Genomic DNA, 70,682 nt, shown 5'->3' with positions numbered 1-70,682 from the left:
GAGCACTTCGAGTCTCAATGCCGAGAGCATGCAGAAATCAAGCGCAGGCAGCGCAAAGAGCATGTGGCGAACCAATCACACCCACCCCTTCCCTCATTGATTATCTGTCCCACCTGTGACAGAGTCAGTGGCTCTCATATTGGACTGTTTAGACATCAAATAACTCACTTCAGGAGTGGAAGCAAGTCTTCCTCGATTCCGAGGGACTGCCTATGATGATGATGATGATGAGGAGGAGGACAAGTCAGGTTAGATGCAGAGTAAAGCTCCCTCTACACAGTCTCACCAGACATTCCCAGGTAGGCACAGCATGGGTTATTAAAGGTTAAGTCTCCTTCTAGCCTGTCCCAAACACTCACAGGGTAGGTACAGCATAGGTTAGATACAGAGTTAATCTCCCTCTACGCTGTCCCATCAAACACTCACACAACAGGCACGGGTCAGTCAGACAGTAAAGCTCCCCATAGATTGCTCCATCAAACACTCTCATTGCAGGTACAGCACGGGTTAGATACAGAGTAAAACTCCCGCTAGTCTCATTAAACATTCCCAGGGCAGGAACAACACGGGTTAGATACTGAGTAAAGCTCACTCTACACTGTCCCATCAAGCACTCAGAGGGAAGATACAGCACAGGTTAGATAAGAGAGAAAAGCTTGCTCTGCACTATCCCATCAAGAACTGCCAGGGCAGGTACTGCACAGGTAAGACAGCAAGGTTTAGGCTGGGTTTTCCAGAACTTGGGGCCTGGGCAACAGAAGGCACAGCCACCAATTATAATCAGGGATGCTCAGGAAGACAGATATCTCATGGGTGGGCGGGTGTCAGCGGTGGTTGTGGGGCTGGAGGAATTTACAGAGCGAGGGAGGGGCAAGGTCACGGAGGGATTTGAAAATATGTATAAGAATTTTGAAATCAAGGCGTTGCTCAACTAGAAGCCAATGTAGGTCAGTGAGCACTGGGGTAATGGGTGAGCTGGACTTGGTGCGAGTTAGGGCATGGGCAGCCGAATTTTGGATTAACACTAGTTTATGTAGAGTAGAATGTGGGAGAAGTGCATTGGAATAGTCAAGTCCAGAAGTCACACAGGCATGGATGAGGGCTTCAGAAGTGGATGAGCTGAGGCAAGAGCGGGGACGGATGATGTTACAGAGGTCGAAATAGGCAGTCTTAATTATGCTGTTGATAACTGATCAAATAAACTATTTCAGGGTTAAGTATGAAACCAAGGTTGCGAACAGTCTGGTTCAGGCTCAGACAGAAGTTGGGGAGAGGGATGGAGTTTGTCACTCGGGAACGGAGTGTGTGGCAATAACAATTACAAATATCAGAATATTTCACAGGCTATCACGTGCAAAATGCATGGATGAGTTTTTAAAATTCAATCGGTTCCAAAAATGGGTTACAGAAAGTAACAGATTTCAAACCTTATGCAAGATGGTTCAATAAAGGGGTGGTTCAAAGGATTTCAGCTGAGTTTAAGGTGAGACACTGCAGTTAAGTCTATAACAACCACAACCCATGTACTCAAATGGAACAAGTTTGGGGTTTGATAGAAGGCGAACTAGGTGAGAAGTGATATAAGTTAGATTAATAAAAAGCACTAAAATGGAAGAGTCAGTAACAGAACATCAATTAGTCTCCTCTGATCATGGAGGAATCAAATATTCGACACAATGTGTCTGAAACAAAGATAATGTATTCAACATTTATACACAATATTAATCTCCAGCTCAGGTATAGGGGTTATTAAGATCATCAGAAACAAACATGAGGTGCCAGAATGAACATGGTTCAGTGCCCAAAGCAATCACAGTAAATCCTGTTCGAGTCACAAATGCAGCCTTTTTGCTCAGCTCATTTAAAACTGAGATGAGGAGGAATTTCTTCTCTCAGAGTGTTGTAAATCTGTGGAATTCTCTGTCTCAGAGAGCAGTGGAGGCTGGGTCATTGAATATATTTAAGGTAGAGATAGCCAGATGTTTGAGCGATAAGGGAGTAAAGTGTTCCGGGGAGTGGGCAGGGAATCATAGAAACATAGAAACATAGAAAATAGGTGCAGGAGTAGGCCATTCGGCCCTTAGAGCCTGCACCACCATTCAAGAAGATCATGGCTGATCATTCCCTCAGTACCCCTTTCCTGCTTTCTCTCCATACCCCTTGATCACCTTACCGTAACGGACACATCTAACTCCCTCTTGAATATATCCAATGAACTGGCATCAACAACTCTCTGCGGCAGGGAATTCCACAGGTTAACAACTCTCTGAGTGAAGAAGTTTCTCCTCATCTCAGTCCTAAATGATCTACCCCTTATCCTAAGACTGTATCCCCTGGTTCTGGACTCCCCCAACATCGGGAACATTCTTCCCGCATCTAACTTGTCCAGTCCCGTCAGAATCTTATATGTTTCTATGAGATCCCCTCTCATCTTTCTAAACTCCAATGTATAAATTCCCAGTTGATCCAGTCTCTCCTCACATGTCAGTCCAGCCATCCCGGGAATCAGTCTGGTGCAGATTCAATAGTAACTTTCAAAAGGGAATTGGATATATACTTGAAATGGAAAAAATTGCAAGGCTATGGGGGGAAAGGGCAGGGTCGTGGGACTAATTTGGACAGCTCTTTCAAAGAGCCGGCACGTGATTGGCTGAATGGCCTCCTTCTGTGCTGTAACATTTAATGAAATTTAAGTTGATGACCTAATGGTAGCATGTTAAAGTCCTTGGCTTTCCCTACAGATCAGTAACACTATCCTTGCAATAAAATGCAATGAGACACTGAAATGATCTTTTAAACACAAGCAGCTTGGCACCTGTACCAACACTTCAGTACCTGTAACTCGACACAAACACAGATCACAAACATTCTGCTGGGATAGTATGAGCTTGCTTATTTTGCATGTTACTTCTTCAGCCTTGCATCCCTACACATTTCAGGGCAATTAGGTCCTCTTGCTGAGGGCTGAAACCTATCTGTAAAAATTAATACAATATTTCGATGAGATCTGCAGCATCAAATGGTCATAGAGTGTTGATGAACCTTTGGCCACTGGAGACAAGAATAAGACTTTTTTTTTCAACACAGGGTTAAGTTGGACAATTCCTTTCCAGGACACTGCTCAGCTGTCTACCTGCATCGAGGTGCCATTGAGTGGTTGGTTGTACATCAGTAGATTAGTATCGTCATAATCAGAGCTCGATTTTTTTTTGTTAGATTTCCTTTTCGTTATTGACTCTTTGAACTAGTCGACATATCCACGTGGGAACATTTGGCTAACAACTCTTTTGGGGAAAACATAATAAATTAGTCCAAGTGCCCCCCAATCTGGGGGACACTCCAAACACTTTTCACGTGCCCTTTTTTTTTGTGATTTTTGTGGGGCTTTTTTGTTGGTTTTTTTTGGGTAGTAAAACGATAATTTACAAGTGCCCCCTATAAAAGGGGAGGGGGACACTAAAACCCAGCAATTAAAACAAATTAAACTTTAAAACATATAAAATCAAATTAAAATTTGGTTGCCGGGTGTGACAATGCACTCCAGTCCCTCCGGTGCCCACCTCTCGCGGAAGGCCGTGAGTGTACCAGTGGACACCATGTGCTCCATCTCCAGGGACACCGTGGCCCGGATGTAAGCACGGAAGAGAGGCAGGCAGTCAGGCTGAACGACCCCCTCGAACGCCCGCTGCCTGGACCGGCTGATGGCACCCTTGGCAGTGCCCAGGAGCAGTCCTACAAGTAGGCCTTCGGACCTACTCGCTCCCCTCCGCACAGGGTGCCCAAAGATCAGGAGTGTGGGACTGAAGTGCAACCAGAAATTGAGGAGCAGCTCATTTAAATAATGAAACAGGGGCTGCAACCTCGTATATCCACTTAAAACGTGGAACACAGACTCTTCCAGACCGCAGAAATTGTAGGCGGTCTGGGAGCCCATGAACCGACTTAAAAATTTATTGCACGGGCCTGCTCCTTGCACCACCCTCCAGGCCAAGTTCCCTATAAATAGCGGGAGGACTCCTGCGTAGAGTGCACTCCATCGGGGACCCCCGCCTCCTCCGGATGGCAAGATGGTACGCCATGGCGTGTCCGGATGGCAGACGAGGATGGCAAGGTTGAGAGTGTGCAGGAGCAGCCCGTACAGGAAACCCCACCGCGCGGAACTGAAAGGCACGGAGGGGATTTTCTTGAGGCGGCTCAAGTTGTGAGGCACCGGCTCCCGAGGGAGGTTCCGGGGTTTGGCGCCGATGAGGAATTCCGTCCAGATGGGGGTCAGTTCGGACGGGATCTCCCCACGTGCTTGAGCCTCCTCGACACACCTAACAGAGTCAGGGCCCAGAGCTGCTTTTAGCGACTTGATGGCATCGGCCACGCAGTGGACGTCGGCCGAATTTAGGCGCCATGCCAGCATGTCTGGCGCCATCCAGCCTGCTCCTCCACCATCCAGCAGGTCCCTGACCATGGTCACCTCGCCAGCCACAGCCCTCTCGTCCGATGCCACCTAAAACCTTGATCGTGGAAGTACGGATTCCTGAGCAGCGGCTCCTGCAGGATAGCCGCCACTCCAGCTAGTGGAGAGCTGCACTTGGTGGAGACTTTGTTCCAACATTTGGCTAACAAGTTTGAAAAGAAAATGCCATCTGACTCAATCCTGACATTGGATCCTATTTTCCTTAAATGTACATGGCACTTTTTCACTGTCCTGCCCTATCCCCTCAAGGTGCTAACTCGTGCTGGGGTCAGTTTGACAGCACATGGATGCCGTATGCTACTTTCCCAAGTGGCAATCCTTCAGTAAATGTCCAAAAGGAACTTGACCAGGGGTATCACAACCGAGTCCAAATTTGACAAGTTTTCTTGCAAGTAGGGATCAGTGGATCTGGCCGAAATTCTAGTTTCCTGAGTCCAGGGGCACCGAAACCAACTGTATCTCCAAACTGCTGTCTGAGACCAGCTAGCTCTGCAAAAAGCAATGATTGAACCTGGGACTATCTCGCCTCTTGGGCTCAGCTGCACACTCGGTATACCAACTACACCATCAGTGGAAACAAATAAGACAATTGTAAGAAGTAGTGAGGTACTGATGTCTGATTCTGTAATCTGTACAGCGAGACACCAGGTCTATTCTTGAGCACCCTTCTGCACTCATAGAAATGTCAACATTTTGCTTGAGTAACTCGTTGATTGTTCTGTCTCACGCTTCAGAATAGCAGCTTAGAAGTCTGGTGTGGTATTATGGTTTACATGGGTCCAGGCTTTGGCCTGGAGAAGGTTCTATCTGTCAAATGTCGACCCATACAATTGGACTGAAATTGCTGTCCAATCATGGTTGAACAACTCTCAAATTGCTTTGCTCTTAGACCTAAATCGGCAATCAGCATGTGACTGATTGATACCTGCCAGCAGCAATTCCACACCCATAGACTGGAGCGTTGCATTATTCTGCCCATTGGTCAGAACATCTGTGCGAGTTCAGAAGCCCATAATAGTCAGAATACTGCAGGATATATTTCCACAAGGAACAGAACGGAGAGAAACGACAGTCCCTTCCCAACTAACAGATGATACTTCTAGTCTTCAAACCTGAGCTTCCTAAAAAGTAGAGCTGAGTCTATGATCAGATCAGCCATAACCTTATTGAATGGGGAGCAGGCTCGGGGGTCTGGGTGGCCCACTCCTGTTCCTATTTCTCATGGTCATATGTACCCAGCATGCTCCATGGGGGAGAATGTGCTGCACCCAGACTACAGGAGCTCAGTGCGCAGGCTCGGGCCTGGCTGTGTTTGGAGCATGCGCGGTGTGTGTAATGGCGGAGGAGACATGTTTTTGACAGGCTCCTCAGAAGTGTCCTTTTCAGCGGGACGGAGCGGAGTCATGGACCAGCAGGGAGCCGAGGAGGCTTCATAAACAACCGGTGTCCGCTGCAAGCCCGGAAGTGGGTGAGTTCGGGCAAGCAGGGGTGGCAGATGCTGCTTTGTCTTGTTTTTCCTATCTGTGCTGACACTAGAGCAGCTGATAAGGAGTGCGAGAGTAGGAGACAGAGGCCCAGAGACCAGCCCAACCAGTTGCAGACAAAGATCGAGGGTTTGAAATCGAAAGGTGACGTCGCAGCCAAGCTGGTAAGTGGTTGGCTGTTCGACTGGTAAGTATAACTCTCTTTTAGACTGACTTTTAGATTGGTTTAATTGGCAGCCAACCAATAAGTAGCTGTTTGGTGTTTCAGTAAATTTTAGTAAGTAAATTAATTTAAGGGTTAAGTCATGGCAGCAGAGCTCGGACATGTGTCATGCTCCTCCTGTGTTACATGGGAACGCTTCCAGTGTCCCTGACTACTATGTGTGTGGGAAGTGTGTCCAACTGCAGCTCCTGACCGACTGCATGACGGCACTGGGAAAAAAAGTGGGAGAGCTATAGTGATAGGGGACTCTACTGTAAAGGGAATAGATAGGAGTTTCTGCGGACGCAACCAAGACTCCAGGATGGTATGTTGCCTCCCTGGTGCAAGGGTCAAGGATGTCTCGGAGCGGCTGCAGAGCATTCTGGAGAGGGAGGGTGAACAGCCAGTTGTCGTGGTACATGTAGGTACCAACGATATAGGTAAGAAGCGGGAAGAGGTCTTACAAGCTGAATTTAGGGAGCTAGGAGTTAAATTAAAAAGTAGAACCTCAAAGGTAGTAATCTCTGGATTGCTACCAGTGCCACGTGCTAATCAGAGTAGAGGGAGCAGGGTAGTTAGAATAAATACGTGGCTTGAGCAGTGGTGCAAGAGGGAGGGATTCAAATTCCTGGGACATTGGAACAAGTTCTGGGGGAAGTGGGACCTGAGCTGCAAGGAGGATGCTATCAGGCTGCAGATTGACTTGGATAGGTTAGGTGAGTGGGCAAATGCATGGCAGATGAAGTATAATGTGGATTAATGTGAGGTTATCCACTTTGGTGGTAAAAACAGAGAGACAGACTATTATCTGAATGGTGACAGATTAGGAAACGGGGAGGTGCAACGAGACCTGGGTGTCATGGTACATCAGTCATTGACGGTTGGCATGCAGATACAGGAGGCGGTTAAGAAATCAAACGGCATGTTGGCCTTCATAGCGTGGGGATTTGAGTACAGGGGCAGGGAGGTATTAGTACAGTTGTACAGAGCTTTGGTGAGACCACACCTGGAGTATTGTGTACAGTTTTGGTCTCCTAACTTGAGGAACGACATTCTTGCTATAGAGGGAGGGCAGCGAAGGTTCACCAGACTGATTCCCGGGATGGTGGGACTGACATATCAAGAAAGACAGGATCAACTGGGCTTGCATTCACTGGAGTTCAGAAGAATGAGAGGGGTTCTGATGGTTTTCGACAGGTTAGATGCAGGAAGAATGTTCCCAGAACCAGATGTCAGAGTTTAAGGATAAGCTGTAAGCCATTTCGGATCGAGATGAGGAGAAACCTCTTCACCCAGAGAGTGGTGAACCTGTGGAATTTGCTACCACAGAAAGTTGTTGAGGTCAATTCACTAAATATATTCAAAAAGGAGTTCGATGTAGTCCTTACTACTAGGGGGATCAAGGGGTATGGCGAGAAAGCAGGAATGGGTTACTGAAGTTGCATGTTCAGCCATGAACTCATTGAATGGCGGTGCAGGCTCGAAGGTCCGAATGACCTACTCCTGCCCTATTTTCTATGTTTCTATGTTTCTATAATAACCGGAATATCGGCGGTTACAGCTTCGAGGCTTTCTCCCGGTCACAGGCCCAAGGTAACAGTGGCCATCTTGGTACAGGAAGCATGTTCAGCGTTCCGCCATCTTGATGCAGTTAGTAGCAGAGTGCATGCGCGGCCATCTTGGTGCTGGAATGTTCGTGTCTGGAACTGAACCCAGCCAGAGTCAGCACCTTCAGGGCAGGGGCACCATTGAGTGCAGAACTGAACCCAACCAGAGTCAGGACCTTCAGGGGAGGGGAACAAGTGAGTGTAGAACTGAACCCAGCCAGAGTCAGGACCTTCAGGGGAGGGGAACCAGTGAGAGTAGAACTGAACCCAGCCACAGTCTGCACCTTCAGGGGAGAGGAACCAGTGAGTGTAGAACTGAGCCCAGCCAGAGTCAGCACCTTCAGGGGAGGGGAACCAGTGAGTGTAGAACTGAGCCCAGCCACAGTTAGCACCATTATTGGAGGAGAGGGAGATGAAACCAGTGATTGTAGAACTGGACTCAGCCAGAGTCAGCACCATCAAGGGGGGAGGGGAGCCAGTGAGTGTCGAGCTGTACACAGCCAGAATTGGTGGGGAAAATTGGGAGTGGAGGTGAAGCAGTCTATAACATAAGAATATAAGAAATAGGAGCAGGAGTAGGCCATTTGGCCCCTCGAGCCTGCTCCCCATTCAATAAGATCATGGCTGATCTGATCATGGACTCGACTCCACATCCGTGCCCGCTCCCCATAACCCTTTACTCCCTTATCGCTGAAAATGTGTCTCTCTCCACCTTAAATATATTCAAAGACCCAGCTTGCACAGCTCTTTGGGGCAGCTAATTCCATGGATTTACAACCCTCAGAGAAGAAATCTCAGTTTTAAATGGGCGGCTCTTTATTCTGAGACTATTTCTGCTAATTTTAGTTTCCCCTATGAATGGAAATATCCCCTCTGCATCCAGCTTGGCGAGCCACCTCATTATCATTAAGTTTCAATAAGATCACCTCTCATTCTTCTGAACTCCAATGTGTAGAGGCTAAACCTACTCAACCTATGCTCAGAAATCAAACCCCTCATCTCTGGAATCAACCTAGTGAACTTTCTCTGAACAGCCTCCAATGTAAGTATATCCTTCCTTACATACGGAGACCAAAACTGTACGCAGTACTCCAGGTGTGGCCTCACCATTACTCTGTACAGTTGTAGCAGGACTTCTCTGCTTTTATACTCTATCCCCCTTGCAATAAAGGCCAACATTCCATTTGCCTTCCTGATTACTTGCTGTACCTGCATGCTAACTTTTTGTGTTTCATGCACAAGACCCCGAAGTCTCTCTGTAATGCAGCTCTTTGCAATTTTTCTCCATTTAAATTATAATTTGCGTTTCTATTATTTCTGCTAAAGTGGATGACCTCACATTTTCCCACATTATACTTCATCTGCCAAATGTTTGCCCTCTGACTAAACTTGTCTGTATCCCTTTGCAGATTTTTTGTGTCTTCCACACAATTCTTGTAACAACTGCATCTTGGTCCCTTCATCCAAATCATTAATATGGATTGTAAATAGTTGAGGACCCAGCGCAAATCCCTGCGGCACCCCACTAGTCATGTTTGCCAACTGGAAAATGACCCATTTATCCCGACCCTCTTTTTTCTGTTAGTTAGCCAATCCCCTATCCACGTTAATATATTACCCCCAACCCAGTGAGCTTTTATATTGTGCAGTAACCTCTTAGGTGGCACCTTATCGAATGCCTTCTCGAAATCCAAATACATCACATCCACTGCTTACCCCTTATCCACCCTGCTCGTTACATCCTCAAAGAACTCCAGCGAATTTGTAAACTTGATTTCCCTTTCATAAAACCATGTTGAATCTGCTTGAATGAATGTTGCTTTTCCAAATGTCCTGCTACTGCTTCCTTAATAATGGACTCCATCATTTTCCCAACGACAGAAGTTAGGCTACCTGGTATATGGTTTCCTGCTTTTTGTCTGCCTCCTTTTTCAAATCGGCAAGTTACATTTGCGCTTTCCAATCTGTTGGGACCGCACTAGAATCCAGGGAATTTTGGTAGATTGCAACCAATGCTTCCACTATCTCTGCAGCCACTTCTCTTAAGACCCTAGGATGCAAGCCATCATGTTCAGGGGACTGTTCTGCCTTTAGTCCCATTATTTTACCTAATACTACATCATTAGTGATTGTATTACGTAACTCCCTACCTATAGCCCCTCGCTTATCCACTGCTGGGATGTTTTTAGTGTCTTCTACCATGAAGGACTCTTACTGTATTCTGTATTCTGTGCTAGCTTACTTTCATAATCTATCTTCCCTCTCAATCATTTTTTTAGTCGTTCTCTGCTGGCTTTTAAAAATGTCATAAACCTCTGGCCTCCCACTAGTCTTGGCCACACCGTATGCCTTTGTTTTCAATTTGATTCCTCCCTTATTTCCTTAGTTAGCCACGGATGATTATCCCTTCTCTTAGTCTCTCCTTCTCATTGGGATATATTTTTGTTGCAGGTAATGAAATATCTCCTTAAATGTCTGCCACTGCTCATCAACCGTCCCATTCTTTAATTTATTTTCCCAGTCCACTTTAGCCAACTCTGCCCTCATACCTCTGCAGTCTTCTTTATTTAAACTTAGGACCCTAGTTTGAGAACCAACTTTCTCACCCTCCAGCTGAATTTGAAATTCAACCATATTATGGTCACTTATTCCAAGAGGATCTTTTAGTACGAGATCATTTATTAATCCTGCCTCATTACACAGTACTAGATCTAAGATAGCCTGCTCCCTGGTTGGTTCCACAACGTACTGTTCAAGGAAACTATCCCGGATACACTCTATGGACTCCTCCTCAAGGCTACCCTGGCCAATTTGCTTTGTCCAATCAATATGAATTTAAAATCACCCATAAATATTGCCGTTCCTTTATTACAAGCCTCCATTATTTCTTGATTTATACTCCGTCCAACATTGTAGCTACTGTTCGGGGGCCTATAGACTCTGCCCACCAGTGGCTTTCCCTTTATTATTCCTCATCTCCACCCAAACTGATTCAATATCTTGATCCTCTGAGCAAATATCGTTTCTCACTAACGCACTGATCTCATCCTTTATTAACAGAGCTATCCCACCTCCTTTTTTTTCTGTCTCTCCTTCCGAATTGTCAAATATCCTTGAATATTTAGTTCCCAGTCCTGGTCACCTTGCAACCACGTCTCTGTAATGGCTATCAGATCATACCCATTTTATCTATTTGTGCCGTCAACTCATCTATTTTGTTACGAGTGTTATGTGCATTTAGACAAAGAACTTTTAAATTTGTTTTTTTACCTGTTTTTCCTGCTTTTTTCTTCTGTCCTTCAAACTCACTTTCTACATTTTTGCTTTCTAATTCCAGATTTACTTCCCTACCGACTGAATCTATTCTCAGGTTCCCATTCCCCTGCCAAGCTAGTTTAAACTCTCCCCAACAGCACTGGCAAACCCCCCCACCCCCGGCGAGGATATTGGTCCCGGCTCTGTTGAGAAGCAACCCTTCCGGCTTGTACTGGTCCCACCTCCCTCCAGAAGCGGTCCCAATGCATCAGGAATCTAAAGCCCTCCCTCCTGTACCATCTCTCCAGCCACGCATTCATCTGCTCTATCCTCCTATTTCTGTACTCACTAGCTCATGGCACCAGGAGTAATTTTAAATATTACCTTAGACCATGTCACTGTTTATAATTACACATGACCCTGTCTCGGTTTATATTACATTCGACCCTGCATCTGTTTATATTACACTAGACCCTGTCCCTGTTTATATTACACTAGACAGTGTCACTGCTTATAAATAGAAGTATAGAGTACAAACGCACGGATATTATGATGAACCTGTACAAAACACTGGTTCGGCCTCACCTGGAGTATTATGCCCAATTGTGTGCAACACACTTTGGGAATAATGTGAAGGCCTTGGAGAGGGTGCAGAAAAGATTTACGAGAATGATTCCAGGCATGAGGGACTTCAGTTACCTGGACAACTGGAGCAGGTGAGGTTGCAAGGGGGATAGAGTATAAAAGCAGAGAAGTCCTGCTACAACGGTACAGGGTTTTGATGAGGCCACACCTGGAGTACTGCATACAGTTTTGATCTCTGTATTTAAGGAAGGATATACTTTCATTGGAGGCAGCTCAGAGAAGGTTCACTAGGTTGATTCCTGACATGAGGGGGTTGACTTATGAAGAAAGATTGAGTAGCTTGCGCCTATACTCATTTGAGTTCAGAAAACTGAGAGGTGATATAATTGAAACATATAAGATATTGAGGGGGCTTGACAAGGTGCATTCAGAGAGGATATTTCCACTCATAGGGGAATCTAGAGCTTAGGGGGCATAGTTTCAGAATAAGGGATTGCCCATTTAAAACTGAGATGAGGGGGAATTTCTTCTCTCAGGGTTCTAATTCTGTGGCATTCTTTGCCCCAGAGAGCTGTGGAGACCGGATCATTGAATATATTTAAGGCGAAGATAGATAGATTTTTTAGCGATTATAGGAGTAAAGCTTTATGGGGAGCGGGCGGGGAGGTGGAGCTGAGTCCATGATTAGATCAGCCATGATTTTATTGAATGACGGAGCAGGCTCGAGGGGCAAATGGCCGACTCCCATTCTTATTTCTTATGTTCCTCTTAGAGCAGGGAAGATTGAGCGGAGATTTGATAGAGGTGTTCAAAATCATGAGTGGTCTTGCCAGAGTAGATCGTGAGATACTGTTCCCATTGGCAGAAGGGTCGAGAACCAGAGGACACAAATTTGAGGTGATTGGCAAAAGAACCAAAGGCGACACAAGAAAAAACCTTTTTGCGTAGCGAGTGTTTAATATCTGGATTGCACGGCCTGAAAGGGTGGTGGAGGCAGACTCATTCACGGCTTTCAAAAGGGAGTTGGATAAGTACCTGAAAGAAAACCATTTGCAGGGCTGTGGGGTAAGGGTGGGGGAGTGGGACTAGCTGAGGTGCTCTTACAGAGAGCTGGCACGGGCTCGACGGGCCGAATGGTCTTGTTTCGTGCTGTAACCATTCTCTGATTCTATGGTTCTAACTCTCTCAGCATAAGCCTCTATTCCCTTCTCCCTCATATGCTGATCTTCAGTGCATCGATACTGGAAACACAGAGCGACCAATCCAGAGCCGCTCTGTATCAGGGTGGGTGCTGGATACGGATGTCGCTCCCTGGCCTCCTGTGTGGGTCGGTTTGATGCATCAGTTTGAGCTGGATTGGAGAGGGGAGAGAAGCTGCTGGGTTTAACCCCCAGTACCTCTGGGCCCAGTCGGGACCAACAATTTCCGATGAGAGACTATCAACGGCGGTGGATTCTAGGGGAGATTAGGTTGTGAAACAGACACTGCCCGCACAAGGTAGAAGCGTATTGTTTTAGGAACAAGTATTTCTATAGAGGCTTTCAATATACAGATTTGTTTGAATCCATTCTTAGGATGTGGGTGTCGCTCGTAGGGCCAGAATATATTTACAATTTCCATTTGCCCCTTCACAAGGTGATGGTGGGCCTTCTCGAACCGCTGCAGTCCGTGTGGTGAAGGCCCTCCCACAATGCTGTTAGGTGAGGAGTTCCAGGATTTTCACCCAGTGACGATGTCGGAACGGCGATATATGCCCAAGTCAGGATGGTGTGAGACTTGGAGGGGAACCTGGAGGTGATGGATTTCCCATGCACCTGCTGCCCTGGTCCATCTAGGTGGGATAGGTTGTGGGTTTGGGAGGTTCTGTCAAAGTTCTGGTCGAGTTACAGATGTTAAACTTCCCTCCCCTTCGCCCTGCCCACCTCTCCCTCCTCCCATAGAGGCCAGAGTCTTGTGTAGGCCCAGACCGGGTGGTGGGTTCCCTTCCCTGAAGGACATTGGTGATCAGTTGGGTTATTATGACAATCCGGCAGCTTTCGTGGTCACTGTTTTTCTGTTGGCGGCCGCACAAATAGCCAGGTTCATTCAGCTCAATTTCAGAACCTGCCTTTGTGTTTTTATGGGTTCTCTCTCACCCACCCTTTTTTCTGTTTGAAACTCACTTTACAGGTTATTAAAAGGAGAAGATTTGTCGACCAGAGGCTCAAACCAAACATCACATTAAGATATGACGGAGTCACTCGATTCATCGGGAATGGAATATCATCGGCCTTTGACCATGGAAGCAAAAAGCACTGTTCACAGTGGGGAGAAATGGTACACGTGCTCTGCATGTGGACAAGGCTTCAGCCGATCAGCCAACCTGGAGAGACACAAGTGCAGTCATACTGGGGAGAAACTGTGTAAATATGGGGACTGTGGGAAATGTTTCAAGCTGGAAACACATTGGCGAGTTCACACTGGGGAGAGGCCATTCAGCTGGTCCGATTGTGGGAAGGGATTCACTTGGTCAGCCGACCTGCTGAGGCACCAGCGAGTTCACACTGGAGAGAGGCCGTTCACCAGCTCCGAGTGTGGGGAGGGATTCACTCAGCCATCTACCCTGATGAAACACCAGCGAGTTCACGCTGGGGAGAGGCCGTTCACCAGCTCCGAGTGTGGGGAGGGATTCACTCAGTCATCCACCCTGATGAAACACCAGAGAATTCACAAGTGACTGCAGGGGTGGGATTCTGCTATTATTGCTGCTGTTAATCACATCCCGACTGAACCATGTTCATTCTGACAGTTGAGGTTTGTTTCTGCTGATGCTAATAACTCCTGTAACTTGACTGGAGTTTAATATTTGCGATATAGACAAATAAATTAGTGTTGCTTTCAACATATTGCTGTGGATTTTTGTCTTTACCATGCGGGAGTGTTTCGCATCACCTGGCTGGAGCTCATTGAGGACAATCTGTGGGGAGGATTGTATGGGGGGAGAACTTCAGCATGGGCACAGTCCTTCAGGGTCGCACTGAGAGGGGCAAACGGCACTTTGGTCTTTCTCATCACACTTCACTGTCAGCAAAGTCACCGAGCGGGGTAATCTTGACGGTGTAAGGTGCGGATGATATCCACCCAAGTGTGTTTAAAGAGATGGGATGGGTGCTCTGTTAGCCCCTTGCCCATATCTCCAACAGCTCAGTAGCATCATGGGTTGTTCCCTGAGATTGGAAGGTAGCACACGTAGTTCCCATTTTTCAAATTGGGCACAAGTCAGAGCTCGGGAATTGAAGGCCCATCAACATGACCTCAATCACTGGGAAGGTGCTTGAAGGGATCCTGAGAGATGCTGTTTTCCATCATGGGGAAAGGGAAGGGGCCATTAGAGATACTGAACATGGATTCCGGTAAACATGGTCACGCCTTATAAGCTAGCTTGAGTTTGTAAAGAAGTTGTTAGGTTGGTGGATGGGGGAATCTGGTTGACATTGTCTACCTCAAGGTGTCAAACTCATTTTCTATGGTGGGCCTGATCCAATATCCTGGCACTTGGCATAGGCCACATTCAGAAAAAACTATTAAAATAGGAATACATGAAATAAACTACATCGGAATTTACATTTAGATTTGATTTACTGCCTCTGCTCCCGATCCCTGGCACCTCTTAGCTTGAGCATTCATGAACTGACCCTGCTCAAACCATAATCACAAGGATATCGGTGCATGGTTCTGCCTGTAACCACAAGGCTGTGTCACTGCCACACACACATACCGTTTCCTTGTTTCACATCTCCATACAAACACCAACATCCACACATCCCCTTTCAACACAATTGCAGCAGACATGAGCAAGGACATGAGGCTTATTAAAAGACACATTTCATTACAGCAAAGGTTACACTGGGAGACATGTTCAGTTATCTTCCATTACAGGCAAAATCCCGGGCAAACCAGCAGCACACTGGCACCTGAGCACTGTCTCATCGGCCTACAGGCTTTTCTTAAATAGATTTGCTGCCTGGATATAAACTTAAACCAGCTTTGCAGACGTGATGCTCTATTCACACATAGAAGGCGAGAGAGGTGCAGTGGGGAACATACTAAGTCCAGTAGCTGAAAGTGATTCACGGACTGGGTTTTGTGTTTAGTGATCCCGGGCGTGTTACCAATACCAGCAAAGATGAAGCCCATGGAATAAAACGGACAGTGGATACTGTCTCACTGTAAGCGATTCAGAATGAGAAGCTTTAACAACAGCTGATGTTTCACAAAGGGAGACCTCAACAGACCAAAGGACATTGGAGGCGTTTAATGGGCTGTTTGTGTCACTGGGCTACAGGAGGCTATTTGTGACAGAAGGAAAGCTGTTCACAGCAAACAAACAGTTTACCTGCCAGTCCAGGCCCACTCTGACCCCCACCTTCTCTCTATCACTATAGATGGACACTGCTGCAGTAATTGCTCCTCTGACTTTTCCTCTCTTCTCCCTCCTTCACACTTAATACACGACCCGACACAATCTCCCTCCCCCGACATCCTCACTGTGCTGGAGTCCACGCCAGTCTCCCCATCTGCTCCTTGTTCTCTTCCTGGATCCTGAAACTACAGTCTGCATCCCAATGTACTTAAGGAAGTGGCCCGAGAAATAGTGGATGCATTGCTCATCATTTTCCAACAGTCTATCGACTCGGTATCAGTTCCAATGAACTGGAGGGTAGCTAATGTAACACCACTTTTTAAATAAGGGGGGAGAGGAAAACGGGTAATTATAGACTGGTTAGCCTGACATCGGTCGTGGGGAAAATGTTGGAATCAATTATTAAAGATGAAATAGCAGCGCATTTGGAAAGCAATGACGGGATCGGTCCAAGTCAGCATGGATTTATGAAAGGGAAATCATGCTTGACAAATCTTCGAGACTTGTTTGAGGATGTAACTAGTCGAGTGGACAAGGGTGAACCAGTGGATGTGGTGTATTTGGACTTTCAAAAGTTTTTTGACAAGGTCCCACACAAGAGATTGGTGTGCAAAATTAAAGCACATGGTATTAGGGTTAAAGTATGGATGTGGATAGAGAACTGGTTGGCAGACAGGAAGCATAAAGTCTGGATAAACGGGTACTTTTCAGAATGGCAGGCAGTTACTCGTGAGGTGCCGCATGGCTCAGTGCTGGGAACCCAGCTATTTACAATATACATCAATGATTTAGATGAAGGAATGGAGTGTAATATCTGCACGTTTGCAGATGATACTAAGCTGGATCGCGGTGTGAGCTGTGAGGAGGATTTTAAGAGGCTGCAGGGTGACTTGGACAGGCAAATGCATGGCAGATGAAGTATAATGTGGATAAATGTGAGGTTATCCACTTGATGGCTAAAACATGAAGACAGAATATTATCTGAATGGCGACAGATTAAGAAAAGGGGAGTTGCAATGGGACAAGGGTGTCATGGTACATCAGTCATTGCAAGTTGGCTTGCAGGTATAGCAGGTGGTGAAAAATGCAAATGGTATGTTGGCCTTCATTGCAAGCGGATTTGAGTATAGAAGCAGGGAGGTCTTACTGCAGTTGTGCAGGGCATTCGTGAGGCCTCACCTGGAATATTGTGCTCAGTTTTGGTCTCTTAATCTGAAGAAGGACATTCTTGCTATTGAGGGAGTGCAGCAAAGGTTCACGTGACTGATTCCCGGGACGGCAGGACTGACCTATGATGAGAGACTCGATCGACTGGGCCTGTATTCACTGGAGTTTAGAAGAATGAGAGGGGATCTCATAGAAACATATAAGATTCTGATGGCACTGGACAGGTTCGATGCAGGAAGAATGTTCCCGATGTTGAGAAAGTCCAGAACCAGGGGACATAGTCTAAGGATAAAAGGTAAGCCATTTAGGACCGAGATGAGGAGAAACTTCTTCACTCAAAGTTGTTAACCTGTGGAATTCTCTGCCGCAGAGAGTTGTTGATGCCAGTTCGTTACATATATTCAAGAGTGAGTTAGATATGGCCCTTATCTCTAAAGGGATCAAGTGGTATGGAGAGAAAGCAGGAAAGAGGTACTGAGGTGAATGATCAGCCATGATCTTATTGAATGGTGGTGCAGGCTCGAAGGGCCGAATGGCCAATTCCTGCACCTATTTTCTATGTTTCTATATTTCTAACTAACTCTTCCCCCTCCTGAAGTCTACAGGCTCTAAAACTGAAGCTTGGTGGCTCTCAGTCCCTGCTCCTTGATTTACATCCCCTTCTCTCCTCCTCTTCCCCCTTGGTTGTTTTCCACACTCTGGGCCTTGGGCCTTCCCTGGGGATTCTCAGTATGAACAGGGTGTGTGTGTTGAGACAGGATGTCCCAGCTCTCCATCTTTAAAGGGACAAGGAGAGGACCAGCTTGGCTGAATGGCCCTGCTTAGTGACATCACTGCAGCGCCTAGCAACCACCCTCCCTGAGCCCTGCTCATTATGGGCTGGGTTGAGCTCAGTGCTGTCACAGGAAGGGCAACAGGAGCAGGATTCGAGCCGTGTGGAGCCCAGGATTAATGGGGAGAGGTACAGGATCAATTTATACCTTATTGAGTGAGAAATGTCAGTGTCCCAGACACTACCTGTCCCTCAGTATCTGTGTCGAGGAGCGACCGATGGGTTCAATCTGTATCTAACCCATGCTGTGCCCGACTGGAGAGTGTTTGATGCTGGCACGAGGTGCTCAGCTCAATGAACACTACATTTTACCCCAAGATGATCAGATAAACCCATCAGCTTCTCCCCTGGACAGAGGCCCTGAAGGACCGGGAGTGTCTCTAATAATTTAGCTGGTGCCCTTGATTAAATTTAAGCACCTCACATCTCTTTTTAAAAATTTGTTCAGGGGATGTGTGTCTCGTCTCTCACCTCTCATTCTTCTAAACGCTGGAGAATATAGGCCTAGTCTACTCAATCTCTCATAGGACAATCCCCCCATCCCAGCAATCAGTCTGGTGAATCTTCATTGCACTCCCTCTATAGCAAGTTTATCTTTCCTTCGGTAAGGAGACCAAAACTGCACACAATACTCCAGGTGTGGTCTCACCAGGGCCCTGTATAATTGCAGTAAGACGTAAATACTCAAATCCTCTTTAATAAAGGCCAATAAACCTATTGATTTCTTAATTGCTTGCTGCACCTGCATATTAATTTTTAGCGATTTGTGTACAAGAACACCCACGTCCCTCTGAACAGAATGTTTCCCAAACTCTCACCATTTAAAAAAAATATTCTGCCTTTCTATTTTTACTATAAGTGTCTAACTTAACATTTCTTCACATTATATTTTATTTGCCATGTTCTTGCCCACTCACTGAACCTGTACAAATCCGTTTGAAACCTCTTTTCATCCTCCTCACACTTACATCCCCAAATGGCTTTGTAGCCTCAGCAGACTTCGATATATGACATTTGGTCCCCTCATCCAAATTATTGATATAGATTGTGAATAGCTGGGGCCCAAGCACCGATCCTTGCAGCACCCCACCAGTTACAGCCTGCCAACCCGAAAACCACCCGTTTATTTCTACTCTCTGTTTTCTGTCAATTCACCAATCCTTAATCCTTGCTCGTATAATAATCTCTTGTGAGGCACCTCATCGAATGCCTTCTGTAAATCTAAATACACGTCTGTTCCAATGGGATTCTCACAGCCTCTTTGTCTGACTGGCTCTCTCTTTCCCATCATTTCTGTCTGTCCCTGTCTTTGCCTGTCTTTGTTAGTCCCTGCCTGTAAGCTGAGAAGTATTTCCACCATTTTCTGTTTTAGTCTCTATCGCTCTCTCTCTATCTGTCTCTCTCCTTGTCACTATCTTTATCATTGTCTTTCTCTCACTCTTTCCCTCTCTCTCTTAATAGATCACACACACACAACTCTGTATATGTATATATTTGATTCTTTATCGCACTCAGTCTGCCTCTCCTTCTCAGTCTCACACTTTCTGTCTCTCGTTGTCTCTATCTCGCTGTCTGTCTCCACCTGTTTGTCGGTTTGTCTCTGTCTCTCAATGTGTATGTGGACTTCTCATGGTGTCCAGTTCTGTTCACAGTGGCTCGATTCCTGCTCTGACAGAGCTGGTACCCGTCAGTTCCTCGTTAGTATAGTGGTGAATGTACCCGCCTGTCACGCGGGAGATCGGGGTTCAATTTTTCTGAGTAACGTTCAAAAAGGCAGCGAAACAGTAGTCGTGGCTGAGTGGTTAAGGCGATGGACTAAAAATCCATTGGGTTATCCCGCTCAGGTTCGAATCCTGCCCACTATCATTCTCTGCATTTTTCATTCCATTTCACAATTTAACCAGTTCTCTGCCAAACTGAATCTGTGACAGATGGAATAACGTCCCACACCTTTCAACTTTGACATTTTTTTTCTCATTTTTATTAATCTGCAATATTCACGATACATCCGTTTCAAAAATCGCAAACATCAGTCAAAGTTGCGACAGTGATTCAGCCTATCTATCCCTCGAGATGTCTGAGGCATCTGTGCATGCCTGTTGGTGCGTGCAAATTTTTGGTTATGTGTGTGTGGGTCTCTGTGTCTGTCTATCTATTTATATGTCTTTGTGAATATGCAACTGTCACTGGAAATCATCACCATGAATTTGGTATGTCCTGGAACTGATAAAAACGACTTGGGGAAAATAATACGGTTGTGAACTTTTGTATCGGCTTTGGTTCAGTGGCCGCATTCTCGACTGAATCGGGAGTTTGTCTGTTCAAGTCGCACTCCTGAGGCTTGAGCATATCATCTTGGCTAACACTCAAGTGCAGCACTTGGGGAATTTTGCAATGTTGAAGTTGTTGACTTTCGGATGAAATGTTAAATTGAAGCTCCGTCTGCACCCTCGGGTGGATATGAAAGTTCCCAGTGCATTACTCGAAAAAGAATAGGAGAGTTGCCCCCGTGTCAATATTAATAAAAATGTTCGTAAATGCTCACTGAAAGCCGATGTGCATGTGTTTGTATGTGGGTTGGGGTTCAAGCCCAGATTCTCACAGAGACAGAATCCAGGTTCTCACAGGACCAGAATAGCCGAGTGGTTGAGGCGTTGGTCTTAAAAGTCAATGGGTTTATCCCGCGTGGGTTCGTCCCCCACTCCTGGTATCTTTCTAATTTAACATGGATTTCCTCCCATTCTGATCAGTGAGACCGGATTTTCATCGGTTGAGTCAGCAATTTTCTGTAACAATGTGACACTCTGAACCGATAATGAAATGAAATTGTGAAATGTATCTCTGTCGCTCGGTTTCTGCCTCTCTCTGTCTCTTCAGAGAGTTTTGTATGTTTGAGTCTTTGTCTCTCTCAGTCTGACTCACTCTGTCTGTCCCTGTTTCTCTGTGTGTCTCTGTCTCTCAATCTGTCTCTTTCTCACGGTGCCACGTCTGTTCCAATGAGATTCTCTCTGACTCTTTGTCTGACTGGCTCTCTCTTTCCCATCATTTCGGTCTGTCCATGTCTTTGCCTGTCTCTGTTAGTCCCTGCCTGTAAGCTGTGAAGTATTTCCATCATTTTCTGTTTTAGTCTCTATCGCTCTCTCTCTATCTGTCTCTCTCCGCGTCACTGTCTTTATCATTGTCTTTCTCTCACTCCTTCCCTCACTCCCTTAATAGATCACACACAAATCTCTGTATATGTATATATTTGAGTCTTTTTCTCACTCAGTCTGCCTCTCCTTCTCAGTCTCACACTTTCTGTCTCTCGTTGTCTCTATCTCGCTGTCTGTCTCTCCCTGTTTGTCGGTTTGTCTCTGTCTCTCAATGTGTCTGTCGACTTCTCCTGGTGTCCAGTTCTGTTCACAGTGACTCGATTCCTGCTCTGACAGAACTGGTACCCGTCAGTTCCTCGTTAGTATAGTGGTGAGTATCCCCGCCTGTTACGCTGGAGAACGGGGTTCAATTTCCCGAACGGGGAGGCAGTTGTTTCAAGATGTCGAATTTTACTTTTGTTTCTTGGAAGAGATGCATATTAAAAAGTTCCAGAGCAATATGGAACTGTAAAAATACAGGTCGATGAGATTGCCTCGTCCAGATTTTTAGCAAACGGAGAATTTTTCAGGAGTCTTTGGCCGTCTGCTGCACAGAGATGGATGACTGAATTTTTTCTGAGTAAAGTTTAAAAAGGCAGCGACACAGTAGTCGTGGCCGAGTGGTTAAGGCGATGGACTAGAAATCCATTGGGTTATCCCGCGCAGGTTCGAATCCTGCCGACTACGATTCTCAGCATTTTTCATTCCATTTCACAATTTAACCGGTTCTCTGCCAAACTGATCCTGAGATAGATGGAATAACGTCCCACACCTTTCAACTTTGACATTTTTTTTCTCATTTTTATTAATCTGCAATATTCACGATACATCCGTTTCAAAAATCGCAAACATCAGTCAAAGTTGCGACAGTGATTCAGCCTATCTATCCCTCGAGATGTCTGAGGCATCTGTGCATGCCTGTTGGTGCGTGCAAATTTTTGGTTATGTGTGTGTGGGTCTCTGTGTCTGTCTATCTATTTATATGTCTTTGTGAATATGCAACTGTCACTGGAAATCATCACCATGAATTTGGTATGTCCTGGAACTGATAAAAACGACTTGGGGAAAATAATACGGTTGTGAACTTTTGTATCGGCTTTGGTTCAGTGGCCGCATTCTCGACTGAATCGGGAGTTTGTCTGTTCAAGTCGCACTCCTGAGACTTGAGCATATCATCTTGGCTAACACTCAAGTGCAGCACTTGGGGAATTTTGTAATGTTGAAGCTGTTGACTTTCGGATGAAATGTTAAATTGAAGCTCCGTCTGCACCCTCGGGTGGATATGAAAGTTCCCAGTGCATTACTCGAAAAAGAATAGGAGAGTTGCCCCCGTGTCAATATTACTAAAAATGTTCGTAAATGCTCACTGAAAGCCGATGTGCATGTGTTTGTATGTGGGGTTGGGGTTGAAACCCAGATTCTCACAGAGACAGAATCCAGGTTCTCACAGGACCAGAATAGCCGAGTGGTTAAGGCGTTGGCCTTAAATTCAATGGGTTTGGCCCGCGTGGGTTCGTCCCCCACTCCTGGTATCTTTCTAATTTAACACGGATATCCTCCCATTCTGATCAGTGAGACCGGATTGTCATCGGTTGAGTCAGCAATTTTCTGTAACAATGTGACACTCTGAACCGATAATGAAATGAAATTGTGAAATGTATCTGTGTAGCTCGGTTTCTGCCTCTCTCTCTCTCTCTTCAGAGAGTTTTGTATGTTTGAGTCTTTGTCTCTCTCAGTCTGACTCACTCTGTCTGTCCCTGTTTGTCTCTGTCTCTCAATCTGTCTCTTTCTCACGGTGCCACGTCTGTTCCAATGGGATTCTCTCAGACTCTTTGTCTGACTGGCTCTCTCTTTCCCATCATTTCGGTCTGTCCATGTCTTTGCCTGTCTCTGTTAGTCCCTGCCTGTAAGCTGTGAACTATTTCCATCATTTTCTGTTTTAGTCTCTGTCGCTCTCTCTCTATCTGTCTCTCTCCGCATCACTGTCTTTATCATTGTCTTTCTCTCACTTCTTCCCTCTCTCCCTTAATAGATCACACACAAATCTCTGTAAATGTATAGAAACATAGAAACATAGAAAATAGGTGCAGGAGCAGGCCATTCAGCCCTTCTAGCCTGCACGCCATTCAATGAGTTCATGGCTGAACATGAAACTTCAGTACCCCCTTCCTGCTTTCTCGCCATAACCCTTGATCACCCGAGTAGTAAGGACTTCATCTAACTCCCTTTTGAATATATTTAGTGAATTGGCCTCAACTACTTTCTGTGGTAGAGAATTCCACAGGTTCACCACTGTCTGGGTGAAGAAGTTTCTCCTCATCTCGGTCCTAAATGGCTTACCCCTTATCCTCAGACTGTGACCCCTGGTTCTGGACTTCCCCAACATTGGAAACATTCTTTCTGCATCTAACCTGTCTAAACCCGTCAGAATTTTAAACGTTTCTATGAGGTCCCCTCTCATTCTTCTGAACTCCAGTGAATACAAGCCCAGTTGATCCAATCTTTCTTGATAGGTCAGTCCCGCCATCCCGGGAATCAGTCTGGTGAACCTTCGCTGCACTCCCTCAATAGCAAGAATGTCCTTCCTCAAGTTAGGAGACCAAAACTGTACAGAATACTCCAGGTGTGGCCTCACCAAGGCACTGTACAACTGTAGCAACACCTCCCTGCCCCTGTATTCAAATCCCCTCGCTATGAAGGCCAACATGCCATTTGCTTTCTTAACCGCCTGCTGTACCTGCATGCTAACCTACAATGACTGATGTACCATGACACCCAGGTCTCGTTGCACCTTCCCTTTTCCTAATCTGTCACCATTCAGATAATAGTCTGTCTCTCTGTTTTTACCACCAAAGTGGATAACCTCACATTTATCCACATTATACTTCATATATTTGAGTCTTTTTCTCACTCAGTCTGCCTCTCCTTCTCAGTCTCACACTTTCTGTCTCTCGTTGTCTCTATCTCGCTGTCTGTCTCTCCCTGTTTGTCGGTTTGTCTCTGTCTCTCAATGTGTCTGTCGACTTCTCCTGGTGTCCAGATCTGTTCACAGTGACTCGATTCCTGCTCTGACAGAACTGGTACCCGTCAGTTCCTCGTTAGTATAGTGGTGAGTATCCCCGCCTGTTACGCTGGAGAACGGGGTTCAATTCCCCGACGGGGAGGCAGTTGTTTCAAGATGACGAATTTTACTTCTGTTTCTTGGAAGAGATGCATATTAAAAAGTTTTAGAGCAATATGGAACTATAAAAATACAGGTGGATGAGATTGCCTCGTCCAGATTTTTAGCAAACGGAGAATTTTTCAGGAGTCTTTGGCCGTCTGCTACACAGAGAGGGATGACTGAGTTTTTTCTGAGTAAAGTTTAAAAAGGCAGCGACACAGTAGTCGTGGCCGAGTGGTTAAGGCGATGGACTAGAAATCCATTGGGTTATCCCGCGCAGGTTCGAATGCTGCCGACTACGATTCTCAGCATTTTTCATTCCATTTCACAATTTAACCGGTTCTCTGCCAAACTGATCCTGAGATCGATGGAATAACGTCCCACACCTTTCAACTTTGACATTTTTTTCTCATTTTTATTAATCTGCAATATTCACGATACATCCGTTTCAAAAATCGCAAACATCAGTCAAAGTTGCGACAGTGATTCAGCCTGTCTATCCCTCGAGATGTCTGAGGCATCTGTGCATGCCTGTTGGTGCGTGCAAATTTTTGGTTATGTGTGTGTGGGTCTCTGTGTCTGTCTATCTATTTATATGTCTTTGTGAATATGCAACTGTCACTGGAAATCATCACCATGAATTTGGTATGTCCTGGAACTTATAAAAATGACTTGGGGAAAATAATACGGTTGTGAACTTTTGTATCGGCTTTGGTTCAGTGGCCGCATTCTCGACTGAATCGGGAGTTTGTCTGTTCAAGTCGCACTCCTGAGACTTGAGCATATCATCTTGGCTAACATTCAAGTGCAGCACTTGTGGAATTTTGCAATGTTGAAGCTGTTGACATTCGGATGAAATGTTAAGTTGAAGCTCCGTCTGCTCCCTCGGGTGGATATGAAAGTTCCCAGTGCATTATTCGAAAAAGAATAGGAGAGTTGCCCCCGTGTCAATATTACTAAAAATGTTCGTAAATGCTCACTGAAAGCCGATGTGCATCTGTTTGTATGTGGGGTTGGGGTTGAAGCCCAGATTCTCACAGAGACAGAATCCAGGTTCTCACAGGACCAGAATAGCCGAGTGGTTGAGGCGTTGTCCTTAAAACTCAATGGGTTTGTCCCGCGTGGGTTTGTCCCCCACTCCTGGTATCTCTTTAATTTAACACGGATATTCTCCCATTCTGATCAGTGAGACCGGATTTTCATCGGTTGAATCAGCAATTTTCTGTAACAATGTGACACTCTGAACCGATAATGAAATGAAATTGTGAAATGTATCTGTGTCGCTCGGTTTCTGCCTCTCTCTGTCTCTTCAGAGAGTTTTGTATGTTTGAGTCTTTGTCTCTCTCAGTCTGACTCACTCTGTCTGTCCCTGTTTCTCTGTTTGTCTCTGTCTCTCAATCTGTCTCTTTCTCACGGTGCCACGTCTGTTCCAATGGGATTCTCTCTGACTGTTTGTCTGACTGGCTCTCTCTTTCCCATCATTTCGGTCTGTCCATGTCTTTGCCTGTCTCTGTTAGTCCCTGCCTGTAAGCTGAGCAGTATTTCCATCATTTTCTGTTTTAGTCTCTATCGCTCTCTCTCTATCTGTCTCTCTCCTTGTCACTGTCTTTATCATTGTCTTTCTCTCACTCTTTCCCTCTCTCTCTTAATAGATCACACACACATCTCTGTATATGTATATATTTGAGTCTTTTTCTCACTCAGTCTGCCTCTCCTTCTCAGTCTCACACTTTCTGTCTCTCGTTGTCTCATACTCGCTGTCTGTCTCTCCCTGTTTGTCGGTTTGTCTCTGTCTCTCAATGTGTCTGTCGACTTCTCCTGTTGTCCAGTGCTGTTCACAGTGACTCGATTCCTGCTCTGACAGAGCTGGCACCCGTCAGTTCCTCGTTAGTATAGTGGTGAGTATACATGCCTGTCACGCTGGAGACCGGGGTTCAATTCCCCGACGGAGAGGCAGTTGTTTCAAGATGACGAATTTTACTTCTGTTTCAAGATGACGAATTTTACTTCTGTTTCTTGGAAGAGATGCATATTAAAAAGTTTTAGAGCAATATGGAACTATAAAAATACAGGTGGATGAGATTGCCTCGTCCAGATTTTTAGCAAACGGAGAATTTTTCAGGAGTCTTTGGCCGTCTGCTGCACAGAGATGGATGACTGAATTTTTTCTGAGTAAAGTTTAAAAAGGCAGCAACACAGTAGTCGTGGCCGAGTGGTTAAGGCGATGGACTAGAAATCCATTGGGTTATCCCGCGCAGGTTCGAATCCTGCCGACTACGATTCTCAGCATTTTTCATTCCATTTCACAATTTAACCGGTTCTCTGCCAAACTGATCCTGAGATAGATGGAATAACGTCCCACACCTTTCAACTTTGACATTTTTTTTCTCATTTTTATTAATCTGCAATATTCACGATACATCCGTTTCAAAAATCGCAAACATCAGTCAAAGTTGCGACAGTGATTCAGCCTATCTATCCCTCGAGATGTCTGAGGCATCTGTGCATGCCTGTTGGTGCGTGCAAATTTTTGGTTATGTGTGTGTGGGTCTCTGTGTCTGTCTATCTATTTATATGTCTTTGTGAATATGCAACTGTCACTGGAAATCATCACCATGAATTTGGTATGTCCTGGAACTGATAAAAACGACTTGGGGAAAATAATACGGTTGTGAACTTTTGTATCGGCTTTGGTTCAGTGGCCGCATTCTCGACTGAATCGGGAGTTTGTCTGTTCAAGTCGCACTCCTGAGACTTGAGCATATCATCTTGGCTAACACTCAAGTGCAGCACTTGGGGAATTTTGTAATGTTGAAGCTGTTGACTTTCGGATGAAATGTTAAATTGAAGCTCCGTCTGCACCCTCGGGTGGATATGAAAGTTCCCAGTGCATTACTCGAAAAAGAATAGGAGAGTTGCCCCCGTGTCAATATTACTAAAAATGTTCGTAAATGCTCACTGAAAGCCGATGTGCATGTGTTTGTATGTGGGGTTGGGGTTGAAACCCAGATTCTCACAGAGACAGAATCCAGGTTCTCACAGGACCAGAATAGCCGAGTGGTTAAGGCGTTGGCCTTAAATTCAATGGGTTTGGCCCGCGTGGGTTCGTCCCCCACTCCTGGTATCTTTCTAATTTAACACGGATATCCTCCCATTCTGATCAGTGAGACCGGATTGTCATCGGTTGAGTCAGCAATTTTCTGTAACAATGTGACACTCTGAACCGATAATGAAATGAAATTGTGAAATGTATCTGTGTAGCTCGGTTTCTGCCTCTCTCTCTCTCTCTTCAGAGAGTTTTGTATGTTTGAGTCTTTGTCTCTCTCAGTCTGACTCACTCTGTCTGTCCCTGTTTGTCTCTGTCTCTCAATCTGTCTCTTTCTCACGGTGCCACGTCTGTTCCAATGGGATTCTCTCAGACTCTTTGTCTGACTGGCTCTCTCTTTCCCATCATTTCGGTCTGTCCATGTCTTTGCCTGTCTCTGTTAGTCCCTGCCTGTAAGCTGTGAACTATTTCCATCATTTTCTGTTTTAGTCTCTGTCGCTCTCTCTCTATCTGTCTCTCTCCGCATCACTGTCTTTATCATTGTCTTTCTCTCACTTCTTCCCTCTCTCCCTTAATAGATCACACACAAATCTCTGTAAATGTATAGAAACATAGAAACATAGAAAATAGGTGCAGGAGCAGGCCATTCAGCCCTTCTAGCCTGCACGCCATTCAATGAGTTCATGGCTGAACATGAAACTTCAGTACCCCCTTCCTGCTTTCTCGCCATAACCCTTGATCACCCGAGTAGTAAGGACTTCATCTAACTCCCTTTTGAATATATTTAGTGAATTGGCCTCAACTACTTTCTGTGGTAGAGAATTCCACAGGTTCACCACTGTCTGGGTGAAGAAGTTTCTCCTCATCTCGGTCCTAAATGGCTTACCCCTTATCCTCAGACTGTGACCCCTGGTTCTGGACTTCCCCAACATTGGAAACATTCTTTCTGCATCTAACCTGTCTAAACCCGTCAGAATTTTAAACGTTTCTATGAGGTCCCCTCTCATTCTTCTGAACTCCAGTGAATACAAGCCCAGTTGATCCAATCTTTCTTGATAGGTCAGTCCCGCCATCCCGGGAATCAGTCTGGTGAACCTTCGCTGCACTCCCTCAATAGCAAGAATGTCCTTCCTCAAGTTAGGAGACCAAAACTGTACAGAATACTCCAGGTGTGGCCTCACCAAGGCACTGTACAACTGTAGCAACACCTCCCTGCCCCTGTATTCAAATCCCCTCGCTATGAAGGCCAACATGCCATTTGCTTTCTTAACCGCCTGCTGTACCTGCATGCTAACCTACAATGACTGATGTACCATGACACCCAGGTCTCGTTGCACCTTCCCTTTTCCTAATCTGTCACCATTCAGATAATAGTCTGTCTCTCTGTTTTTACCACCAAAGCGGATAACCTCACATTTATCCACATTATACTTCATATATTTGAGTCTTTTTCTCACTCAGTCTGCCTCTCCTTCTCAGTCTCACACTTTCTGTCTCTCGTTGTCTCTATCTCGCTGTCTGTCTCTCCCTGTTTGTCGGTTTGTCTCTGTCTCTCAATGTGTCTGTCGACTTCTCCTGGTGTCCAGATCTGTTCACAGTGACTCGATTCCTGCTCTGACAGAACTGGTACCCGTCAGTTCCTCGTTAGTATAGTGGTGAGTATCCCCGCCTGTTACGCTGGAGAACGGGGTTCAATTCCCCGACGGGGAGGCAGTTGTTTCAAGATGACGAATTTTACTTCTGTTTCTTGGAAGAGATGCATATTAAAAAGTTTTAGAGCAATATGGAACTATAAAAATACAGGTGGATGAGATTGCCTCGTCCAGATTTTTAGCAAACGGAGAATTTTTCAGGAGTCTTTGGCCGTCTGCTACACAGAGAGGGATGACTGAGTTTTTTCTGAGTAAAGTTTAAAAAGGCAGCGACACAGTAGTCGTGGCCGAGTGGTTAAGGCGATGGACTAGAAATCCATTGGGTTATCCCGCGCAGGTTCGAATGCTGCCGACTACGATTCTCAGCATTTTTCATTCCATTTCACAATTTAACCGGTTCTCTGCCAAACTGATCCTGAGATCGATGGAATAACGTCCCACACCTTTCAACTTTGACATTTTTTTCTCATTTTTATTAATCTGCAATATTCACGATACATCCGTTTCAAAAATCGCAAACATCAGTCAAAGTTGCGACAGTGATTCAGCCTGTCTATCCCTCGAGATGTCTGAGGCATCTGTGCATGCCTGTTGGTGCGTGCAAATTTTTGGTTATGTGTGTGTGGGTCTCTGTGTCTGTCTATCTATTTATATGTCTTTGTGAATATGCAACTGTCACTGGAAATCATCACCATGAATTTGGTATGTCCTGGAACTTATAAAAATGACTTGGGGAAAATAATACGGTTGTGAACTTTTGTATCGGCTTTGGTTCAGTGGCCGCATTCTCGACTGAATCGGGAGTTTGTCTGTTCAAGTCGCACTCCTGAGACTTGAGCATATCATCTTGGCTAACATTCAAGTGCAGCACTTGTGGAATTTTGCAATGTTGAAGCTGTTGACATTCGGATGAAATGTTAAGTTGAAGCTCCGTCTGCTCCCTCGGGTGGATATGAAAGTTCCCAGTGCATTATTCGAAAAAGAATAGGAGAGTTGCCCCCGTGTCAATATTACTAAAAATGTTCGTAAATGCTCACTGAAAGCCGATGTGCATCTGTTTGTATGTGGGGTTGGGGTTGAAGCCCAGATTCTCACAGAGACAGAATCCAGGTTCTCACAGGACCAGAATAGCCGAGTGGTTGAGGCGTTGTCCTTAAAACTCAATGGGTTTGTCCCGCGTGGGTTTGTCCCCCACTCCTGGTATCTCTTTAATTTAACACGGATATTCTCCCATTCTGATCAGTGAGACCGGATTTTCATCGGTTGAATCAGCAATTTTCTGTAACAATGTGACACTCTGAACCGATAATGAAATGAAATTGTGAAATGTATCTGTGTCGCTCGGTTTCTGCCTCTCTCTGTCTCTTCAGAGAGTTTTGTATGTTTGAGTCTTTGTCTCTCTCAGTCTGACTCACTCTGTCTGTCCCTGTTTCTCTGTTTGTCTCTGTCTCTCAATCTGTCTCTTTCTCACGGTGCCACGTCTGTTCCAATGGGATTCTCTCTGACTGTTTGTCTGACTGGCTCTCTCTTTCCCATCATTTCGGTCTGTCCATGTCTTTGCCTGTCTCTGTTAGTCCCTGCCTGTAAGCTGAGCAGTATTTCCATCATTTTCTGTTTTAGTCTCTATCGCTCTCTCTCTATCTGTCTCTCTCCTTGTCACTGTCTTTATCATTGTCTTTCTCTCACTCTTTCCCTCTCTCTCTTAATAGATCACACACACATCTCTGTATATGTATATATTTGAGTCTTTTTCTCACTCAGTCTGCCTCTCCTTCTCAGTCTCACACTTTCTGTCTCTCGTTGTCTCATACTCGCTGTCTGTCTCTCCCTGTTTGTCGGTTTGTCTCTGTCTCTCAATGTGTCTGTCGACTTCTCCTGTTGTCCAGTGCTGTTCACAGTGACTCGATTCCTGCTCTGACAGAGCTGGCACCCGTCAGTTCCTCGTTAGTATAGTGGTGAGTATACATGCCTGTCACGCTGGAGACCGGGGTTCAATTCCCCGACGGAGAGGCAGTTGTTTCAAGATGACGAATTTTACTTCTGTTTCAAGATGACGAATTTTACTTCTGTTTCTTGGAAGAGATGCATATTAAAAAGTTTTAGAGCAATATGGAACTATAAAAATACAGGTGGATGAGATTGCCTCGTCCAGATTTTTAGCAAACGGAGAATTTTTCAGGAGTCTTTGGCCGTCTGCTGCACAGAGATGGATGACTGAATTTTTTCTGAGTAAAGTTTAAAAAGGCAGCAACACAGTAGTCGTGGCCGAGTGGTTAAGGCGATGGACTAGAAATCCATTGGGTTATCCCGCGCAGGTTCGAATCCTGCCGACTACGATTCTCAGCATTTTTCATTCCATTTCACAATTTAACCGGTTCTCTGCCAAACTGATCCTGAGATAGATGGAATAACGTCCCACACCTTTCAACTTTGACATTTTTTTTCTCATTTTTATTAATCTGCAATATTCACGATACATCCGTTTCAAAAATCGCAAACATCAGTCAAAGTTGCGACAGTGATTCAGCCTATCTATCCCTCGAGATGTCTGAGGCATCTGTGCATGCCTGTTGGTGCGTGCAAATTTTTGGTTATGTGTGTGTGGGTCTCTGTGTCTGTCTATCTATTTATATGTCTTTGTGAATATGCAACTGTCACTGGAAATCATCACCATGAATTTGGTATGTCCTGGAACTGATAAAAACGACTTGGGGAAAATAATACGGTTGTGAACTTTTGTATCGGCTTTGGTTCAGTGGCCGCATTCTCGACTGAATCGGGAGTTTGTCTGTTCAAGTCGCACTCCTGAGACTTGAGCATATCATCTTGGCTAACACTCAAGTGCAGCACTTGGGGAATTTTGTAATGTTGAAGCTGTTGACTTTCGGATGAAATGTTAAATTGAAGCTCCGTCTGCACCCTCGGGTGGATATGAAAGTTCCCAGTGCATTACTCGAAAAAGAATAGGAGAGTTGCCCCCGTGTCAATATTACTAAAAATGTTCGTAAATGCTCACTGAAAGCCGATGTGCATGTGTTTGTATGTGGGGTTGGGGTTGAAACCCAGATTCTCACAGAGACAGAATCCAGGTTCTCACAGGACCAGAATAGCCGAGTGGTTAAGGCGTTGGCCTTAAATTCAATGGGTTTGGCCCGCGTGGGTTCGTCCCCCACTCCTGGTATCTTTCTAATTTAACACGGATATCCTCCCATTCTGATCAGTGAGACCGGATTGTCATCGGTTGAGTCAGCAATTTTCTGTAACAATGTGACACTCTGAACCGATAATGAAATGAAATTGTGAAATGTATCTGTGTAGCTCGGTTTCTGCCTCTCTCTCTCTCTCTTCAGAGAGTTTTGTATGTTTGAGTCTTTGTCTCTCTCAGTCTGACTCACTCTGTCTGTCCCTGTTTCTCAATCTGTCTCTTTCTCACGGTGCCACGTCTGTTCCAATGGGATTCTCTCAGACTCTTTGTCTGACTGGCTCTCTCTTTCCCATCATTTCGGTCTGTCCATGTCTTTGCCTGTCTCTGTTAGTCCCTGCCTGTAAGCTGTGAACTATTTCCATCATTTTCTGTTTTAGTCTCTGTCGCTCTCTCTCTATCTGTCTCTCTCCGCATCACTGTCTTTATCATTGTCTTTCTCTCACTTCTTCCCTCTCTCCCTTAATAGATCACACACAAATCTCTGTAAATGTATAGAAACATAGAAACATAGAAAATAGGTGCAGGAGCAGGCCATTCAGCCCTTCTAGCCTGCACGCCATTCAATGAGTTCATGGCTGAACATGAAACTTCAGTACCCCCTTCCTGCTTTCTCGCCATAACCCTTGATCACCCGAGTAGTAAGGACTTCATCTAACTCCCTTTTGAATATATTTAGTGAATTGGCCTCAACTACTTTCTGTGGTAGAGAATTCCACAGGTTCACCACTGTCTGGGTGAAGAAGTTTCTCCTCATCTCGGTCCTAAATGGCTTACCCCTTATCCTCAGACTGTGACCCCTGGTTCTGGACTTCCCCAACATTGGAAACATTCTTTCTGCATCTAACCTGTCTAAACCCGTCAGAATTTTAAACGTTTCTATGAGGTCCCCTCTCATTCTTCTGAACTCCAGTGAATACAAGCCCAGTTGATCCAATCTTTCTTGATAGGTCAGTCCCGCCATCGCGGGAATCAGTCTGGTGAACCTTCGCTGCACTCCCTCAATAGCAAGAATGTCCTTCCTCAAGTTAGGAGACCAAAACTGTACAGAATACTCCAGGTGTGGCCTCACCAAGGCACTGTACAACTGTAGCAACACCTCCCTGCCCCTGTATTCAAATCCCCTCGCTATGAAGGCCAACATGCCATTTGCTTTCTTAACCGCCTGCTGTACCTGCATGCTAACCTACAATGACTGATGTACCATGACACCCAGGTCTCGTTGCACCTTCCCTTTTCCTAATCTGTCACCATTCAGATAATAGTCTGTCTCTCTGTTTTTACCACCAAATTGGATAACCTCACATTTATCCACATTATACTTCATATATTTGAGTCTTTTTCTCACTCAGTCTGCCTCTCCTTCTCAGTCTCACACTTTCTGTCTCTCGTTGTCTCTATCTCGCTGTCTGTCTCTCCCTGTTTGTCGGTTTGTCTCTGTCTCTCAATGGGTCTGTCGACTTCTCCTGGTGTCCAGATCTGTTCACAGTGACTCGATTCCTGCTCTGACAGAACTGGTACCCGTCAGTTCCTCGTTAGTATAGTGGTGAGTATCCCCGCCTGTTACGCTGGAGAACGGGGTTCAATTCCCCGACGGGGAGGCAGTTGTTTCAAGATGACGAATTTTACTTCTGTTTCTTGGAAGAGATGCATATTAAAAAGTTTTAGAGCAATATGGAACTATAAAAATACAGGTGGATGAGATTGCCTCGTCCAGATTTTTAGCAAACGGAGAATTTTTCAAGAATCTTTGGCCGTCTGCTACACAGAGAGGGATGACTGAGTTTTTTCTGAGTAAAGTTTAAAAAGGCAGCGACACAGTAGTCGTGGCCGAGTGGTTAAGGCGATGGACTAGAAATCCATTGGGTTATCCCGCGCAAGTTCGAATGCTGCCGACTACGATTCTCAGCATTTTTCATTCCATTTCACAATTTAACCGGTTCTCTGCCAAACTGATCCTGAGATCGATGGAATAACGTCCCACACCTTTCAACTTTGACATTTTTTTCTCATTTTTATTAATCTGCAATATTCACGATACATCCGTTTCAAAAATCGCAAACATCAGTCAAAGTTGCGACAGTGATTCAGCCTGTCTATCCCTCGAGATGTCTGAGGCATCTGTGCATGCCTGTTGGTGCGTGCAAATTTTTGGTTATGTGTGTGTGGGTCTCTGTGTCTGTCTATCTATTTATATGTCTTTGTGAATATGCAACTGTCACTGGAAATCATCACCATGAATTTGGTATGTCCTGGAACTTATAAAAATGACTTGGGGAAAATAATACGGTTGTGAACTTTTGTATCGGCTTTGGTTCAGTGGCCGCATTATCGACTGAATCGGGAGTTTGTCTGTTCAAGTCGCACTCCTGAGACTTGAGCATATCATCTTGGCTAACATTCAAGTGCAGCACTTGTGGAATTTTGCAATGTTGAAGCTGTTGACATTCGGATGAAATGTTAAGTTGAAGCTCCGTCTGCTCCCTCGGGTGGATATGAAAGTTCCCAGTGCATTATTCGAAAAAGAATAGGAGAGTTGCCCCCGTGTCAATATTACTAAAAATGTTCGTAAATGCTCACTGAAAGCCGATGTGCATCTGTTTGTATGTGGGGTTGGGGTTGAAGCCCAGATTCTCACAGAGACAGAATCCAGGTTCTCACAGGACCAGAATAGCCGAGTGGTTGAGGCGTTGGCCTTAAAACTCAATGGGTTTGTCCCGCGTGGGTTTGTCCCCCACTCCTGGTATCTCTTTAATTTAACACGGATATTCTCCCATTCTGATCAGTGAGACCGGATTTTCATCGGTTGAATCAGCAATTTTCTGTAATAATGTGACACTCTGAACCGATAATGAAATGAAATTGTGAAATGTATCTGTGTCGCTCGGTTTCTGCCTCTCTCTGTCTCTTCAGAGAGTTTTGTATGTTTGAGTCTTTGTCTCTCTCAGTCTGACTCACTCTGTCTGTCCCTGTTTCTCTGTTTGTCTCTGTCTCTCAATCTGTCTCTTTCTCACGGTGCCACGTCTGTTCCAATGGGATTCTCTCTGACTGTTTGTCTGACTGGCTCTCTCTTTCCCATCATTTCGGTCTGTCCATGTCTTTGCCTGTCTCTGTTAGTCCCTGCCTGTAAGCTGAGCAGTATTTCCATCATTTTCTGTTTTAGTCTCTATCGCTCTCTCTCTATCTGTCTCTCTCCTTGTCACTGTCTTTATCATTGTCTTTCTCTCACTCTTTCCCTCTCTCTCTTAATAGATCACACACACATCTCTGTATATGTATATATTTGAGTCTTTTTCTCACTCAGTCTGCCTCTCCTTCTCAGTCTCACACTTTCTGTCTCTCGTTGTCTCATACTCGCTGTCTGTCTCTCCCTGTTTGTCGGTTTGTCTCTGTCTCTCAATGTGTCTGTCGACTTCTCCTGTTGTCCAGTGCTGTTCACAGTGACTCGATTCCTGCTCTGACAGAGCTGGCACCCGTCAGTTCCTCGTTAGTATAGTGGTGAGTATACATGCCTGTCACGCGGGAGACCGGGGTTCAATTCCCCGACGGAGAGGCAGATGTTTCAAGATGACGAATTTTACTTATGTTTCTAGGAAGAGATGCATATTAAAAAGTTTTAGAGCAATATGGAACTATAAAAATACAGGTGGATGAGATTGCCTCGTCCAGATTTTTAGCAAACGGAGAATTTTTCAGGAGTCTTTGGCCGTCTGCTACACAGAGAGGGATGACTGAGTTTTTTCTGAGTAAAGTTTAAAAAGGCAGCGACACAGTAGTCGTGGCCGAGTGGTTAAGGCGATGGACTAGAAATCCATTGGGTTATCCCGCGCAGGTTCGAATCCTGCCGACTACGATTCTCAGCATTTTTCATTCCATTTCACAATTTAACCGGTTCTCTGCCAAACTGATCCTGAGATCGATGGAATAACGTCCCACACCTTTCAACTTTGAAATTTTTTTCTCATTTTTATTAATCTGCAATATTCACGATACATCCGTTTCAAAAATCGCAAACATCAGTCAAAGTTGCGACAGTGATTCAGCCTATCTTTCCCTCGAGATGTCTGAGGCATCTGTGCATGCCCGTTGGTGCGTGCAAATTTTTGGTTATGTGTGTGTGGGTCTCTGTGTCTGTCTATCTATTTATATGTCTCTGTGTATGTGCAACTGTCACTGGAAATCATCACCATGAATTTGGTATGTCCTGGAACTTATAAAAACGACTTGGGGAAAATAATACGGTTGTGAACTTTTGTATCGGCTTTGGTTCAGTGGCCGCATTCTCGACTGAATCGTGAGTTTGTCTGTTCAAGTCGCACTCCTGAGACTTGAGCATATCATCTTGGCTAACACTCAAGTGCAGCACTTGGGGAATTTTGTAATGTTGAAGCTGTTGACTTTCGGATGAAATGTTAAATTGAAGCTCCGTCTGCACCCTCGGGTGGATATGAAAGTTCCCAGTGCATTACTCGAAAAAGAATAGGAGAGTTGCCCCCGTGTCAATATTACTAAAAATGTTCGTAAATGCTCACTGAAAGCCGATGTGCATGTGTTTGTATGTGGGGTTGGGGTTGAAACCCAGATTCTCACAGAGACAGAATCCAGGTTCTCACAGGACCAGAATAGCCGAGTGGTTAAGGCGTTGGCCTTAAATTCAATGGGTTTGGCCCGCGTGGGGTCGTCCCCCACTCCTGGTATCTTTCTAATTTAACACGGATATCCTCCCATTCTGATCAGTGAGACCGGATTTTCATCGGTTGAATCAGCAATTTTCTGTAACAATGTGACACTCTGAACCGATAATGAAATGAAATTGTGAAATGTATCTGTGTCGCTCGGTTTCTGCCTCTCTCTGTCTCTTCAGAGAGTTTTGTATGTTTGAGTCTTTGTCTCTCTCAGTCTGACTCACTCTGTCTGTCCCTGTTTCTCTGTTTGTCTCTGTCTCTCAATCTGTCTCTTTCTCACGGTGCCACGTCTGTTCCAATGGGATTCTCTCTGACTGTTTGTCTGACTGGCTCTCTCTTTCCCATCATTTCGGTCTGTCCATGTCTTTGCCTGTCTCTGTTAGTCCCTGCCTGTAAGCTGAGAAATATTTCCATCATTTTCTGTTTTAGTCTCTATCGCTCTCTCTCTATCTGTCTCTCTCCGCGTCACTGTCTTTATCATTGTCTTTCTCTCACTCTTTCCCTCTCTCTCTTAATAGATCACACACACATCTCTGTATATGTATATATTTGGGTCTTTTTCTCACTCAGTCTGCCTCTCCTTCTCAGTCTCACACTTTCTGTCTTTCGTTGTCTCTATCTCGTTGTCTGTATCTCCCTGTTTGTCGGTTTGTCTCTGTCTCTCAATGTGTCTGTCGACTACTCCTGGTGTCCAGTTCTGTTCACAGTGACTCGATTCCTGCTCTGACAGAACTGGTTCCCGTCAGTTCCTCGTTAGTGTAGTGGTGAGTTTCCCCGCCTATCACGCGGGACACCGGGGTTCAATTCCCCAACGGGGAGGCAGTTGTTTCAAGATGTCGAATTTTACTTCTGTTTCTTGGAAGAGATGCATATTAAAAAGTTCCAGAGCAATATGGAACTGTAAAAATACAGGTGGATGAGATTGCCTCGTCCAGATTTTTAGCAAACGGAGAAATTTTCAGGAGTCTTTGGCCGTCTGCTACACAGAGAGGGATGACTGAGTTTTTTCTGAGTAAAGTTTAAAAAGGCAGCGACACAGTAGTCGTGGCCGAGTGGTTAAGGCGATGGACTAGAAATCCATTGGGTTATCCCGCGCAGGTTCGAATGCTGCCGACTACGATTCTCAGCATTTTTCATTCCATTTCACAATTTAACCGGTTCTCTGCCAAACTGATCCTGAGATCGATGGAATAACGTCCCACACCTTTCAACTTTGACATTTTTTTCTCATTTTTATTAATCTGCAATATTCACGATACATCCGTTTCAAAAATCGCAAACATCAGTCAAAGTTGCGACAGTGATTCAGCCTGTCTATCCCTCGAGATGTCTGAGGCATCTGTGCATGCCTGTTGGTGCGTGCAAATTTTTGGTTATGTGTGTGTGGGTCTCTGTGTCTGTCTATCTATTTATATGTCTTTGTGAATATGCAACTGTCACTGGAAATCATCACCATGAATTTGGTATGTCCTGGAACTTATAAAAATGACTTGGGGAAAATAATACGGTTGTGAACTTTTGTATCGGCTTTGGTTCAGTGGCCGCATTCTCGACTGAATCGGGAGTTTGTCTGTTCAAGTCGCACTCCTGAGACTTGAGCATATCATCTTGGCTAACATTCAAGTGCAGCACTTGTGGAATTTTGCAATGTTGAAGCTGTTGACATTCGGATGAAATGTTAAGTTGAAGCTCCGTCTGCTCCCTCGGGTGGATATGAAAGTTCCCAGTGCATTATTCGAAAAAGAATAGGAGAGTTGCCCCCGTGTCAATATTACTAAAAATGTTCGTAAATGCTCACTGAAAGCCGATGTGCATCTGTTTGTATGTGGGGTTGGGGTTGAAGCCCAGATTCTCACAGAGACAGAATCCAGGTTCTCACAGGACCAGAATAGCCGAGTGGTTGAGGCGTTGTCCTTAAAACTCAATGGGTTTGTCCCGCGTGGGTTTGTCCCCCACTCCTGGTATCTCTTTAATTTAACACGGATATTCTCCCATTCTGATCAGTGAGACCGGATTTTCATCGGTTGAATCAGCAATTTTCTGTAACAATGTGACACTCTGAACCGATAATGAAATGAAATTGTGAAATGTATCTGTGTCGCTCGGTTTCTGCCTCTCTCTGTCTCTTCAGAGAGTTTTGTATGTTTGAGTCTTTGTCTCTCTCAGTCTGACTCACTCTGTCTGTCCCTGTTTCTCTGTTTGTCTCTGTCTCTCAATCTGTCTCTTTCTCACGGTGCCACGTCTGTTCCAATGGGATTCTCTCTGACTGTTTGTCTGACTGGCTCTCTCTTTCCCATCATTTCGGTCTGTCCATGTCTTTGCCTGTCTCTGTTAGTCCCTGCCTGTAAGCTGAGCAGTATTTCCATCATTTTCTGTTTTAGTCTCTATCGCTCTCTCTCTATCTGTCTCTCTCCTTGTCACTGTCTTTATCATTGTCTTTCTCTCACTCTTTCCCTCTCTCTCTTAATAGATCACACACACATCTCTGTATATGTATATATTTGAGTCTTTTTCTCACTCAGTCTGCCTCTCCTTCTCAGTCTCACACTTTCTGTCTCTCGTTGTCTCATACTCGCTGTCTGTCTCTCCCTGTTTGTCGGTTTGTCTCTGTCTCTCAATGTGTCTGTCGACTTCTCCTGTTGTCCAGTGCTGTTCACAGTGACTCGATTCCTGCTCTGACAGAGCTGGCACCCGTCAGTTCCTCGTTAGTATAGTGGTGAGTATACATGCCTGTCACGCTGGAGACCGGGGTTCAATTCCCCGACGGAGAGGCAGTTGTTTCAAGATGACGAATTTTACTTCTGTTTCAAGATGACGAATTTTACTTCTGTTTCTTGGAAGAGATGCATATTAAAAAGTTTTAGAGCAATATGGAACTATAAAAATACAGGTGGATGAGATTGCCTCGTCCAGATTTTTAGCAAACGGAGAATTTTTCAGGAGTCTTTGGCCGTCTGCTGCACAGAGATGGATGACTGAATTTTTTCTGAGTAAAGTTTAAAAAGGCAGCAACACAGTAGTCGTGGCCGAGTGGTTAAGGCGATGGACTAGAAATCCATTGGGTTATCCCGCGCAGGTTCGAATCCTGCCGACTACGATTCTCAGCATTTTTCATTCCATTTCACAATTTAACCGGTTCTCTGCCAAACTGATCCTGAGATAGATGGAATAACGTCCCACACCTTTCAACTTTGACATTTTTTTTCTCATTTTTATTAATCTGCAATATTCACGATACATCCGTTTCAAAAATCGCAAACATCAGTCAAAGTTGCGACAGTGATTCAGCCTATCTATCCCTCGAGATGTCTGAGGCATCTGTGCATGCCTGTTGGTGCGTGCAAATTTTTGGTTATGTGTGTGTGGGTCTCTGTGTCTGTCTATCTATTTATATGTCTTTGTGAATATGCAACTGTCACTGGAAATCATCACCATGAATTTGGTATGTCCTGGAACTGATAAAAACGACTTGGGGAAAATAATACGGTTGTGAACTTTTGTATCGGCTTTGGTTCAGTGGCCGCATTCTCGACTGAATCGGGAGTTTGTCTGTTCAAGTCGCACTCCTGAGACTTGAGCATATCATCTTGGCTAACACTCAAGTGCAGCACTTGGGGAATTTTGTAATGTTGAAGCTGTTGACTTTCGGATGAAATGTTAAATTGAAGCTCCGTCTGCACCCTCGGGTGGATATGAAAGTTCCCAGTGCATTACTCGAAAAAGAATAGGAGAGTTGCCCCCGTGTCAATATTACTAAAAATGTTCGTAAATGCTCACTGAAAGCCGATGTGCATGTGTTTGTATGTGGGGTTGGGGTTGAAACCCAGATTCTCACAGAGACAGAATCCAGGTTCTCACAGGACCAGAATAGCCGAGTGGTTAAGGCGTTGGCCTTAAATTCAATGGGTTTGGCCCGCGTGGGTTCGTCCCCCACTCCTGGTATCTTTCTAATTTAACACGGATATCCTCCCATTCTGATCAGTGAGACCGGATTGTCATCGGTTGAGTCAGCAATTTTCTGTAACAATGTGACACTCTGAACCGATAATGAAATGAAATTGTGAAATGTATCTGTGTAGCTCGGTTTCTGCCTCTCTCTCTCTCTCTTCAGAGAGTTTTGTATGTTTGAGTCTTTGTCTCTCTCAGTCTGACTCACTCTGTCTGTCCCTGTTTCTCAATCTGTCTCTTTCTCACGGTGCCACGTCTGTTCCAATGGGATTCTCTCAGACTCTTTGTCTGACTGGCTCTCTCTTTCCCATCATTTCGGTCTGTCCATGTCTTTGCCTGTCTCTGTTAGTCCCTGCCTGTAAGCTGTGAACTATTTCCATCATTTTCTGTTTTAGTCTCTGTCGCTCTCTCTCTATCTGTCTCTCTCCGCATCACTGTCTTTATCATTGTCTTTCTCTCACTTCTTCCCTCTCTCCCTTAATAGATCACACACAAATCTCTGTAAATGTATAGAAACATAGAAACATAGAAAATAGGTGCAGGAGCAGGCCATTCAGCCCTTCTAGCCTGCACGCCATTCAATGAGTTCATGGCTGAACATGAAACTTCAGTACCCCCTTCCTGCTTTCTCGCCATAACCCTTGATCACCCGAGTAGTAAGGACTTCATCTAACTCCCTTTTGAATATATTTAGTGAATTGGCCTCAACTACTTTCTGTGGTAGAGAATTCCACAGGTTCACCACTGTCTGGGTGAAGAAGTTTCTCCTCATCTCGGTCCTAAATGGCTTACCCCTTATCCTCAGACTGTGACCCCTGGTTCTGGACTTCCCCAACATTGGAAACATTCTTTCTGCATCTAACCTGTCTAAACCCGTCAGAATTTTAAACGTTTCTATGAGGTCCCCTCTCATTCTTCTGAACTCCAGTGAATACAAGCCCAGTTGATCCAATCTTTCTTGATAGGTCAGTCCCGCCATCGCGGGAATCAGTCTGGTGAACCTTCGCTGCACTCCCTCAATAGCAAGAATGTCCTTCCTCAAGTTAGGAGACCAAAACTGTACAGAATACTCCAGGTGTGGCCTCACCAAGGCACTGTACAACTGTAGCAACACCTCCCTGCCCCTGTATTCAAATCCCCTCGCTATGAAGGCCAACATGCCATTTGCTTTCTTAACCGCCTGCTGTACCTGCATGCTAACCTACAATGACTGATGTACCATGACACCCAGGTCTCGTTGCACCTTCCCTTTTCCTAATCTGTCACCATTCAGATAATAGTCTGTCTCTCTGTTTTTACCACCAAATTGGATAACCTCACATTTATCCACATTATACTTCATATATTTGAGTCTTTTTCTCACTCAGTCTGCCTCTCCTTCTCAGTCTCACACTTTCTGTCTCTCGTTGTCTCTATCTCGCTGTCTGTCTCTCCCTGTTTGTCGGTTTGTCTCTGTCTCTCAATGGGTCTGTCGACTTCTCCTGGTGTCCAGATCTGTTCACAGTGACTCGATTCCTGCTCTGACAGAACTGGTACCCGTCAGTTCCTCGTTAGTATAGTGGTGAGTATCCTCGCCTGTTACGCTGGAGAACGGGGTTCAATTCCCCGACGGGGAGGCAGTTGTTTCAAGATGACGAATTTTACTTCTGTTTCTTGGAAGAGATGCATATTAAAAAGTTTTAGAGCAATATGGAACTATAAAAATACAGGTGGATGAGATTGCCTCGTCCAGATTTTTAGCAAACGGAGAATTTTTCAAGAATCTTTGGCCGTCTGCTACACAGAGAGGGATGACTGAGTTTTTTCTGAGTAAAGTTTAAAAAGGCAGCGACACAGTAGTCGTGGCCGAGTGGTTAAGGCGATGGACTAGAAATCCATTGGGTTATCCCGCGCAGGTTCGAATGCTGCCGACTACGATTCTCAGCATTTTTCATTCCATTTCACAATTTAACCGGTTCTCTGCCAAACTGATCCTGAGATCGATGGAATAACGTCCCACACCTTTCAACTTTGACATTTTTTTCTCATTTTTATTAATCTGCAATATTCACGATACATCCGTTTCAAAAATCGCAAACATCAGTCAAAGTTGCGACAGTGATTCAGCCTGTCTATCCCTCGAGATGTCTGAGGCATCTGTGCATGCCTGTTGGTGCGTGCAAATTTTTGGTTATGTGTGTGTGGGTCTCTGTGTCTGTCTATCTATTTATATGTCTTTGTGAATATGCAACTGTCACTGGAAATCATCACCATGAATTTGGTATGTCCTGGAACTTATAAAAATGACTTGGGGAAAATAATACGGTTGTGAACTTTTGTATCGGCTTTGGTTCAGTGGCCGCATTATCGACTGAATCGGGAGTTTGTCTGTTCAAGTCGCACTCCTGAGACTTGAGCATATCATCTTGGCTAACATTCAAGTGCAGCACTTGTGGAATTTTGCAATGTTGAAGCTGTTGACATTCGGATGAAATGTTAAGTTGAAGCTCCGTCTGCTCCCTCGGGTGGATATGAAAGTTCCCAGTGCATTATTCGAAAAAGAATAGGAGAGTTGCCCCCGTGTCAATATTACTAAAAATGTTCGTAAATGCTCACTGAAAGCCGATGTGCATCTGTTTGTATGTGGGGTTGGGGTTGAAGCCCAGATTCTCACAGAGACAGAATCCAGGTTCTCACAGGACCAGAATAGCCGAGTGGTTGAGGCGTTGGCCTTAAAACTCAATGGGTTTGTCCCGCGTGGGTTTGTCCCCCACTCCTGGTATCTCTTTAATTTAACACGGATATTCTCCCATTCTGATCAGTGAGACCGGATTTTCATCGGTTGAATCAGCAATTTTCTGTAATAATGTGACACTCTGAACCGATAATGAAATGAAATTGTGAAATGTATCTGTGTCGCTCGGTTTCTGCCTCTCTCTGTCTCTTCAGAGAGTTTTGTATGTTTGAGTCTTTGTCTCTCTCAGTCTGACTCACTCTGTCTGTCCCTGTTTCTCTGTTTGTCTCTGTCTCTCAATCTGTCTCTTTCTCACGGTGCCACGTCTGTTCCAATGGGATTCTCTCTGACTGTTTGTCTGACTGGCTCTCTCTTTCCCATCATTTCGGTCTGTCCATGTCTTTGCCTGTCTCTGTTAGTCCCTGCCTGTAAGCTGAGCAGTATTTCCATCATTTTCTGTTTTAGTCTCTATCGCTCTCTCTCTATCTGTCTCTCTCCTTGTCACTGTCTTTATCATTGTCTTTCTCTCACTCTTTCCCTCTCTCTCTTAATAGATCACACACACATCTCTGTATATGTATATATTTGAGTCTTTTTCTCACTCAGTCTGCCTCTCCTTCTCAGTCTCACACTTTCTGTCTCTCGTTGTCTCATACTCGCTGTCTGTCTCTCCCTGTTTGTCGGTTTGTCTCTGTCTCTCAATGTGTCTGTCGACTTCTCCTGTTGTCCAGTGCTGTTCACAGTGACTCGATTCCTGCTCTGACAGAGCTGGCACCCGTCAGTTCCTCGTTAGTATAGTGGTGAGTATACATGCCTGTCACGCGGGACACCGGGGTTCAATTCCCCGACGGAGAGGCAGATGTTTCAAGATGACGAATTTTACTTATGTTTCTAGGAAGAGATGCATATTAAAAAGTTTTAGAGCAATATGGAACTATAAAAATACAGGTGGATGAGATTGCCTCGTCCAGATTTTTAGCAAACGGAGAATTTTTCAGGAGTCTTTGGCTGTCTGCTACACAGAGAGGGATGACTGAGTTTTTTCTGAGTAAAGTTTAAAAAGGCAGCGACACAGTAGTCGTGGCCGAGTGGTTAAGGCGATGGACTAGAAATCCATTGGGTTATCCCGCGCAGGTTCGAATCCTGCCGACTACGATTCTCAGCATTTTTCATTCCATTTCACAATTTAACCGGTTCTCTGCCAAACTGATCCTGAGATCGATGGAATAACGTCCCACACCTTTCAACTTTGACATTTTTTTCTCATTTTTATTAATCTGCAATATTCACGATACATCCGTTTCAAAAATCGCAAACATCAGTCAAAGTTGCGACAGTGATTCAGCCTATCTTTCCCTCGAGATGTCTGAGGCATCTGTGCATGCCCGTTGGTGCGTGCAAATTTTTGGTTATGTGTGTGTGGGTCTCTGTGTCTGTCTATCTATTTATATGTCTCTGTGTATGTGCAACTGTCACTGGAAATCATCACCATGAATTTGGTATGTCCTGGAACTTATAAAAACGACTTGGGGAAAATAATACGGTTGTGAACTTTTGTATCGGCTTTGGTTCAGTGGCCGCATTCTCGACTGAATCGTGAGTTTGTCTGTTCAAGTCGCACTCCTGAGACTTGAGCATATCATCTTGGCTAACACTCAAGTGCAGCACTTGGGGAATTTTGTAATGTTGAAGCTGTTGACTTTCGGATGAAATGTTAAATTGAAGCTCCGTCTGCACCCTCGGGTGGATATGAAAGTTCCCAGTGCATTACTCGAAAAAGAATAGGAGAGTTGCCCCCGTGTCAATATTACTAAAAATGTTCGTAAATGCTCACTGAAAGCCGATGTGCATGTGTTTGTATGTGGGGTTGGGGTTGAAACCCAGATTCTCACAGAGACAGAATCCAGGTTCTCACAGGACCAGAATAGCCGAGTGGTTAAGGCGTTGGCCTTAAATTCAATGGGTTTGGCCCGCGTGGGGTCGTCCCCCACTCCTGGTATCTTTCTAATTTAACACGGATATCCTCCCATTCTGATCAGTGAGACCGGATTTTCATCGGTTGAATCAGCAATTTTCTGTAACAATGTGACACTCTGAACCGATAATGAAATGAAATTGTGAAATGTATCTGTGTCGCTCGGTTTCTGCCTCTCTCTGTCTCTTCAGAGAGTTTTGTATGTTTGAGTCTTTGTCTCTCTCAGTCTGACTCACTCTGTCTGTCCCTGTTTCTCTGTTTGTCTCTGTCTCTCAATCTGTCTCTTTCTCACGGTGCCACGTCTGTTCCAATGGGATTCTCTCTGACTGTTTGTCTGACTGGCTCTCTCTTTCCCATCATTTCGGTCTGTCCATGTCTTTGCCTGTCTCTGTTAGTCCCTGCCTGTAAGCTGAGAAATATTTCCATCATTTTCTGTTTTAGTCTCTATCGCTCTCTCTCTATCTGTCTCTCTCCGCGTCACTGTCTTTATCATTGTCTTTCTCTCACTCTTTCCCTCTCTCTCTTAATAGATCACACACACATCTCTGTATATGTATATATTTGGGTCTTTTTCTCACTCAGTCTGCCTCTCCTTCTCAGTCTCACACTTTCTGTCTTTCGTTGTCTCTATCTCGTTGTCTGTATCTCCCTGTTTGTCGGTTTGTCTCTGTCTCTCAATGTGTCTGTCGACTACTCCTGGTGTCCAGTTCTGTTCACAGTGACTCGATTCCTGCTCTGACAGAACTGGTTCCCGTCAGTTCCTCGTTAGTGTAGTGGTGAGTTTCCCCGCCTATCACGCGGGACACCGGGGTTCAATTCCCCAACGGGGAGGCAGTTGTTTCAAGATGTCGAATTTTACTTCTGTTTCTTGGAAGAGATGCATATTAAAAAGTTCCAGAGCAATATGGAACTGTAAAAATACAGGTGGATGAGATTGCCTCGTCCAGATTTTTAGCAAACGGAGAAATTTTCAGGAGTTGTTGGCCGTCTGCTGCACAGAGATGGATGACTGAGTTTTTTCTGAGTAAAGTTTAAAAAGCTAGCGACACAGTAGTCGTGACCGAGTGGTTAAGGCGATGGACTAGAAATCCATTGGGTTATCCCGCGTAGGTTCGAATCCTGCCGACGACGATTCTCAGCATTTTTCATTCCATTTCACAATTTAACCGGTTCTCTGCCAAACTGATCCTGAGATAGATGGAATAACGTCCCACACCTTTCAACTTTGACATTTTTATTAATCTGCAATATTCACGATACATCCGTTTCAAAAATCGCAAACATCAGTCAAAGTTGCGACACTGATTCAGCCTATCTCTCCCTCGAGATGTCTGAGGCATCTGTGCATGCCTGTTGGTGCGTGCAAATTTTTGGTTATGTGTGTGTGGGTCTCTGTGTCTGTCTATCTATTTATATGTCTTTGTGAATATGCAACTGTCACTGGAAATCATCACCATGAATTTGGTATGTCCTGGAACTTATAAAAATGACTTGGGGAAAATAATACGGTTGTGAACTTTTGTATCGGCTTTGGTTCAGTGGCCGCATTATCGACTGAATCGGGAGTTTGTCTGTTCAAGTCGCACTCCTGAGACTTGAGCATATCATCTTGGCTAACACTCAAGTGCAGCACTTGGGGAATTTTGCAATGTTGAAGCTGTTGACATTCGGATGAAATGTTAAGTTGAAGCTCCGTCTGCACCCTCGGGTGGATATGAAAGTTCCCAGTGCATTATTCGAAAAAGAATAGGAGAGTTGCCCCCGTGTCAATATTACTAAAAATGTTCGTAAATGCTCACTGAAAGCCGATGTGCATCTGTTTGTATGTGGGGTTGGGGTTGAAGCCCAGATTCTCACAGAGACAGAATCCAGGTTCTCACAGGACCAGAATAGCCGAGTGGTTGAGGCGTTGGCCTTAAAACTCAATGGGTTTGTCCCGCGTGGGTTTGTCCCCCACTCCTGATATCTCTTTAATTTAACACGGATATTCTCCCATTCTGATCAGTGAGACCGGATTTTCATCGGTTGAATCAGCAATTTTCTGTAACAATGTGACACTCTGAACCGATAATGAAATGAAATTGTGAAATGTATCTGTGTCGCTCGGTTTCTGCCTCTCTCTGTCTCTTCAGAGAGTTTTGTATGTTTGAGTCTTTGTCTCTCTCAGTCTGACTCACTCTGTCTGTCCCTGTTTCTCTGTTTGTCTCTGTCTCTCAATCTGTCTCTTTCTCACGGTGCCACGTCTGTTCCAATGGGATTCTCTCTGACTGTTTGTCTGACTGGCTCTCTCTTTCCCATCATTTCGGTCTGTCCATGTCTTTGCCTGTCTCTGTTAGTCCCTGCCTGTAAGCTGAGAAATATTTCCATCATTTTCTGTTTTAGTCTCTATCGCTCTCTCTCTATCTGTCTCTCTCCGCGTCACTGTCTTTATCATTGTCTTTCTCTCACTCTTTCCGTCTCTCTCTTAATAGATCACACACACATCTCTGTATATGTATATATTTGGGTCTTTTTCTCACTCAGTCTGCCTCTCCTTCTCAGTCTCACACTTTCTGTCTTTCGTTGTCTCTATCTCGTTGTCTGTATCTCCCTGTTTGTCGGTTTGTCTCTGTCTCTCAATGTGTCTGTCGACTACTCCTGGTGTCCAGTTCTGTTCACAGTGACTCGATTCCTGCTCTGACAGAACTGGTTCCCGTCAGTTCCTCGTTAGTGTAGTGGTGAGTTTCCCCGCCTATCACGCGGGACACCGGGGTTCAATTCCCCAACGGGGAGGCAGTTGTTTCAAGATGTCGAATTTTACTTCTGTTTCTTGGAAGAGATGCATATTAAAAAGTTCCAGAGCAATATGGAACTGTAAAAATACAGGTGGATGAGATTGCCTCGTCCAGATTTTTAGCAAACGGAGAAATTTTCAGGAGTTGTTGGCCGTCTGCTGCACAGAGATGGATGACTGAGTTTTTTCTGAGTAAAGTTTAAAAAGCTAGCGACACAGTAGTCGTGACCGAGTGGTTAAGGCGATGGACTAGAAATCCATTGGGTTATCCCGCGTAGGTTCGAATCCTGCCGACGACGATTCTCAGCATTTTTCATTCCATTTCACAATTTAACCGGTTCTCTGCCAAACTGATCCTGAGATAGATGGAATAACGTCCCACACCTTTCAACTTTGACATTTTTATTAATCTGCAATATTCACGATACATCCGTTTCAAAAATCGCAAACATCAGTCAAAGTTGCGACACTGATTCAGCCTATCTCTCCCTCGAGATGTCTGAGGCATCTGTGCATGCCTGTTGGTGCGTGCAAATTTTTGGTTATGTGTGTGTGGGTCTCTGTGTCTGTCTATCTATTTATATGTCTTTGTGAATATGCAACTGTCACTGGAAATCATCACCATGAATTTGGTATGTCCTGGAACTTATAAAAATGACTTGGGGAAAATAATACGGTTGTGAACTTTTGTATCGGCTTTGGTTCAGTGGCCGCATTATCGACTGAATCGGGAGTTTGTCTGTTCAAGTCGCACTCCTGAGACTTGAGCATATCATCTTGGCTAACACTCAAGTGCAGCACTTGGGGAATTTTGCAATGTTGAAGCTGTTGACATTCGGATGAAATGTTAAGTTGAAGCTCCGTCTGCACCCTCGGGTGGATATGAAAGTTCCCAGTGCATTATTCGAAAAAGAATAGGAGAGTTGCCCCCGTGTCAATATTACTAAAAATGTTCGTAAATGCTCACTGAAAGCCGATGTGCATCTGTTTGTATGTGGGGTTGGGGTTGAAGCCCAGATTCTCACAGAGACAGAATCCAGGTTCTCACAGGACCAGAATAGCCGAGTGGTTGAGGCGTTGGCCTTAAAACTCAATGGGTTTGTCCCGCGTGGGTTTGTCCCCCACTCCTGATATCTCTTTAATTTAACACGGATATTCTCCCATTCTGATCAGTGAGACCGGATTTTAATCGGTTGAATCAGCAATTTTCTGTAACAATGTGACACTCTGAACCGATAATGAAATGAAATTGTGAAATGTATCTGTGTCGCTCGGTTTCTGCCTCTCTCTCTCTCTTCAGAGAGTTTTGTATGTTTGAGTCTTTGTCTCTCTCAGTCTGACTCACTCTGTCTGTCCCTGTTTCTCTGTTTGTCTCTGTCTCTCAATCTGTCTCTTTCTCACGGTGCCACGTCTGTTCCAATGGGATTCTCTCTGACTGTTTGTCTGACTGGCTCTCTCTTTCCCATCATTTCGGTCTGTCCATGTCTTTGCCTGTCTCTGTTAGTCCCTGCCTGTAAGCTGAGCAGTATTTCCATCATTTTCTGTTTTAGTCTCTATCGCTCTCTCTCTATCTGTCTCTCTCCTTGTCACTGTCTTTATCATTGTCTTTCTCTCACTCTTTCCCTCTCTCTCTTAATAGATCACACACACATCTCTGTATATGTATATATTTGAGTCTTTTTCTCACTCAGTCTGCCTCTCCTTCTCAGTCTCACACTTTCTGTCTCTCGCTGTCTGTCTCTCCCTGTTTGTCTCTCCCTGTTTGTCGGTTTGTCTCTGTCTCTCAATGTGTCTGTCGACTTCTCCTGTTGTCCAGTGCTGTTCACAGTGACTCGATTCCTGCTCTGACAGAGCTGGCATCCGTCAGTTCCTCGTTAGTATAGTGGTGAGTAAACATGCCTGTCACGCGGGTGACCGGGGTTCAATTCCCCGACGGGGAGGCAGTTGTTTCAAGATGACGAATTTTACTTCTGTTTTTTGGAAGAGATGCATATTAAAAAGTTTTAGAGCAATATGGAACTATAAAAATACAGGTAGATGAGATTGCCTCGTCCAGATTTTTAGCAAACGGAGAATTTTTCAGGAGTCTTTGGCCGTCTGCTACACAGAGAGGGATGACTGAAATTTTTCTGAGTAAAGTTTAAAAAGGCAGCGACACAGTAGTCGTGGCCGAGTGGTTAAGGCGATGGACTAGAAATCCATTGAGTTATCCCGCGCAGGTTCGAATGCTGCCGACTACGATTCTCAGCATTTTTCATTCCATTTCATAATTTAACCGGTTCTCTGCCAAACTGATCCTGAGATCGATGGAATAACGTCCCACACCTTTCAACTTTGACATTTTTTTCTCATTTTTATTAATCTGCAATATTCACGATACATCCGTTTCAAAAATCGCAAACATCAGTCAAAGTTGCGACAGTGATTCAGCCTGTCTATCCCTCGAGATGTCTGAGGCATCTGTGCATGCCTGTTGGTGCGTGCAAATTTTTGGTTATGTGTGTGTGGGTCTCTGTGTCTGTCTATCTATTTATATGTCTTTGTGAATATGCAACTGTCACTGGAAATCATCACCATGAATTTGGTATGTCCTGGAACTTATAAAAATGACTTGGGGAAAATAATACGGTTGTGAACTTTTGTATCGGCTTTGGTTCAGTGGCCGCATTCTCGACTGAATCGGGAGTTTGTCTGTTCAAGTCGCACTCCTGAGACTTGAGCATAACATCTTGGCTAACATTCAAGTGCAGCACTTGTGGAATTTTGCAATGTTGAAGCTGTTGACATTCGGATGAAATGTTAAGTTGAAGCTCCGTCTGCACCCTCGGGTGGATATGAAAGTTCCCAGTGCATTATTCGAAAAAGCATAGGAGAGTTGCCCCCGTGTCAATATTACTAAAAATGTTCGTAAATGCTCACTGAAAGCCGATGTGCATCTGTTTGTATGTGGGGTTGGGGTTGAAGCCCAGATTCTCACAGAGACAGAATCCAGGTTCTCACAGGACCAGAATAGCCGAGTGGTTGAGGCGTTGGCCTTAAAATTCAATGGGTTTGTCCCGCGTGGGTTTGTCCCCCACTCCTGGTATCTCTTTAATTTAACACGGATATTCTCCCATTCTGATCAGTGAGACCGGATTTTCATCGGTTGAATCAGCAATTTTCTGTAACAACGTGACACTCTGAACCGATAATGAAATGAAATTGTGAAATGTACCTGTGTCGCTCGGTTTCTGCCTCTCTCTGTCTCTTCAGAGAGTTTTGTATGTTTGAGTCTTTGTCTCTCTCAGTCTGACTCACTCTGTCTGTCCCTGTTTCTCTGTTTGTCTCTGTCTCTCAATCTGTCTCTTTCTCACGGTGCCACGTCTGTTCCAATGGGATTCTCTCTGACTGTTTGTCTGACTGGCTCTCTCTTTCCCATCATTTCGGTCTGTCCATGTCTTTGCCTGTCTCTGTTAGTCCCTGCCTGTAAGCTGAGAAATATTTCCATCATTTTCTGTTTTAGTCTCTATCGCTCTCTCTCTATCTGTCTCTCTCCGCGTCACTGTCTTTATCATTGTCTTTCTCTCACTCTTTCCCTCTCTCTCTTAATAGATCACACACACATCTCTGTATATGTATATATTTGGGTCTTTTTCTCACTCAGTCTGCCTCTCCTTCTCAGTCTCACACTTTCTGTCTTTCGTTGTCTCTATCTCGTTGTCTGTATCTCCCTGTTTGTCGGTTTGTCTCTGTCTCTCAATGTGTCTGTCGACTACTCCTGGTGTCCAGTTCTGTTCACAGTGACTCGATTCCTGCTCTGACAGAACTGGTTCCCGTCAGTTCCTCGTTAGTGTAGTGGTGAGTTTCCCCGCCTATCACGCGGGACACCGGGGTTCAATTCCCCAACGGGGAGGCAGTTGTTTCAAGATGTCGAATTTTACTTCTGTTTCTTGGAAGAGATGCATATTAAAAAGTTCCAGAGCAATATGGAACTGTAAAAATACAGGTGGATGAGATTGCCTCGTCCAGATTTTTAGCAAACGGAGAAATTTTCAGGAGTTGTTGGCCGTCTGCTGCACAGAGATGGATGACTGAGTTTTTTCTGAGTAAAGTTTAAAAAGCTAGCGACACAGTAGTCGTGACCGAGTGGTTAAGGCGATGGACTAGAAATCCATTGGGTTATCCCGCTTAGGTTCGAATCCTGCCGACGACGATTCTCAGCATTTTTCATTCCATTTCACAATTTAACCGGTTCTCTGCCAAACTGATCCTGAGATAGATGGAATAACGTCCCACACCTTTCAACTTTGACATTTTTATTAATCTGCAATATTCACGATACATCCGTTTCAAAAATCGCAAACATCAGTCAAAGTTGCGACACTGATTCAGCCTATCTCTCCCTCGAGATGTCTGAGGCATCTGTGCATGCCTGTTGGTGCGTGCAAATTTTTGGTTATGTGTGTGTGGGTCTCTGTGTCTGTCTATCTATTTATATGTCTTTGTGAATATGCAACTGTCACTGGAAATCATCACCATGAATTTGGTATGTCCTGGAACTTATAAAAATGACTTGGGGAAAATAATACGGTTGTGAACTTTTGTATCGGCTTTGGTTCAGTGGCCGCATTATCGACTGAATCGGGAGTTTGTCTGTTCAAGTCGCACTCCTGAGACTTGAGCATATCATCTTGGCTAACACTCAAGTGCAGCACTTGGGGAATTTTGCAATGTTGAAGCTGTTGACATTCGGATGAAATGTTAAGTTGAAGCTCCGTCTGCACCCTCGGGTGGATATGAAAGTTCCCAGTGCATTATTCGAAAAAGAATAGGAGAGTTGCCCCCGTGTCAATATTACTAAAAATGTTCGTAAATGCTCACTGAAAGCCGATGTGCATCTGTTTGTATGTGGGGTTGGGGTTGAAGCCCAGATTCTCACAGAGACAGAATCCAGGTTCTCACAGGACCAGAATAGCCGAGTGGTTGAGGCGTTGGCCTTAAAACTCAATGGGTTTGTCCCGCGTGGGTTTGTCCCCCACTCCTGATATCTCTTTAATTTAACACGGATATTCTCCCATTCTGATCAGTGAGACCGGATTTTAATCGGTTGAATCAGCAATTTTCTGTAACAATGTGACACTCTGAACCGATAATGAAATGAAATTGTGAAATGTATCTGTGTCGCTCGGTTTCTGCCTCTCTCTCTCTCTTCAGAGAGTTTTGTATGTTTGAGTCTTTGTCTCTCTCAGTCTGACTCACTCTGTCTGTCCCTGTTTCTCTGTTTGTCTCTGTCTCTCAATCTGTCTCTTTCTCACGGTGCCACGTCTGTTCCAATGGGATTCTCTCTGACTGTTTGTCTGACTGGCTCTCTCTTTCCCATCATTTCGGTCTGTCCATGTCTTTGCCTGTCTCTGTTAGTCCCTGCCTGTAAGCTGAGCAGTATTTCCATCATTTTCTGTTTTAGTCTCTATCGCTCTCTCTCTATCTGTCTCTCTCCTTGTCACTGTCTTTATCATTGTCTTTCTCTCACTCTTTCCCTCTCTCTCTTAATAGATCACACACACATCTCTGTATATGTATATATTTGAGTCTTTTTCTCACTCAGTCTGCCTCTCCTTCTCAGTCTCACACTTTCTGTCTCTCGCTGTCTGTCTCTCCCTGTTTGTCTCTCCCTGTTTGTCGGTTTGTCTCTGTCTCTCAATGTGTCTGTCGACTTCTCCTGTTGTCCAGTGCTGTTCACAGTGACTCGATTCCTGCTCTGACAGAGCTGGCACCCGTCAGTTCCTCGTTAGTATAGTGGTGAGTATCCCCGCCTGTCACGCGGGAGACCGGGGTTCAATTCCCCGACGGGGAGGCAGTTGTTTCAAGATGACGAATTTTACTTCTGTTTTTTGGAAGAGATGCATATTAAAAAGTTTTAGAGCAATATGGAACTATAAAAATACAGGTAGATGAGATTGCCTCGTCCAGATTTTTAGCAAACGGAGAATTTTTCAGGAGTCTTTGGCCGTCTGCTACACAGAGAGGGATGACTGAAATTTTTCTGAGTAAAGTTTAAAAAGGCAGCGACACAGTAGTCGTGGCCGAGTGGTTAAGGCGATGGACTAGAAATCCATTGAGTTATCCCGCGCAGGTTCGAATGCTGCCGACTACGATTCTCAGCATTTTTCATTCCATTTCATAATTTAACCGGTTCTCTGCCAAACTGATCCTGAGATCGATGGAATAACGTCCCACACCTTTCAACTTTGACATTTTTTTCTCATTTTTATTAATCTGCAATATTCACGATACATCCGTTTCAAAAATCGCAAACATCAGTCAAAGTTGCGACAGTGATTCAGCCTGTCTATCCCTCGAGATGTCTGAGGCATCTGTGCATGCCTGTTGGTGCGTGCAAATTTTTGGTTATGTGTGTGTGGGTCTCTGTGTCTGTCTATCTATTTATATGTCTTTGTGAATATGCAACTGTCACTGGAAATCATCACCATGAATTTGGTATGTCCTGGAACTTATAAAAATGACTTGGGGAAAATAATACGGTTGTGAACTTTTGTATCGGCTTTGGTTCAGTGGCCGCATTCTCGACTGAATCGGGAGTTTGTCTGTTCAAGTCGCACTCCTGAGACTTGAGCATAACATCTTGGCTAACATTCAAGTGCAGCACTTGTGGAATTTTGCAATGTTGAAGCTGTTGACATTCGGATGAAATGTTAAGTTGAAGCTCCGTCTGCACCCTCGGGTGGATATGAAAGTTCCCAGTGCATTATTCGAAAAAGCATAGGAGAGTTGCCCCCGTGTCAATATTACTAAAAATGTTCGTAAATGCTCACTGAAAGCCGATGTGCATCTGTTTGTATGTGGGGTTGGGGTTGAAGCCCAGATTCTCACAGAGACAGAATCCAGGTTCTCACAGGACCAGAATAGCCGAGTGGTTGAGGCGTTGGCCTTAAAATTCAATGGGTTTGTCCCGCGTGGGTTTGTCCCCCACTCCTGGTATCTCTTTAATTTAACACGGATATTCTCCCATTCTGATCAGTGAGACCGGATTTTCATCGGTTGAATCAGCAATTTTCTGTAACAACGTGACACTCTGAACCGATAATGAAATGAAATTGTGAAATGTACCTGTGTCGCTCGGTTTCTGCCTCTCTCTGTCTCTTCAGAGAGTTTTGTATGTTTGAGTCTTTGTCTCTCTCAGTCTGACTCACTCTGTCTGTCCCTGTTTCTCTGTTTGTCTCTGTCTCTCAATCTGTCTCTTTCTCACGGTGCCACGTCTGTTCCAATGGGATTCTCTCTGACTGTTTGTCTGACTGGCTCTCTCTTTCCCATCATTTCGGTCTGTCCATGTCTTTGCCTGTCTCTGTTAGTCCCTGCCTGTAAGCTGAGAAATATTTCCATCATTTTCTGTTTTAGTCTCTATCGCTCTCTCTCTATCTGTCTCTCTCCGCGTCACTGTCTTTATCATTGTCTTTCTCTCACTCTTTCCGTCTCTCTCTTAATAGATCACACACACATCTCTGTATATGTATATATTTGGGTCTTTTTCTCACTCAGTCTGCCTCTCCTTCTCAGTCTCACACTTTCTGTCTTTCGTTGTCTCTATCTCGTTGTCTGTATCTCCCTGTTTGTCGGTTTGTCTCTGTCTCTCAATGTGTCTGTCGACTACTCCTGGTGTCCAGTTCTGTTCACAGTGACTCGATTCCTGCTCTGACAGAACTGGTTCCCGTCAGTTCCTCGTTAGTGTAGTGGTGAGTTTCCCCGCCTATCACGCGGGACACCGGGGTTCAATTCCCCAACGGGGAGGCAGTTGTTTCAAGATGTCGAATTTTACTTCTGTTTCTTGGAAGAGATGCATATTAAAAAGTTCCAGAGCAATATGGAACTGTAAAAATACAGGTGGATGAGATTGCCTCGTCCAGATTTTTAGCAAACGGAGAAATTTTCAGGAGTTGTTGGCCGTCTGCTGCACAGAGATGGATGACTGAGTTTTTTCTGAGTAAAGTTTAAAAAGCTAGCGACACAGTAGTCGTGACCGAGTGGTTAAGGCGATGGACTAGAAATCCATTGGGTTATCCCGCGTAGGTTCGAATCCTGCCGACGACGATTCTCAGCATTTTTCATTCCATTTCACAATTTAACCGGTTCTCTGCCAAACTGATCCTGAGATAGATGGAATAACGTCCCACACCTTTCAACTTTGACATTTTTATTAATCTGCAATATTCACGATACATCCGTTTCAAAAATCGCAAACATCAGTCAAAGTTGCGACACTGATTCAGCCTATCTCTCCCTCGAGATGTCTGAGGCATCTGTGCATGCCTGTTGGTGCGTGCAAATTTTTGGTTATGTGTGTGTGGGTCTCTGTGTCTGTCTATCTATTTATATGTCTTTGTGAATATGCAACTGTCACTGGAAATCATCACCATGAATTTGGTATGTCCTGGAACTTATAAAAATGACTTGGGGAAAATAATACGGTTGTGAACTTTTGTATCGGCTTTGGTTCAGTGGCCGCATTATCGACTGAATCGGGAGTTTGTCTGTTCAAGTCGCACTCCTGAGACTTGAGCATATCATCTTGGCTAACACTCAAGTGCAGCACTTGGGGAATTTTGCAATGTTGAAGCTGTTGACATTCGGATGAAATGTTAAGTTGAAGCTCCGTCTGCACCCTCGGGTGGATATGAAAGTTCCCAGTGCATTATTCGAAAAAGAATAGGAGAGTTGCCCCCGTGTCAATATTACTAAAAATGTTCGTAAATGCTCACTGAAAGCCGATGTGCATCTGTTTGTATGTGGGGTTGGGGTTGAAGCCCAGATTCTCACAGAGACAGAATCCAGGTTCTCACAGGACCAGAATAGCCGAGTGGTTGAGGCGTTGGCCTTAAAACTCAATGGGTTTGTCCCGCGTGGGTTTGTCCCCCACTCCTGATATCTCTTTAATTTAACACGGATATTCTCCCATTCTGATCAGTGAGACCGGATTTTCATCGGTTGAATCAGCAATTTTCTGTAACAATGTGACACTCTGAACCGATAATGAAATGAAATTGTGAAATGTATCTGTGTCGCTCGGTTTCTGCCTCTCTCTGTCTCTTCAGAGAGTTTTGTATGTTTGAGTCTTTGTCTCTCTCAGTCTGACTCACTCTGTCTGTCCCTGTTTCTCTGTTTGTCTCTGTCTCTCAATCTGTCTCTTTCTCACGGTGCCACGTCTGTTCCAATGGGATTCTCTCTGACTGTTTGTCTGACTGGCTCTCTCTTTCCCATCATTTCGGTCTGTCCATGTCTTTGCCTGTCTCTGTTAGTCCCTGCCTGTAAGCTGAGAAATATTTCCATCATTTTCTGTTTTAGTCTCTATCGCTCTCTCTCTATCTGTCTCTCTCCGCGTCACTGTCTTTATCATTGTCTTTCTCTCACTCTTTCCGTCTCTCTCTTAATAGATCACACACACATCTCTGTATATGTATATATTTGGGTCTTTTTCTCACTCAGTCTGCCTCTCCTTCTCAGTCTCACACTTTCTGTCTTTCGTTGTCTCTATCTCGTTGTCTGTATCTCCCTGTTTGTCGGTTTGTCTCTGTCTCTCAATGTGTCTGTCGACTACTCCTGGTGTCCAGTTCTGTTCACAGTGACTCGATTCCTGCTCTGACAGAACTGGTTCCCGTCAGTTCCTCGTTAGTGTAGTGGTGAGTTTCCCCGCCTATCACGCGGGACACCGGGGTTCAATTCCCCAACGGGGAGGCAGTTGTTTCAAGATGTCGAATTTTACTTCTGTTTCTTGGAAGAGATGCATATTAAAAAGTTCCAGAGCAATATGGAACTGTAAAAATACAGGTGGATGAGATTGCCTCGTCCAGATTTTTAGCAAACGGAGAAATTTTCAGGAGTTGTTGGCCGTCTGCTGCACAGAGATGGATGACTGAGTTTTTTCTGAGTAAAGTTTAAAAAGCTAGCGACACAGTAGTCGTGACCGAGTGGTTAAGGCGATGGACTAGAAATCCATTGGGTTATCCCGCGTAGGTTCGAATCCTGCCGACGACGATTCTCAGCATTTTTCATTCCATTTCACAATTTAACCGGTTCTCTGCCAAACTGATCCTGAGATAGATGGAATAACGTCCCACACCTTTCAACTTTGACATTTTTATTAATCTGCAATATTCACGATACATCCGTTTCAAAAATCGCAAACATCAGTCAAAGTTGCGACACTGATTCAGCCTATCTCTCCCTCGAGATGTCTGAGGCATCTGTGCATGCCTGTTGGTGCGTGCAAATTTTTGGTTATGTGTGTGTGGGTCTCTGTGTCTGTCTATCTATTTATATGTCTTTGTGAATATGCAACTGTCACTGGAAATCATCACCATGAATTTGGTATGTCCTGGAACTTATAAAAATGACTTGGGGAAAATAATACGGTTGTGAACTTTTGTATCGGCTTTGGTTCAGTGGCCGCATTATCGACTGAATCGGGAGTTTGTCTGTTCAAGTCGCACTCCTGAGACTTGAGCATATCATCTTGGCTAACACTCAAGTGCAGCACTTGGGGAATTTTGCAATGTTGAAGCTGTTGACATTCGGATGAAATGTTAAGTTGAAGCTCCGTCTGCACCCTCGGGTGGATATGAAAGTTCCCAGTGCATTATTCGAAAAAGAATAGGAGAGTTGCCCCCGTGTCAATATTACTAAAAATGTTCGTAAATGCTCACTGAAAGCCGATGTGCATCTGTTTGTATGTGGGGTTGGGGTTGAAGCCCAGATTCTCACAGAGACAGAATCCAGGTTCTCACAGGACCAGAATAGCCGAGTGGTTGAGGCGTTGGCCTTAAAACTCAATGGGTTTGTCCCGCGTGGGTTTGTCCCCCACTCCTGATATCTCTTTAATTTAACACGGATATTCTCCCATTCTGATCAGTGAGACCGGATTTTAATCGGTTGAATCAGCAATTTTCTGTAACAATGTGACACTCTGAACCGATAATGAAATGAAATTGTGAAATGTATCTGTGTCGCTCGGTTTCTGCCTCTCTCTCTCTCTTCAGAGAGTTTTGTATGTTTGAGTCTTTGTCTCTCTCAGTCTGACTCACTCTGTCTGTCCCTGTTTCTCTGTTTGTCTCTGTCTCTCAATCTGTCTCTTTCTCACGGTGCCACGTCTGTTCCAATGGGATTCTCTCTGACTGTTTGTCTGACTGGCTCTCTCTTTCCCATCATTTCGGTCTGTCCATGTCTTTGCCTGTCTCTGTTAGTCCCTGCCTGTAAGCTGAGCAGTATTTCCATCATTTTCTGTTTTAGTCTCTATCGCTCTCTCTCTATCTGTCTCTCTCCTTGTCACTGTCTTTATCATTGTCTTTCTCTCACTCTTTCCCTCTCTCTCTTAATAGATCACACACACATCTCTGTATATGTATATATTTGAGTCTTTTTCTCACTCAGTCTGCCTCTCCTTCTCAGTCTCACACTTTCTGTCTCTCGCTGTCTGTCTCTCCCTGTTTGTCTCTCCCTGTTTGTCGGTTTGTCTCTGTCTCTCAATGTGTCTGTCGACTTCTCCTGTTGTCCAGTGCTGTTCACAGTGACTCGATTCCTGCTCTGACAGAGCTGGCACCCGTCAGTTCCTCGTTAGTATAGTGGTGAGTAAACATGCCTGTCACGCGGGTGACCGGGGTTCAATTCCCCGACGGGGAGGCAGTTGTTTCAAGATGACGAATTTTACTTCTGTTTTTTGGAAGAGATGCATATTAAAAAGTTTTAGAGCAATATGGAACTATAAAAATACAGGTAGATGAGATTGCCTCGTCCAGATTTTTAGCAAACGGAGAATTTTTCAGGAGTCTTTGGCCGTCTGCTACACAGAGAGGGATGACTGAAATTTTTCTGAGTAAAGTTTAAAAAGGCAGCGACACAGTAGTCGTGGCCGAGTGGTTAAGGCGATGGACTAGAAATCCATTGAGTTATCCCGCGCAGGTTCGAATGCTGCCGACTACGATTCTCAGCATTTTTCATTCCATTTCATAATTTAACCGGTTCTCTGCCAAACTGATCCTGAGATCGATGGAATAACGTCCCACACCTTTCAACTTTGACATTTTTTTCTCATTTTTATTAATCTGCAATATTCACGATACATCCGTTTCAAAAATCGCAAACATCAGTCAAAGTTGCGACAGTGATTCAGCCTGTCTATCCCTCGAGATGTCTGAGGCATCTGTGCATGCCTGTTGGTGCGTGCAAATTTTTGGTTATGTGTGTGTGGGTCTCTGTGTCTGTCTATCTATTTATATGTCTTTGTGAATATGCAACTGTCACTGGAAATCATCACCATGAATTTGGTATGTCCTGGAACTTATAAAAATGACTTGGGGAAAATAATACGGTTGTGAACTTTTGTATCGGCTTTGGTTCAGTGGCCGCATTCTCGACTGAATCGGGAGTTTGTCTGTTCAAGTCGCACTCCTGAGACTTGAGCATAACATCTTGGCTAACATTCAAGTGCAGCACTTGTGGAATTTTGCAATGTTGAAGCTGTTGACATTCGGATGAAATGTTAAGTTGAAGCTCCGTCTGCACCCTCGGGTGGATATGAAAGTTCCCAGTGCATTATTCGAAAAAGCATAGGAGAGTTGCCCCCGTGTCAATATTACTAAAAATGTTCGTAAATGCTCACTGAAAGCCGATGTGCATCTGTTTGTATGTGGGGTTGGGGTTGAAGCCCAGATTCTCACAGAGACAGAATCCAGGTTCTCACAGGACCAGAATAGCCGAGTGGTTGAGGCGTTGGCCTTAAAATTCAATGGGTTTGTCCCGCGTGGGTTTGTCCCCCACTCCTGGTATCTCTTTAATTTAACACGGATATTCTCCCATTCTGATCAGTGAGACCGGATTTTCATCGGTTGAATCAGCAATTTTCTGTAACAACGTGACACTCTGAACCGATAATGAAATGAAATTGTGAAATGTACCTGTGTCGCTCGGTTTCTGCCTCTCTCTGTCTCTTCAGAGAGTTTTGTATGTTTGAGTCTTTGTCTCTCTCAGTCTGACTCACTCTGTCTGTCCCTGTTTCTCTGTTTGTCTCTGTCTCTCAATCTGTCTCTTTCTCACGGTGCCACGTCTGTTCCAATGGGATTCTCTCTGACTGTTTGTCTGACTGGCTCTCTCTTTCCCATCATTTCGGTCTGTCCATGTCTTTGCCTGTCTCTGTTAGTCCCTGCCTGTAAGCTGAGAAATATTTCCATCATTTTCTGTTTTAGTCTCTATCGCTCTCTCTCTATCTGTCTCTCTCCGCGTCACTGTCTTTATCATTGTCTTTCTCTCACTCTTTCCCTCTCTCTCTTAATAGATCACACACACATCTCTGTATATGTATATATTTGGGTCTTTTTCTCACTCAGTCTGCCTCTCCTTCTCAGTCTCACACTTTCTGTCTTTCGTTGTCTCTATCTCGTTGTCTGTATCTCCCTGTTTGTCGGTTTGTCTCTGTCTCTCAATGTGTCTGTCGACTACTCCTGGTGTCCAGTTCTGTTCACAGTGACTCGATTCCTGCTCTGACAGAACTGGTTCCCGTCAGTTCCTCGTTAGTGTAGTGGTGAGTTTCCCCGCCTGTCACGCGGGACACCGGGGTTCAATTCCCCAACGGGGAGGCAGTTGTTTCAAGATGTCGAATTTTACTTCTGTTTCTTGGAAGAGATGCATATTAAAAAGTTCCAGAGCAATATGGAACTGTAAAAATACTGGTACATGAGATTGCCTCGTCCAGATTTTTAGCAAACGGAGAAATTTTCAGGAGTTGTTGGCCGTCTGCTGCACAGAGATGGATGACTGAGTTTTTTCTGAGTAAAGTTTAAAAAGCTAGCGACACAGTAGTCGTGACCGAGTGGTTAAGGCGATGGACTAGAAATCCATTGGGTTATCCCGCGTAGGTTCGAATCCTGCCGACGACGATTCTCAGCATTTTTCATTCCATTTCACAATTTAACCGGTTCTCTGCCAAACTGATCCTGAGATAGATGGAATAACGTCCCACACCTTTCAACTTTGACATTTTTATTAATCTGCAATATTCACGATACATCCGTTTCAAAAATCGCAAACATCAGTCAAAGTTGCGACACTGATTCAGCCTATCTCTCCCTCGAGATGTCTGAGGCATCTGTGCATGCCTGTTGGTGCGTGCAAATTTTTGGTTATGTGTGTGTGGGTCTCTGTGTCTGTCTATCTATTTATATGTCTTTGTGAATATGCAACTGTCACTGGAAATCATCACCATGAATTTGGTATGTCCTGGAACTTATAAAAATGACTTGGGGAAAATAATACGGTTGTGAACTTTTGTATCGGCTTTGGTTCAGTGGCCGCATTATCGACTGAATCGGGAGTTTGTCTGTTCAAGTCGCACTCCTGAGACTTGAGCATATCATCTTGGCTAACATTCAAGTGCAGCACTTGTGGAATTTTGCAATGTTGAAGCTGTTGACATTCGGATGAAATGTTAAGTTGAAGCTCCGTCTGCTCCCTCGGGTGGATATGAAAGTTCCCAGTGCATTATTCGACAAAGAATAGGAGAGTTGCCCCCGTGTCAATATTACTAAAAATGTTCGTAAATGCTCACTGAAAGCCGATGTGCATCTGTTTGTATGTGGGGTTGGGGTTGAAGCCCAGATTCTCACAGAGACAGAATCCAGGTTCTCACAGGACCAGAATAGCCGAGTGGTTGAGGCGTTGGCCTTAAAACTCAATGGGTTTGTCCCGCGTGGGTTTGTCCCCCACTCCTGGTATCTCTTTAATTTAACACGGATATTCTCCCATTCTGATCAGTGAGACCGGATTTTCATCGGTTGAATCAGCAATTTTCTGTAATAATGTGACACTCTGAACCGATAATGAAATGAAATTGTGAAATGTATCTGTGTCGCTCGGTTTCTGCCTCTCTCTGTCTCTTCAGAGAGTTTTGTATGTTTGAGTCTTTGTCTCTCTCAGTCTGACTCACTCTGTCTGTCCCTGTTTCTCTGTTTGTCTCTGTCTCTCAATCTGTCTCTTTCTCACGGTGCCACGTCTGTTCCAATGGGATTCTCTCTGACTGTTTGTCTGACTGGCTCTCTCTTTCCCATCATTTCGGTCTGTCCATGTCTTTGCCTGTCTCTGTTAGTCCCTGCCTGTAAGCTGAGCAGTATTTCCATCATTTTCTGTTTTAGTCTCTATCGCTCTCTCTCTATCTGTCTCTCTCCTTGTCACTGTCTTTATCATTGTCTTTCTCTCACTCTTTCCCTCTCTCTCTTAATAGATCACACACACATCTCTGTATATGTATATATTTGAGTCTTTTTCTCACTCAGTCTGCCTCTCCTTCTCAGTCTCACACTTTCTGTCTCTCGCTGTCTGTCTCTCCCTGTTTGTCTCTCCCTGTTTGTCGGTTTGTCTCTGTCTCTCAATGTGTCTGTCGACTTCTCCTGTTGTCCAGTGCTGTTCACAGTGACTCGATTCCTGCTCTGACAGAGCTGGCACCCGTCAGTTCCTCGTTAGTATAGTGGTGAGTAAACATGCCTGTCACGCGGGAGACCGGGGTTCAATTCCCCGACGGGGAGGCAGTTGTTTCAAGATGACGAATTTTACTTCTGTTTTTTGGAAGAGATGCATATTAAAAAGTTTTAGAGCAATATGGAACTATAAAAATACAGGTGGATGAGATTGCCTCGTCCAGATTTTTAGCAAACGGAGAATTTTTCAGGAGTCTTTGGCCGTCTGCGACACAGAGAGGGATGACTGAGTTTTTTCTGAGTAAAGTTTAAAAAGGCAGCGACACAGTAGTCGTGGCCGAGTGGTTAAGGCGATGGACTAGAAATCCATTGAGTTATCCCGCGCAGGTTCGAATCCTGCCGACTACGATTCTCAGCATTTTTCATTCCATTTCATAATTTAACCGGTTCTCTGCCAAACTGATCCTGAGATCGATGGAATAACGTCCCACACCTTTCAACTTTGACATTTTTTTCTCATTTTTATTAATCTGCAATATTCACGATACATCCGTTTCAAAAATCGCAAACATCAGTCAAAGTTGCGACAGTGATTCAGCCTATCTTTCCCTCGAGATGTCTGAGGCATCTGTGCATGCCCGTTGGTGCGTGCAAATTTTTGGTTATGTGTGTGTGGGTCTCTGTGTCTGTCTATCTATTTATATGTCTCTGTGTATGTGCAACTGTCACTGGAAATCATCACCATGAATTTGGTATGTCCTGGAACTTATAAAAACGACTTGGGGAAAATAATACGGTTGTGAACTTTTGTATCGGCTTTGGTTCAGTGGCCGCATTCTCGACTGAATCGGGAGTTTGTCTGTTCAAGTCGCACTCCTGAGACTTGAGCATATCATCTTGGCTAACACTCAAGTGCAGCACTTGGGGAATTTTGTAATGTTGAAGCTGTTGACTTTCGGATGAAATGTTAAATTGAAGCTCCGTCTGCACCCTCGGGTGGATATGAAAGTTCCCAGTGCATTACTCGAAAAAGAATAGGAGAGTTGCCCCCGTGTCAATATTACTAAAAATGTTCGTAAATGCTCACTGAAAGCCGATGTGCATCTGTTTGTATGTGGGGTTGGGGTTGAAGCCCAGATTCTCACAGAGACAGAATCCAGGTTCTCACAGGACCAGAATAGCCGAGTGGTTGAGGCGTTGGCCTTAAAACTCAATGGGTTTGTCCCGCGTGGGTTTGTCCCACACTCCTGGTATCTCTTTAATTTAACACGGATATTCTCCCATTCTGATCAGTGAGACCGGATTTTCATCGGTTGAATCAGCAATTTTCTGTAACAATGTGACACTCTGAACCGATAATGAAATGAAATTGTGAAATGTATCTGTGTCGCTCGGTTTCTGCCTCTCTCTCTCTCTTCAGAGAGTTTTGTATGTTTGAGTCTTTGTCTCTCTCAGTCTGATTCACTCTGTCTGTCCCTGTTTCTCTGTTTGTCTCTGTCTCTCAATCTGTCTCTTTCTCACGGTGCCACGTCTGGTCCAATGGGATTCTCTCTGACTGTTTGTCTGACTGGCTCTCTCTTTCCCATCATTTCGGTCTGTCCATGTCTTTGCCTGTCTCTGTTAGTCCCTGCCTGTAAGCTGAGAAGTATTTCCATCATTTTCTGTTTTAGTCTCTATCGCTCTCTCTCTATCTGTCTCTCTCCTTATCACTGTCTTTATCATTGTCTTTCTCTCACTCTTTCCGTCTCTCTCTTAATAGATCACACACACATCTCTGTATATGTATATATATGAGTCTTTTTCTCACTCAGTCTGCCTCTCCTTCTCAGTCTCACACTTTCTGTCTCTCGTTGTCTCTATCTCGCTGTCTGTCTCTCCCTGTTTGTCGGTTTGTCTCTGTCTCTCAATGTGTCTGTCGACTTCTCCTGTTCTCCAGTGCTGTTCACAGTGACTCGATTCCTAATCTGACAGAGCTGGTACCCGTCAGTTCCTCGTTAGTATAGTGGTGAGTATCCCCGCCTGTCACGCGGGAGACCGGCGTTCAATTCGCCGACGGGGAGGCAGTTGTTTCAAGGTGTCGAATTTTACTTCTGTTTCTTGGAAGAGATGCATATTAAAAAGTTCCAGAGCAATATGGAACTATAAAAATACAGGTGGATGAGATTGCCTCGTCCAGATTTTTAGCAAACGGAGAATTTTTCAGGAGTCTTTGGCCGTCTGCGACACAGAGAGGGATGACTGAGTTTTTTCTGAGTAAAGTTTAAAAAGGCAGCGACACAGTAGTCGTGGCCGAGTGGTTAAGGCGATGGACTAGAAATCCATTGAGTTATCCCGCGCAGGTTCGAATCCTGCCGACTACGATTCTCAGCATTTTTCATTCCATTTCATAATTTAACCGGTTCTCTGCCAAACTGATCCTGAGATCGATGGAATAACGTCCCACACCTTTCAACTTTGACATTTTTTTCTCATTTTTATTAATCTGCAATATTCACGATACATCCGTTTCAAAAATCGCAAACATCAGTCAAAGTTGCGACAGTGATTCAGCCTATCTTTCCCTCGAGATGTCTGAGGCATCTGTGCATGCCCGTTGGTGCGTGCAAATTTTTGGTTATGTGTGTGTGGGTCTCTGTGTCTGTCTATCTATTTATATGTCTCTGTGTATGTGCAACTGTCACTGGAAATCATCACCATGAATTTGGTATGTCCTGGAACTTATAAAAACGACTTGGGGAAAATAATACGGTTGTGAACTTTTGTATCGGCTTTGGTTCAGTGGCCGCATTCTCGACTGAATCGGGAGTTTGTCTGTTCAAGTCGCACTCCTGAGACTTGAGCATATCATCTTGGCTAACACTCAAGTGCAGCACTTGCGGAATTTTGTAATGTTGAAGCTGTTGACTTTCGGATGAAATGTTAAATTGAAGCTCCGTCTGCACCCTCGGGTGGATATGAAAGTTCCCAGTGCATTACTCGAAAAAGAATAGGAGAGTTGCCCCCGTGTCAATATTACTAAAAATGTTCGTAAATGCTCACTGAAAGCCGATGTGCATCTGTTTGTATGTGGGGTTGGGGTTGAAGCCCAGATTCTCACAGAGACAGAATCCAGGTTCTCACAGGACCAGAATAGCCGAGTGGTTGAGGCGTTGGCCTTAAAACTCAATGGGTTTGTCCCGCGTGGGTTTGTCCCACACTCCTGGTATCTCTTTAATTTAACACGGATATTCTCCCATTCTGATCAGTGAGACCGGATTTTCATCGGTTGAATCAGCAATTTTCTGTAACAATGTGACACTCTGAACCGATAATGAAATGAAATTGTGAAATGTATCTGTGTCGCTCGGTTTCTGCCTCTCTCTCTCTCTTCAGAGAGTTTTGTATGTTTGAGTCTTTGTCTCTCTCAGTCTGACTCACTCTGTCTGTCCCTGTTTCTCTGTTTGTCTCTGTCTCTCAATCTGTCTCTTTCTCACGGTGCCACGTCTGGTCCAATGGGATTCTCTCTGACTGTTTGTCTGACTGGCTCTCTCTTTCCCATCATTTCGGTCTGTCCATGTCTTTGCCTGTCTCTGTTAGTCCCTGCCTGTAAGCTGAGAAGTATTTCCATCATTTTCTGTTTTAGTCTCTATCGCTCTCTCTCTATCTGTCTCTCTCCTTATCACTGTCTTTATCATTGTCTTTCTCTCACTCTTTCCGTCTCTCTCTTAATAGATCACACACACATCTCTGTATATGTATATATATGAGTCTTTTTCTCACTCAGTCTGCCTCTCCTTCTCAGTCTCACACTTTCTGTCTCTCGTTGTCTCTATCTCGTTGTCTGTATCTCCCTGTTTGTCGGTTTGTCTCTGTCTCTCAATGTGTCTGTCGACTACTCCTGGTGTCCAGTTCTGTTCACAGTGACTCGATTCCTGCTCTGACAGAACTGGTTCCCGTCAGTTCCTCGTTAGTGTAGTGGTGAGTTTCCCCGCCTGTCACGCGGGACACCGGGGTTCAATTCCCCAACGGGGAGGCAGTTGTTTCAAGATGTCGAATTTTACTTCTGTTTCTTGGAAGAGATGCATATTAAAAAGTTCCAGAGCAATATGGAACTGTAAAAATACTGGTACATGAGATTGCCTCGTCCAGATTTTTAGCAAACGGAGAAATTTTCAGGAGTTGTTGGCCGTCTGCTGCACAGAGATGGATGACTGAGTTTTTTCTGAGTAAAGTTTAAAAAGCTAGCGACACAGTAGTCGTGACCGAGTGGTTAAGGCGATGGACTAGAAATCCATTGGGTTATCCCGCTTAGGTTCGAATCCTGCCGACGACGATTCTCAGCATTTTTCATTCCATTTCACAATTTAACCGGTTCTCTGCCAAACTGATCCTGAGATAGATGGAATAACGTCCCACACCTTTCAACTTTGACATTTTTATTAATCTGCAATATTCACGATACATCCGTTTCAAAAATCGCAAACATCAGTCAAAGTTGCGACACTGATTCAGCCTATCTCTCCCTCGAGATGTCTGAGGCATCTGTGCATGCCTGTTGGTGCGTGCAAATTTTTGGTTATGTGTGTGTGGGTCTCTGTGTCTGTCTATCTATTTATATGTCTTTGTGAATATGCAACTGTCACTGGAAATCATCACCATGAATTTGGTATGTCCTGGAACTTATAAAAATGACTTGGGGAAAATAATACGGTTGTGAACTTTTGTATCGGCTTTGGTTCAGTGGCCGCATTATCGACTGAATCGGGAGTTTGTCTGTTCAAGTCGCACTCCTGAGACTTGAGCATATCATCTTGGCTAACACTCAAGTGCAGCACTTGGGGAATTTTGCAATGTTGAATCTGTTGACATTCGGATGAAATGTTAAGTTGGGGCTCCGTCTGCATCCTCGGGTGGATATGATAGTTCCCAGTGCATTATTCGAAAAAGAATAGGAGAGTTGCCCCCGTGTCAATATTACTAAAAATGTTCGTAAATGCTCACTGAAAGCCGATGTGCATCTGTTTGTATGTGGGGTTGGGGTTGAAGCCCAGATTCTCACAGAGACAGAATCCAGGTTCTCACAGGACCAGAATAGCCGAGTGGTTGAGGCGTTGGCCTTAAAACTCAATGGGTTTGTCCCGCGTGGGTTTGTCCCCCACTCCTGATATCTCTTTAATTTAACACGGATATTCTCCCATTCTGATCAGTGAGACCGGATTTTCATCGGTTGAATCAGCAATTTTCTGTAACAATGTGACACTCTGAACCGATAATGAAATGAAATTGTGAAATGTATCTGTGTCGCTCGGTTTCTGCCTCTCTCTGTCTCTTCAGAGAGTTTTGTATGTTTGAGTCTTTGTCTCTCTCAGTCTGACTCACTCTGTCTGTCCCTGTTTCTCTGTTTGTCTCTGTCTCTCAATCTGTCTCTTTCTCACGGTGCCACGTCTGTTCCAATGGGATTCTCTCTGACTGTTTGTCTGACTGGCTCTCTCTTTCCCATCATTTCGGTCTGTCCATGTCTTTGCCTGTCTCTGTTAGTCCCTGCCTGTAAGCTGAGAAATATTTCCATCATTTTCTGTTTTAGTCTCTATCGCTCTCTCTCTATCTGTCTCTCTCCGCGTCACTGTCTTTATCATTGTCTTTCTCTCACTCTTTCCCTCTCTCTCTTAATAGATCACACACACATCTCTGTATATGTATATATTTGGGTCTTTTTCTCACTCAGTCTGCCTCTCCTTCTCAGTCTCACACTTTCTGTCTTTCGTTGTCTCTATCTCGTTGTCTGTATCTCCCTGTTTGTCGGTTTGTCTCTGTCTCTCAATGTGTCTGTCGACTACTCCTGGTGTCCAGTTCTGTTCACAGTGACTCGATTCCTGCTCTGACAGAACTGGTTCCCGTCAGTTCCTCGTTAGTGTAGTGGTGAGTTTCCCCGCCTATCACGCGGGACACCGGGGTTCAATTCCCCAACGGGGAGGCAGTTGTTTCAAGATGTCGAATTTTACTTCTGTTTCTTGGAAGAGATGCATATTAAAAAGTTCCAGAGCAATATGGAACTGTAAAAATACAGGTGGATGAGATTGCCTCGTCCAGATTTTTAGCAAACGGAGAAATTTTCAGGAGTTGTTGGCCGTCTGCTGCACAGAGATGGATGACTGAGTTTTTTCTGAGTAAAGTTTAAAAAGCTAGCGACACAGTAGTCGTGACCGAGTGGTTAAGGCGATGGACTAGAAATCCATTGGGTTATCCCGCGTAGGTTCGAATCCTGCCGACGACGATTCTCAGCATTTTTCATTCCATTTCACATTTTAACCGGTTCTCTGCCAAACTGATCCTGAGATAGATGGAATAACGTCCCACACCTTTCAACTTTGACATTTTTATTAATCTGCAATATTCACGATACATCCGTTTCAAAAATCGCAAACATCAGTCAAAGTTGCGACACTGATTCAGCCTATCTCTCCCTCGAGATGTCTGAGGCATCTGTGCATGCCTGTTGGTGCGTGCAAATTTTTGGTTATGTGTGTGTGGGTCTCTGTGTCTGTCTATCTATTTATATTTCTTTGTGAATATGCAACTGTCACTGGAAATCATCACCATGAATTTGGTATGTCCTGGAACTTATAAAAATGACTTGGGGAAAATAATACGGTTGTGAACTTTTGTATCGGCTTTGGTTCAGTGGCCGCATTATCGACTGAATCGGGAGTTTGTCTGTTCAAGTCGCACTCCTGAGACTTGAGCAAATCATCTTGGCTAACACTCAAGTGCAGCACTTGGGGAATTTTGCAATGTTGAAGCTGTTGACATTCGGATGAAATGTTAAGTTGAAGCTCCGTCTGCACCCTCGGGTGGATATGAAAGTTCCCAGTGCATTATTCGAAAAAGAATAGGAGAGTTGCCCCCGTGTCAATATTACTAAAAATGTTCGTAAATGCTCACTGAAAGCCGATGTGCATCT

General features: G+C 44.6%; 15 non-coding genes across 15 annotated transcripts; all 15 read left to right on the top strand.

Annotated features, from left to right (window-relative positions):
• The first annotated feature begins 19,786 nt into the window (after positions 1-19,786).
• Positions 19,787-19,868, top strand: trnaf-aaa (transfer RNA phenylalanine (anticodon AAA)). The gene has a single exon. It is a non-coding gene; the product is annotated as a tRNA-Phe (tRNA).
• A 1,871-nt stretch (positions 19,869-21,739) lies between these two features.
• Positions 21,740-21,820, top strand: trnas-aga (transfer RNA serine (anticodon AGA)). Its single transcript has one exon. It is a non-coding gene; the product is annotated as a tRNA-Ser (tRNA).
• A 2,696-nt stretch (positions 21,821-24,516) lies between these two features.
• Positions 24,517-24,597, top strand: trnas-aga (transfer RNA serine (anticodon AGA)). Its single transcript has one exon. It is a non-coding gene; the product is annotated as a tRNA-Ser (tRNA).
• Positions 24,598-26,494: 1,897 nt separating this feature from the next.
• trnas-aga (transfer RNA serine (anticodon AGA)) lies at positions 26,495-26,575 on the top strand. Its single transcript has one exon. It is a non-coding gene; the product is annotated as a tRNA-Ser (tRNA).
• A 2,696-nt stretch (positions 26,576-29,271) lies between these two features.
• trnas-aga (transfer RNA serine (anticodon AGA)) lies at positions 29,272-29,352 on the top strand. Its single transcript has one exon. It is a non-coding gene; the product is annotated as a tRNA-Ser (tRNA).
• Positions 29,353-31,249: 1,897 nt separating this feature from the next.
• trnas-aga (transfer RNA serine (anticodon AGA)) lies at positions 31,250-31,330 on the top strand. Its single transcript has one exon. It is a non-coding gene; the product is annotated as a tRNA-Ser (tRNA).
• A 4,638-nt stretch (positions 31,331-35,968) lies between these two features.
• Positions 35,969-36,049, top strand: trnas-aga (transfer RNA serine (anticodon AGA)). Its single transcript has one exon. It is a non-coding gene; the product is annotated as a tRNA-Ser (tRNA).
• A 1,870-nt stretch (positions 36,050-37,919) lies between these two features.
• trnas-aga (transfer RNA serine (anticodon AGA)) lies at positions 37,920-38,000 on the top strand. Its single transcript has one exon. It is a non-coding gene; the product is annotated as a tRNA-Ser (tRNA).
• Positions 38,001-39,897: 1,897 nt separating this feature from the next.
• Positions 39,898-39,978, top strand: trnas-aga (transfer RNA serine (anticodon AGA)). Its single transcript has one exon. It is a non-coding gene; the product is annotated as a tRNA-Ser (tRNA).
• A 2,686-nt stretch (positions 39,979-42,664) lies between these two features.
• On the top strand, positions 42,665-42,745 carry trnas-aga (transfer RNA serine (anticodon AGA)). The gene has a single exon. It is a non-coding gene; the product is annotated as a tRNA-Ser (tRNA).
• Positions 42,746-44,616: 1,871 nt separating this feature from the next.
• Positions 44,617-44,697, top strand: trnas-aga (transfer RNA serine (anticodon AGA)). The gene has a single exon. It is a non-coding gene; the product is annotated as a tRNA-Ser (tRNA).
• A 9,354-nt stretch (positions 44,698-54,051) lies between these two features.
• trnad-guc (transfer RNA aspartic acid (anticodon GUC)) lies at positions 54,052-54,123 on the top strand. Its single transcript has one exon. It is a non-coding gene; the product is annotated as a tRNA-Asp (tRNA).
• A 9,946-nt stretch (positions 54,124-64,069) lies between these two features.
• trnas-aga (transfer RNA serine (anticodon AGA)) lies at positions 64,070-64,150 on the top strand. Its single transcript has one exon. It is a non-coding gene; the product is annotated as a tRNA-Ser (tRNA).
• Positions 64,151-65,730: 1,580 nt separating this feature from the next.
• On the top strand, positions 65,731-65,802 carry trnad-guc (transfer RNA aspartic acid (anticodon GUC)). The gene has a single exon. It is a non-coding gene; the product is annotated as a tRNA-Asp (tRNA).
• Positions 65,803-66,021: 219 nt separating this feature from the next.
• On the top strand, positions 66,022-66,102 carry trnas-aga (transfer RNA serine (anticodon AGA)). Its single transcript has one exon. It is a non-coding gene; the product is annotated as a tRNA-Ser (tRNA).
• The last annotated feature ends 4,580 nt before the right edge of the window (positions 66,103-70,682 follow it).

Source organism: Pristiophorus japonicus, chromosome 23 (assembly GCF_044704955.1).
Source record: "Pristiophorus japonicus isolate sPriJap1 chromosome 23, sPriJap1.hap1, whole genome shotgun sequence".
Classification (NCBI taxonomy): domain Eukaryota; kingdom Metazoa; phylum Chordata; class Chondrichthyes; family Pristiophoridae; genus Pristiophorus; species Pristiophorus japonicus.
This window is presented reverse-complemented; position numbering and strand designations above follow the sequence as displayed.